This window comes from Sebastes umbrosus, chromosome 14 (assembly GCF_015220745.1).
Source record: "Sebastes umbrosus isolate fSebUmb1 chromosome 14, fSebUmb1.pri, whole genome shotgun sequence".
Lineage (NCBI taxonomy): Eukaryota > Metazoa > Chordata > Actinopteri > Perciformes > Sebastidae > Sebastes > Sebastes umbrosus.
The window spans coordinates 22792695-22864783 of NC_051282.1; the positions used below are offsets into that span (position 1 = coordinate 22792695).

The 72089-nt window shown below is 41.6% G+C and overlaps 1 protein-coding gene across 1 annotated transcript; it reads left to right on the plus strand.

Moving 5' to 3' along the window:
• The first annotated feature begins 12558 nt into the window (after positions 1-12558).
• On the plus strand, positions 12559-46520 carry ngfra (nerve growth factor receptor a (TNFR superfamily, member 16)). The gene is made up of 6 exons (XM_037792807.1): positions 12559-12959; positions 16057-16219; positions 22852-23214; positions 34453-34690; positions 36748-36962; positions 45986-46520. Exons 1-6 carry the CDS (start codon positions 12921-12923, stop codon positions 46036-46038), a joined length of 1071 nt encoding a protein of 356 aa, XP_037648735.1. The 5' UTR covers positions 12559-12920; the 3' UTR covers positions 46039-46520.
• Positions 46521-72089: the final 25569 nt, after the last annotated feature.

Here is a 72089-nt window from a genome sequence, read left to right on the forward strand (position 1 = left end):
GTTATTAGTATTTTAGCACCTCTGGTTCCCTCGTCTCTAAGTCAATGGGTTTTTAGTTAGATGCCTGAAATAAGGTCTGTGGTTAACACAAGCTTAAGAGATTTAACATTTTGTTTTAGGATATGAAATACATCAATAAATATCCCACTTATGAATTTTGAAGCTTTAAAGTGGTTTCAAAAAGGCGGTTGCCAACAAGTTGCTAAATTAGACTACTTAACATCATCACGCAGAACATTAATCCACATTTAGCTAAGTGGTAGTGACGTGAAGTCATGCGATCGTAAATGCGACTTCAAAAATCGTAAAAGTGGTGTTCATTTGTGGAGATTATTTTATGGAACAAAACGTGTAAGTATCATAAACGTTTGTTTGCCACAGAGTTTATTTTCTGCAATTATCCAAAACCCAATGGAAACATCCCATTGGCTTTTTGTTGAGGGAACCCATGCGACTCTAACTTCTGTGTTGGCCTACAAAAACATGTCATCCCTGCACCACTTTATTGGTATTATGTTTGAAACTATTCTCAGTCCAGCTACAGCACAGCAGAGCAATGTCTATGTAGTCCCCAACACTAAAAATACAAGAGTTAATTAAAATTATTATTATTTATAAATAATTAAAAGTGTTAAATGGGCAGTTAATATACAGTATATTACAAAAATACATATTTTTCCATGTACCCTCCTGATTTGGTCACCTGAATTCTTTATCTAGCCATACAGATAGTGTCTGTTTATCTTCCCCAGTTTTGAGAGATCTATATCTTTCTGCTGCTGCCCCCGATACAGTGTGCAAAAAAGTAAATTGGATTTTGTTTGTGGTGCTCGAAGCACTGAGAAAAATGAAATTGGAAAAACTCAACAGGCGCTTTTCTTTCCAGAACAAATATCTTGGGTACTCGGGATAATCACAGGCCTCACTGTTAACACAGAGGACTATTTCTTCAGTAGAAAGTAGTTCCAACTGTTCATAGTGAGGGCTGTGATTATTCTGAGGAGCCGGTACACATTATTGTTTTTCTCGGTTACTCTGGATAATCCAAAAATGACTTACTAAAAAAAAAAAAAAGCACCTAACAACTAACCTCAAAAGATTCAAATTATGTGCATGGCTTTACACCTAGGGGTGCAGCCTGGTTGCACGATAATGTGCAAGGCAAAAGTGTGCAATGAGAACGGCGTTCTTGCTTTTGGCGTGTCATTTGTACGCAATATAGTCTATACTGACTGCAATGTAAATGTATCCATGTAAATATGTTACGCTCAGAGCTAGTGACGTAGAATAAAAACTGAGAATACAGTCGATGGCGAGTGATAGGGGTTAGTAGATGGGTCCAACAAACACAGGACTTTCAACCAGGAGACCGGTGTTTTGTTTTCTAAGTTACATTAGAGACGTTTGTGACGTGTTTTCCGTACTTATGTTACGTTGTTTCCTTACATGTTGTACTTAGTTTACATATTACTTATTTCAAAGCCAACCATGATGTTTTTATTGCCCCCTGCTAGTACTGCACCTTCATACACGGGTGTAATATTCACGTCTCCTCGATGCAAAACATGACACTGACACGCTGTCATCTGGTGGACAGGCGGGTATATCACACACTCTGGCGTAATACGGGGTTGGGTGGTATGTGAAGTGATCCATTAAGTCTTATTTTCCTGAAATAAACACATGTGACTTATCTCCCCCTCCTGAGAGAGACTTTCCACTTGTACCAAGAAAAATAATTCAAAAACTAAACATGAGATGAAATGAGTCGTTAAAGATGGACATTTTTTGCAGCGAGTGTGTCAGTAAAAATGATCTGTATACAGTTTTTCCTGAGCATCACCTGTGTAAATACAACCTGTCTTTGCACCTTTCAGCTTCTGGCTCCCAGCTACATCAGGGTCATCTACTCTGAGGGGGTCACATGTTTTACAACATGATGCTGCTGCCTCCACACACGGTGACAGCAGGGGATCTGAGGGTGAAGCACGCTCCGATCACCCGCCATGTGAAGACAGAAATGGGAAGACTGTTTTTTTTTTTTTTTAAACGGCTGTACGGGACTGCCACAGTGCACCTGCTCAGTGATACCATCCCCTGTATGTCTCAGTCTGGTTTTGTCAGGTATGAAAGCATTGGTGTTTAGTGTCTGTGTGCGCTGGGTCAGCAATATGACACTAAAGTTGGACTCGAATGCTTCACTGCACCTCTGCTGCATCCTGTGGCTGTCTGGGACACAGAGGGAGGGCAGAACACGAGCCTCTGGGGTCTGCAGAGAATCCACCCACTCTGTCAGGAAATATAAGGCTTTCTGACAAGATATAGTCATCCTGCACATGTGGATCAGAGACATGAGCACCACTCTTGATGGAAGTGCTTATGCAGGACCTGTATTTTGATATTATTTAAATGTCAATTGATAATACTTTACAATTGGGTGCAATGTAGTCATTCATTTGCTCTCACTCACAACAACTAATGGCATTTATTTAAGGTTATATTCCTATTGTTATACAAGTTGGAATCTCACCTCGCACCATGATGTCTGGAGATTTTTTTTTCTGTTTTTATTTCTGCATGAGATAAGTGAGTTTTTTGGACCAAACGCCACATTTCCCACACAGAAAGTTGGATGCAAAATGTGTCGCTTAGTCCAAAACACTCTCTTATCTCATGTGTCATAAAGAACAACCTCTGGAGATCTGGTGTGCAGTTGTGCTGGAGTAAATACATTTTTCACTCCAGTCTAAATTATTGTTCTGATTAGAGAAATAACTTTCATTCAACAGGAAATACATGAATAGAGATACAGACCACATTTTTAACAAGCTTGCCAGCCCCAAAGCACCAGTTTTACTGTATCAAGCTGGAACATAAGCCATGGTCTTAATAATGACCACATATGTCATGGGACAAGAGGGGTTTTATGCTTGTTACTGGGAATGTATGACACAAGGCAGCATGAGTCTACAGCCGAATTCACGCCAGATCAGTGGCGAACTGTGGCCTGTGGCGAGCTGCCATGCATTGTCTATATAAAGTTACAGTGGCTGCTCCCAAACTCAGCGAGTTTCGGCCGTTTGACTCTGCCTAGAAGTGCGGACAAACTAAAAGTTGGGAAAAGTTTCAATTGTTAAGAAGTGGACATAGTCACCGTGACGTCACCCATTGGTTTGTGGACTGCCGTTTTGAATACTCGAGTTCGGCATTTTGGTCGTCGCCATCTTGTGTTTTTGCAACCAGAAGTGATCTTTCGGAGATTGTTGCAGGCTCAATTTTAGAGCTGGATCATATGAAACTAGAAAAACCTAATGATTCCATTGGTACCAACCATGTCATACTAGCTTGTCATGAAGGAGGGTGAATAACGCTCCAAATTTGCGCTACATTTTGACGAGGAAAAACTGGCATGGCCATTTTCAAAGGGGTCCCTTGACGTCTGATCTCAAGATATGTGAATGTAAATGGGTTCTATGGGTACCCACGAGTCTCCCCTTTACAGACATGCCCACTTTATGATAATCACATGCAGTTTGGGGCAAGACATAGTCAAGTCAGCTCACTGACACACTGACAGCTGCTGTTGCCCGTTGGGCTGCAGTTTGCCATGTTATGATTTGAGCATATTTTTTATGCTAAATGCAGTACCTGTGAGGGTTTCTGGACAATATTTGTCATTGTTTTGTGTTGTTAATTGATTCCAATAATATATATATACATACATTTGAATAAAGGAAGCATGTTTGCCCACTAGACTGACTGCTGCTAGCATGGCTATAACGTAATCATCATACGTAGAGCACATTGATGTAGATGTTGATGCTGATTCAGAACTAACATACTTGTTCATTATAGTATTTTGTGGTCTGTTCCCAAGTAACGGAAGTCTTTAATTCAGATTAAATCAGGAGCTACTTGGTGCTTCTTGTTAATTGGCATTTAGTTGCTGATTTATTCCTTGTTTGTTTCTTGCTATCCACTCAGGACTTTGTGTAATTTATGTAAACTGTTATGCTAGTAATTCTACTTTATACTTTCTGATGTGTGCCTCCAACTTGGCGTCCCACATGAGCTGTTGGCTGCGGGTCAGCTCTCCTGCTCCTTCACTATGGAATGCATTGGAAGTATAAAGAAACAATGCTTTGAACATCCAAGAACAACAGATGAGAGAGAAACTGCATGATGAAAAGTCCTGAATTTTGACTCTCTGCTTTGATTTTGTGCAGAGCAGCGTTTCCAATAAATCTTGCTTGAAGTCGGAGAGAGAAATCTGGCTGTGTAAAAAACGCACAGTAAACATGAGTCATTGCAACACATTACCCAGGGGGACAGTTTGTTTCACAAACAAAGAAACGCACACTCCTTATTAAAACAACATAAAGAGAAATTAGGGTTAATCCTGTTCAGAGGATCCAAACACAGTGGAAGTCATTAATCACTCACCTACGGTAATGAGCAAGGGACTTCATTTATGCTTCACTAATTCACTTAGAACTGCTGAGAGTGAGAAGAGCTGGTAAAATCACGTTTCTTTAAACAAACAAAGTGCTGGTACACTAAAAAATGAAATACTAAATATATCAGCCCGTTTGCACGAAAAGGCGTTTCAATGACACGATAATGCGCAAGGCATTTAGCGTGCAATAAGAACGCCTTTCTTGCATTTGTGTGCAATGTTGTCTGTACTGACTGCAATGTAAATTCATCCGCTTAAATATGCTACGCTCAGAGCTAGTGACGTAGAATAAAAAGTGAGAAAGGCTGCTTATGGCGGGCTGGTGGGGAGGTGGATGTGTCACAGCATCTGCTATTTCTTTATAGCAGACTGTTACTATGTACAACAAACCGTTGCTATGGGCACAGTTCTGATGTTGGACTCTGGCAGACCGTTTTTGTGTCAAATTAAAGATTTTCTTAATAAGCGGGATAATGTACAGCTAGCGGGTCATTGTCGTAAAATAAACTCCTTCAGGGCGATGCATCTTGTCAGGGTTTATTTCACAACGGCTCACTGTACATTATCCCTTACATTTCACATGTTTTTAGTGATGTTTGTGATGTGTTTTCCATACTAATATTACGTTGTTTCTGCACGTATTTTTCATAGTTTAAGTACTTATTTTAAGCCCAACCATGAAATTTTTCCTAATCCTAACTTTGTGGTTTTGTTGCGGACGTTACTGTAATTTTGTTGCGTGGCGTTCAAAGGACACGCGAAAAGCCTGAAATGCGTCCTCATGACACGCTCGTAATGTCGTGCTATTTATACGCCTTCCCATGAGACCGGGTTGAAATACAGCAGCAGGAAATGTAGTTGATTGTAGGGAGGCCACAGGAAGGAGAAACCACTTCATTGGCTAAATATTCAAACATATTGATTACAGCTTGTCTGGGGTAAAAAATAAACCAGGAATTTTGAGATGAAAAAGTTCGGTTGGCATTTACTGTACCTGTTTTACATAAATATATGTAATACATGGGGATATTTCTGTAAGAAAAGCTCTTTGGTTCCCATAATAATGCTGTAGCGGCCAGATAAATGACTCTGATAGGGCTTAAAACTCTATTTTTATTCTTCTCTTTGAACCTCGGATATTTGAGCTTAACGTTCTGGACGTGGGCAATCTTTCAAAGTTAAAGTTAACCAAGGAGAAAAAAAACCAAACCATGAACATGACAGCGTAAAGACAGCCTGCCAGGAGAAAAGTGTACGTTCCCTATACAGCTCTGGCTCGACTCCAGCTTTCAGCGTGCACTTTTTGTGGTTCATATTTGCGAACGATTTGTGAAGGGTGAATGCATCTCCTCCTATGATTTGAGTGAAAACTATAACTCTTGTTTTTAGATGTGTAACCAGTCACAGGTGATGTCCTATCCCCTACTTGGCAGTGTTCAAAACATGTGGTGTCCACCCTGTGGACTCAATACGCCTCCCCGAGCGGTTTCCTCAATGCATGCTGGGCCATAACTTTATACAGTGGCCATCCAACTCTTATATCAGCTCCAATCTGTCACAGCAACAGCACACAGATAAGAAATCATTGCACCGTTGTAACATCACACCAGGGTCACACTGAGGCCTCTTGTCTTGCCTACACTTATCTGTGTCTAAACAGTACATCTGTATTTTATATCCACCACCGAGTACTGCATTGAAGAGAAGAAATACATTCCTTCAGTTTGAATACTTCACCGGCTCCCTTCAGATCTCGAGCCACGTTTTTAACAAAGTGGAGGCAACCTGGACTTTATTTGTTTCCCTCCTGCAATCGGGATGCAAACGACAACCAAGAAGTGATTGATTATGTGGATCATTTATTTCCTTTACATGCATGGCCAAAAATCATTATATTACGTTTTGAGCTTGACCCGACAGGAGAAAGCCCGTCCGAAAAAACAGGCAATAAAACCTGAAGTTCTTCTAAATACAAACGTGATGTTTGAGGGGTTTATTGGGACTGATTAGAAGCACAGTGCAGCATTTAGAGCATTTAGAGAGTGACACATTTTCTCTTGGTTTGGCTCAGAACATATTGGAACCAAAATGAAACGATGACTGTGGTTCAACACATGACTTTCAACTATAATTTGAGGCTGTTTGCACCTAAGTGGGGGGAACAGTATATGAGTTGTAGTCAAACATTAGACGGAATATGTATATAAAGGCCCATAATTCCTAGACTGTTCATTCAACATGGATGTAAATACCTTCAAAGACCCTTAAAGCTGAAAGTCATTACTTTAACCCCCGTCGTTATTTCATTTCATATCCAATGTGCTGCAGCGTACAGTCCAAACAATGTGTTTCTGTCCATATACTATAGTAACATTCAGATCTGAGGTATTTATCTAACAAAACAATTTATTTGACCAAAACCTATGAGTTTTTTCGTATTCACTATTGTCCATCACAAAGAGATGGAAACGTATTGTTAATTTAGAAAGTGCCCCAAAGTGACACATGTCTACATTAAGTGGCAAAGCCATCTGGCTGCTGTAGGAGTTATAATGGGAGTAAAGGAAGAAGTCAGGTATTATATTGTAACAAAGTCTGCATAGGGCCGAGGTCAGGGTGGATGTATGGGCCAACTAAACATCAAACTTTAACACAGGAGGCCGCTGTTCCTTTCCTGTTTTAATTGTTTATTATTGTCACCATGACAACGAAGGTCTCTCAACCTTAAAGCTAGCGTTGGTAATGCTGAAAAACTAGTAAGAGTACGCTAGATTTGAAAGATTATCCTACTGGAAAACTCAGCCCAGTGTTGGCAATTATTTTCCAATGAAAGTAGCTAGCAGCACTAGCTCCAAAAGTCTCTAAATCTAGCCAGAAAGATGCAAAGTCAGCAACACTGACAGCCCGACCCTTCAGGCCTCCCTCCAAAGACACCCCCCCAAAATTATCACAATGAACGTAAACAACAAACATGGCTATTGTATACTCACAGTTGTCAAGCTAGCAGCTTGTGGAAGACTCCGGACCCAGCTCTGGATGACATTTTGCCGGTCTGATGTATTATAAACATCACAGCATCTGCGAAAATAGAATGCATTAGGCAAGGCAAGGCAGCTTTATTTGTATCAGCAACAGGGCAATTCAAAGTGCTTTACATAAACATTCAACAACATTGCGACAGAGTGCAAAAGAACATTAAGACATAATTAAAACATAAAAACATTAAAGATTAGAAAATAAAAACAAGCTAAAAATAAAAGCTAAGATAGAAGCTGAAATAGAATATAACACACAAGAGTAAAATCTCTAGTGCAGTATAAGATCATTATCTGGTTTAATAAAATGCAGCAGCAAACAGGAAAGTTTTAAGCTTTGATTTAAAAGAACTCAGAGTTGGAGTTGGTCCTGCAGGTTTCTGGGAGCTTGTTCCAGATATTTTGTGTATAAAAACTGAACGCTGCTTCTGCATGTTTAGTTCTGACTCTGGGGACACTAAGCAGACCTGATCCAGATGACCTGAGAGGTCTGGATCGTTCAGAACATAGCAAATATTATGAACCATCAGTAATCAGTAACCTAATTACTAGTATGTATCATGTATACGGAGAATATGAATTAATCTGATTCTATGTGCTCATGTAAACACCATATCCCGAATATGATCAAAACCGGGATAAGCCTCATAAACGGGTTATTCATGTCCATGTAAACGCACAAAAATCTCCATTTTAGTGACCTAAAACTCTGTTTGCGTGTGGACGAGAAGTCAAAACGTAGAGGATTTTAAGGCTTTAAAAAAAATCTATGTATAAGTGAAGACAGGGCCTTAAAAACCAAGTAAAGCTTTTAGAACAGACTCAAAACCAAGACTTGACTATCTTGATGTTATTGCATGCATTATGTACTTTATACAACTGTTTTATGTCTCCGTGCCGGCGACAGCTGTGGCCGGAGGCATTATGTTTTCGGGTTGTTCATTCATCCGTAGTGAAATGTATTTTAAATGTAAAAAAAAAGTTAACAACTAACAGCAGGAATAGGCCTTTTTCTCAGAAGACATTTAGACGTGGAATGAAAAGCACAGGTGAAAATAATGAAATAAATGATGTCTGAATTCCATTCAGCTGCTTTGATATCAGGTTCCTGGTATCGTGCATGCTTTCTCACAGTCACTGTAACACCTGAACAGAACAGAGCCATCGTTTGTTGTTAGTAACACCTCTTCCCACTGTGACAAGTCAAGTCTGCTGTTTCCACACAACAAATAAAACTGTGTTCCAGTGAATTTCATGTGTTGCTGCCCTTCGAGTCGCTCACCGTGACGACTTCCGCCGGGCGGCAAGTCGTCTTCATCAAGATTGTATTTTATTAGTGACCTTGCGGGACTGACATGACATTTCCTTTCGCTGACCAATCATACGGCAGGAAATGTGATACGTACAGAGAAAAATACATGTATCCTACCAGAGGCCCCTGTCAGCACATATCCATATATCCATAACACTACTAATAGAGCACACATTCAGAGGACATTTTTCTATTTCTGGCTGTTGGCTGGATACATTTCAGCCTGGAGTTGTAGTACATCTCTGTTACACTGTTGTTGGGATCAAACAATATCAACAACATGGCTGGGTAATATTAATTATTAGCATTTCTTTGACGAATGAGGTGGAGCCTATGATTGACTATCTGCTCAACCACGGTGATACAGTGGCTTTACTCAGGCTGTGGTGATTATGGACAATAAATACTGAGCTCGACATGTGAATACAATATCAACGAGGACTGTATTGATGGAAAGGAGCGCTGTCAGAGTCATCAGAATGGGGGTTAGTCGGAGGTGCTTCAGGGGTGATCTCAAAGGAGGATGTAGGAAGTGGGAAAATTGATGTGTCCCAAGATCAATACTGGAGAGCATTTGGATCTACAACAGTGTAACTAAATCACCCTGTGGCTGCGTCTGCTTCAGGGGCATCGGCCTCGCCGTCCCCTGAGCTGGTGATCGGTGTGGAGAAGGTGGAAGTGGCGGGGTCAGGTGGATCGTACAGACTGGAGATCGGGAAAGGTGGGACGCAGATACATTTTGTTTGGCGACTACCGCTGCTTCATCGTCACATCGTCTTGGATCAATATCCATCAACACTGGTTTTCCTTAAGTGTAAAGGCTAAGTACCTCAACGAGCATCAAACACAATTACAATGCTTAGATGTGCATTAGTGGTTTTGGAGTGGTCTCACCAAATTTAGCATCATCTTGACAAAAAAAACCCATCTGTGATGCAGCAGGTGGCGCTTAATGGATTCAAACCTCAACATGTTCAGCAGGTTTACAAAAAAAACATGCTTCAGACTACAATCTCTTCAACAGAAGTGCTAAATACTGTATGGTACATGGAAACGATACTATTAAAATCAAAATCACAATAAAATGTAAAAAATAAATGTCTTGCAATAAAAAAATGTAGGCTATTAAATAAGACGCCAACTGTTTTGATAATTGGTTAATCAGTTTGAGTCATTAAAAAAAAAAAAAAAGTTTAAATTCTTTGATTGCAGCTTCTTAAATGTGAATATCTTCTGGTTTCTTTACTCCTCTACGACTGTAAACTGAATATCTTTGAGTTTTGGACAAAACCAGACGTCATCTTGGGCTTCGGGAAACACTGATCAACATTTTTTACCATTTTATAGACCAAACAACTAATCTATATAATCGAGAAAATAATCAACAGATTAATAGACAATGAAAATAATCATTAGTTACAGCCCTACTCTTTTGAGCACCACAGACACAGTTACAGTACAGTTCCAGGATACATGAAATCTAAATTGCCATGTTCTCATAGAGGCGACTGTAAATACATACAGTGCTTTACTGTGCAGCAGTATGATACAGTAACACATGAAACCTGAGATCAGTGAAAATGATGCCTTTTCACAGAGCACATCCCTCAGTGAAGTGAGGAGGACAACACCATCCTTCATTGTTAAGCTGCTGCTGATCTGAGCTCAGCTGAGTCGCCCTCTGGTGGTACAAGATGAGAATGCACCTTATAAACTGACTGATGGGAATATGTTTGGATTTTGCTGTTTGCTCAGTAATTAGCTAAGACTCACAAGCCTTTGTTTTAAACATAATGTCATTTAGTTCATTTTAAAAGTGAGATTTTGTACAACGTATTCATCATATATGGGGAGTAAAGCAGTAGATAGATCTGATATAGACAAATAGAAACACCTGTTATGCCTGCAGTCCTTGAGGTTTCTTTAGTTGTTCGTGTGGTGACCCAGTTCTCGGGACAACTTTTGAGGCTCTGTGGTGGTCTTGTTTATGGAAAGGTGTTTCTAATACTTTGCCTGCCTCATTTACATATTTGGGGAAGAAAAAAATATCAGAAACACACGTTGAGATAATTCAATCCAGCACGACGGCGGCACAGACGGCAGCCTCTGGCACAGTGTCAACACTGGAAATTAGATTAGGTGATGAAGGAATATACACTAGCACAGACTGTATGGCCAAAAGTATGTGGACAGTAAGGTGACTGTTAAACATGTTATTGGCTGCAGGGATTTGCCTCCATTTAGCCACAGGCGCATTAGTGAGGTCAACCACTGATGTCGGCTGATAAGACTAGTTCATTCCAAAGGTTTTGAGGTCAGACCAGTCAAGTTCATCCACACCAAACTGGGAAAAAACATTTTTTATTTATGGAGCAGGCTTTGTGTATGCGGGGGACTGTTATATTGAAACAGGGAAGAGTCTTCCCCAAATTATTGCCACCAAATTTGCTGCAGCATTAAAGGAGCAGTGTGTAGGATCTGGTGGTATCTAGCGGTGAGGTGAGGAGCAACCAACTGAAGCCTCTCCTGTGTGCCAAGCGTGTTGGAGAGCTACGGTGGTTGATGCAAAAACGCGAATGGCCCTCTCTAGAGCCAGTTGGAGCAGAGCTAGTGCGTAGAGGGGGAAGTGAGTGGTGAAGCAAGAGAGAGAGAGAGCGTTGGCGATGGGAGTGAGTAACGACGTGGAAGTATCGAGTATAGATTTGTCCGTTCTGGGCTACTGTAGAAACATGGTGGAGCAACACGGTGGACTCCGTGACATGGATGTATACAGAGAACTGGATACAGCGTTGGAGGCGGGCTCTCGTTCATTCCTATGAGATGTTGCTCAGTGGCGCATGAAGCCAAAATGGCTCGACTGCCGAGAGATAAAGAACCCGGATCATCCGGCGATCTCTGCAGTCATTGGGCCCACAGAGCAGACACATTAGCGTTTCCTTTAACTCCGTTTCCCAGCCCTCGCTCCAGCCTCGGTCTGGGTCTCATTCACATGAACGGAGGAAGGGAAATAACTCTGGATTCAGCTATTAGTGCATTTTACAACTTTTAAGACCCAATGATTTAAATAAGGGCTATTCAAGTGTTCATACTGGGAAGTTGATTTATCTAAAAAAGAATTATCCCTTACAGACGTCTCTTTCCCAATGCAAGTCTATGGGAAAAAGTCTTTTTGGGCCCAATGGCATCACATGACGGACACGGACGTTGTAGTACCACCGTTTGACCACTATGAAAATTTGCATCAAAGCCCAGCGCTCTTCCTGGGGGCTTGGTCCGCTCAATATGTAGATATAAACGATTCATTCTAAGGTAACAAAACATTTTTATTTTCAGGTGATTATACACTAAAGAAAACATACTTATTAATATCATATTCCATCTCTGCACAATAGATCACTTTAATAATTGTTACACACTGGTCCTTTAAGATTCCCCCCTAAATTGCTGGGACAAGCCCAATACAGTAGATGCAAAACAGACCCCAGACCAAAAGCACACTAAAGTAGGGGTGTCTACATACTTTTGGCCACATAGTGCAAATAATAAAGAGAGAGAAGTGAAGTGTGCGTAATGCTGCGTAATGTTTACAATGAATGTAAAATCATTTTGATGTCACTTTTTGCACATTGAGTCAGACCACACAGTGAGATTAAAGCAGAGAGAGAGAGAGAGAGAGAGGGTGGAGGGAGGAGAGGAAGAGGAGCAGGTTGTATAGTCTTACTGCAGGACTATCAGGGGTAATAAAGTGGAGGAGAGACTTGCCCCCCTCTCTTCTCTCCTCTCCTCTCCTCTTGCCTCCTCCGCAGTGCACTTGCAGCTTCGCAGCACTCCGGACAGGACGGTCTCCTCCTCCTCCTCTTCTTCATCCTCTCTTCTTCAGTGCGTATAGTGGTGTTGGAGGTGTTGAGGGGTGCACCAGACAGCCGCATCTGACTCCGGTCCCGAGGTCCCGGATCGGTACTCGTGATGGTGATGGTGATGGTGATGGTGCGGACTCATTGATAAAAAGCTGCTGCCTGCCTCTGGAATTAAAATGAGCAGTTTCTCCTCCTCCACATAGCGCTGCCTCCTCTCTGCTCTACACCGGCTTCTGTGTGACTCCAGCAGGCGACGCAGGATGACTACTACCTTATCACTGCTCATTCTGTGCGCTTTGGTAAGTAGCTTATGCAGCATGTGCGTAATGTGCTGTAAATATTCTCATCATGCTGCTTTTTTAGAGTTTTTTAGTGACCTTATGCACTTTGTGATATGATTTTTCATTTCACTGGTGTCTTAAAATTGTATAGAGACCTTTATTCTAGTGCTTTAATAATCCTGCTGGGACTTTTGTGTAGAGTTTTTCTTGACTTCAGAGCTCTTCATGGTATTTATAATACATTTTGTGATTTTATGATAATTTGATATCAGCTCTGTGGTGTTTCCCTCTAAAAAAAAAAAAATATTAAAGGACCAATGTGCTGTTTTTTTTCCCCCCTTGCTAAACATGCAGATGCTGCATGCAGCTAAACAACAACTGATTTGCATGTGATATTATGCCCAGCTTATATTATATCCCCTCCAGCTCCACACATACACATGCAGCTACATGCACACACACACACACACCTCCCTCTTGGTTTTCATCCAGGGAGGAAAAGTTGCTCGGATTAGTTTCTGGAAAATTGAGATTTCTGCTTCACATTGGAAAGCATCCAGATATCCAGGAGCAGTCTGCTGACAGACGCCTTGGCCCAGACTCTTAATAGCATTAACAAGAAGACGTATTTACGTCTAATTTTTTAGCTTAATTTGGGGGTATTAGGATAAGAAGAGATTAAGATGCTGCAGTTTACAGAAAGTAAACTGATTCATTAAATTCTTATACGACATAAGCAGATTTTGACGTGAAATTTGTGGATAAAGTTGATTATTGGATGACGATGGTGATAAAGCACACAGAGCAGAGAGGGCACATCCTCCCGGCACTCTGGTATGTCCACAGCAGCTGGTCTAATTGGGCTGTGCAGCTCAGTCATCATGTGAACAGCCCTGGATGTGAGGGGACACTCTGTTATGACAGCTGGTTTAAAGGGTGGCGACGGTCGGGTGCACTTTGCTAGAATTAAATTTAGAAATAAACTCTCAAATTGACCATGAAATTGGGGAGCGTGCAAACCAAGCATATCACAGCTGGGTCACCGTACGTTGTTTTTGTGAGTGTGGACGCATGTTCCCGCTGCTGGTGGACCAATTTCCCGCTGATTCTGCCATTAATCTGTGTTTGGGCTGAGTGGTATTCCAGGGAGATGTCACAGGAAAAGGGAGTTAGGGGACATGAATCCTTCCACTGCAGATATACAAGAGGGAACTCTCTTGAGGGTTTTGGACTGTATCCAGAGTTCGTTTTTGCAGACAAAAACGTGACTTCAATCCTGATGATGTACTCAAATAAAACCTGAGATCTGTGCCGAAGTGTAGGTTGTAAAGTCAGGAGGAGAAATGCACCTAGAGAGCAGATGACAGAAAGAGGGAAATGTTGAGCAAGAGGAGAGAGAATGAGAGAGAGAGAGAGCTGCTGGCTGCTCAGTACATCTGTTTCTGAATGAAAGCAGGGACAGCAGAGTGAGGATGGAGGGGAGGGGAGGGACCAATGAGAGAGAGACAAGATTGAATTGATGTCTCAGCAAATGTGAATTAAGTGGAAATGAGCTTTTGCTCGTTACATAATAAGAGCCACAGGACATGAAAGTGTTTCAGTATAATGATTTTCTTTGTTCTAGAAAATGTCTGGGTATGAATTCCTTTTATTTAACATTGTTGCGTACACACCAGTGGAACAAGCCTCAGTTCTTCTGCCAGTAGAGCTGCGTGGCATTTATATCAGAGCATGCAACAAGAGAGGAGGGAGGGAGGGAGGGAGGGAGAGAAAGTGATAACTGGAGTAGATTAGGCAGATTAGACAGGATGAAGAAAGTTAAACCAATCCATGTATGGATTTATGTCAGGAAGACAGAGAAACATACAGCAAATTAATGTGTAATTGCAGTACAATGGCTCCCTGCTGAGGGTGGTTGATATGCAAGTATGGACAGAGTTATAGAAAAGCTTAAAGAGTCTTATAATTAGTGTGTACATGAACCAGTGGGCAAACTCTGCTGTTTCTGAAAAGTGAAGCCAATGCTGAAGTGCCTTAAAGTTGCATTCTTTCGAACAGCCAGCAGGAGGCGACTCCTCTGGTTGCTAAAAAAAAAGTCTGATTGTACAGAAGTCTATGAGAAAATGAGCCTACTTCTCACAGTAAACATTGTAAACATGAGTTTATGGTCTGAATCGCTAGTTCCAGGTCTTCTTCAATACAGCATGATGTTCATTTTGTAAATTATGGTCCCATTTAGAGTAAAAAAGACCATAAAGCAGGGGATGCCTTAGGGCGTGGTTACCTTGTGATTGACAGGTCGCTACCACGGCTATCTGTTCACACAGTCACATAATCTCATTTCCCAATAGGGTATAAAAAAAAACAGTTCCCACAAGGTAAACCATTAAGTTGTGCTATTAAGACTTGGTTAAAGTTGGGTAAGTCAATTCAATGTCCTCCTAAGTTAGAAAAAGTGCTGTCTTTGTGAGGACCAATTTGAGTTTTAGACCTTCAGGACATTTTTGGAAAGTGAGGACATTTTGGTTGGTCCTCACTTCATTATTCTGCTACAGGATTAAGTTTTTCTTTTAGCATTTAGGGTTACAGATGGATTTAGGCTAAGAGAAAGATTTAAGCATGCAGTTGAGATTGATTGAATGTATTATTCCCATAAAAAGTCCTCTCAAGTATAGCAGTACAAGTTTGTGTGTGTGTGTGTGTGTGTGTGTGCGTGTGTGTGTGTCTGTGTGTGTGTGCCAATGCTGTTCGGAAGCTGGGGTTGGCGTTCACAGCTACTCTCACCTTTAGACAGTAATTAGGACGGGCATGTGTATAATGTTGTGCACACATGATTTTATGGCCACTGCCTCGACCATCATAAGTTTACCATTAGAGCTGATGTGCCTCCAGGGGAGCTATTAGGGCAGTTTAGACGTGTTCAAAGTGTGTCAGGTGGACACAGCATGATTTATGATGAATCCTGATAGCGGTTGGATTTAAAGAACAGGTCGGACACATGGCAGTAATTTTCATCAATTTGTTTTGCTGTGTATGTTTAAGTCACAGTGGCCCTGCGCTGTGTGTGTGTGAAAGTGCTGCTCTGATGTACTGTACCGCTGTCCCGCTGTGCCAGGTGGCGTTAGCGCTGGCGTCTAAGACGGAGCGGTCGGTGCGGCTCCCCTGTGACTCCGGCACGTACACCACCAGTGGAGAATGCTGCCAGGAGTGTCCACCAGGAGAGGGAGTGGTGAAGAAATGCGGCGCCACGCAGACTCAGTGCGCCCAGTGTTTGGACAGTGAGTAGAGATTTTATTTAATAAGTTATACAGTTAAAATAAAGACTGTCAACTACTGCACATACTGATCAAAACAAAAACAAAACTACCATTTTACGAGTTGTAACAAATGGTTTAATTAATTAAATCATTAAATAATGCATGTAAACATATTCTAGTAGAAACCCAAAATACAAGTATGCATGATATGTCCCCTTTAATAGTATAAAATAATGGCAACTTTATTCAATAAAATCTGAGAAATAAGTTTATTGACTTTGGAAATCAATAAAATGCTCTCACTTCCGTGTGAAAAAACATCAACAGAAGTTATAAACTATTCCTTATTAGAGAAGTGGTACCAAAACATCCTCATTTTCTTGTCACATGGTTTTGTTTTCTGAGGTTTTGAGATATCTTCCTCTGAAGTTTGTGCAGCCAGACCCATATGTGGTATTCAAAATGACAAATTACATTTAAAAAAACTCAACAGCATCAAGCATTTCCCGCAAACAATGTCGATTAAATCTCACTGTCAACAATTGTCCTCTTTGGTACAATGTGGTTCCAATGAAATTTCCTCACTGTCGGATCGCCAAAATGCCAACTTCCTGTAATGTGTCAACCGTAAGAGGATTACATTCAATCTGGAGACCATCAAAACACAGTATACACATGTAAACTGCATGTCATCACCAGCGTTACACACACTCACACCCGATTAATGCAAAGTCTCTGCACTTACATCATCTTTATTTATACATCCACTTTCATTTTCTGTGCTTTTAATGGCAGCTCGAGCCCTGAACTCCAAACAAAAACTCCCATTGTCCAATTTGCTCATCTGTATGAAGTGTCTGTTTTGCCTTTATGGAGTGTCCTGAGAAATAAGACAGGAATTCATATGTTTGGCACTTGTAAGTGGGCCCAAATGTGTTCACTCGCAGCTTCGGCTCAGGCTGTGAACCATTAGCGCTCGCTCTACAGACCAGAGGTTGGTGAGGTGCCAACACCGCAACATCCTCGAGAAGAAGAAGAAGAAGAGCCAAAGCTGGAAAAAAAATGTGTTCTTCTGGATTCAGGCGTCTTTTTGCATCACTTTCCAGCAGCTGTTTTTGCCCTTTAAGATGTTGGTGTATGTCAGGGCGCCAAGTACACGTCAAAGTATAGGTCAAGCATCTCTGAAGAATAGCGGTGGGACAAATGTGGCACCTTTTCTTACCTTTTGAAAGCACATGCACGTGATAATTGTGTCAGTTTGAGATTTGTAGTGAGTGACACAGTGCAGAAACACAAAATGAGTCTTGTTTAGAGTTCACGCTGCGTTGAACATTGATTGATTGCATTAATCCACACATGCCACATGTAAACACTGGCAAATGGTGCGTGTAAACTGGATGTCATTTTGTAGGAAATGATTAAATTCTCGAGGAATGTTTGAAGGCTGGCAGGAACGCTTTTTGTCCAGAGGAGAAAACCGATACTCCGATTATCCTTGAACTTCTTTTGCACAACAGATGCTAATCTCTGTGTTGTGTTATGTTATTAAGAATCTCAAGTCTGGCTGATTTCACCCCTTTGAAGTTTTTCATTCTTCGCCTAGAGGAACTTCGAGAGCCGCAGCGATGGGTTCAGGGGCAGAAAGCCAATTCTCTACATCTAGAGCGCGACAGTGCCACAGGGTACAAAAAAAAATGACAGAGTCAATTTCATATAAACCACCTCTGTCAAACAAAGTCAATGTTAGAGGAGGTAGTGGCAAACAAAAGTTTTTTTGTGCAAAAATAAAAAAAGACAAAGTGGACGTCTCGCGCTTTTGCCACAGTGTTGTTAAAAATCCAGTCACACCAGTGGATGGAGAACAAGCAGAGTAATTAATAGTCTTCATAAACGTTAATAGACTGAAGCAGGAAATTGCTTGAGTGGAGGTGCTTGGAGTTGGTACAGAAACACGTCGCAGCTTCACAAGCGTCTGGACTTTTTCTTCAGTTTGACGTCATGAGAAGTTTGTGTTGCGCGTCATATTCCTTTTTCATATTCTTGCCATAAACAGTGGCAGACGATGCATAGATGGTAAACCGCAGCTCCATTTTCCTATAATATGGCCTGGCCCTCAGGACTGTAGTTATTTTTTCTCATTCACTCTCTCTTCCCCCCCACCCCTCCACACCAGCAAATCCCACCAACTCTAGTCGTGTCTCCTCTTTTCTCCATCCTGTACTCGCTTTTCTCAGCCAGCATCCCCCCCTCCTCCTCATCCTCACTGTTGCTATGACTCATCGTCTGTATTAGCGGATAAAATGGTATTAGAGAGCCAGGCACCAAAGGGCACGATCTGCTCATTCATCATGCATACTGTTACATCAATGCATCTTTACTCATTTGATCCAGCTAATTAAACCATATTGAAAAGCCTATTGTGCCTCTAACATTGAACAATTATCTTGCTCTGCAGTACAGGAGCCGTATTCACCGCTGATAAACACTCAACAATTAAGCTCAAATACCCAGGAGGTTGCACTCAATTTCCGGTACGAATGCATTTTCACTGGTTTCAATATTGTTTTTGTTTCAGCAGATAAAATCTTAATGTACCTCAGGCCCAAAGGAGCACATACACTACAATAAGGCTGGCTGGGATTTATATGGAAGTTAGAGGCTCAAACACTGACCTTACCTGGAAAACTACAGCTATGAATACACTTTCTAAAGTGCAGGAATGAATAATTGAAGAGTAAAATTCAACACATCCATTTCCTGTTTCACGGTAAATATGGGTGAATCTTTATTTACCACGACCCCCCTTAATTCCCCACTTCCTGTCAGTGTAATCCCCCCCTCCCAATCCCGGTGCGGGACGAGTGCCAGCATCAGCAGCGCTGAAATATTTAGCAGTCTCCTCCACTTTTCTCTGCTGTCATGGGAGACAAGACAACCGGACTGGCCTCACTTAGTGAACCATTCAGAAAAAACTTACCCTGCAAACTGACTGAAGATCTGAGAGAAAAAAGCCAGAGCCTCGTGAGTCAACGTAGCGTTTAAGAAGAGCCCCGCTGGCCGACTGGACCGGACCTCACTGGGGATTTAGAGGAGGAAGGAAAGTAGAATCCCAGCGTCGTCTGACTGGTGAGGGCTGACAGAGCATCAAGAATCGCTTCCAATGTTGGATCATGAGGGATAAAGAAAGGGGAAATGGAGATTTCCCCCTCTGAGGTGGTTTTAAAGGAAGCTTTGTCCTTACATGGCACCATAATGAGGCAAAAAAATACAGCTCAGCCCAAGATACAAGAGCAACTGTTGATTGTTAAATTACAACTTCCCTCCTTTGGTCTCCTAATAACAGCTTTGGTAATATCCTAAAACACCTGTTTCAAATCTGGAGGGAAGCTAAGTGGGCCAATGAAGCGCGGCGATAATTACACACAAAAATGTTTCATGTTCAAAAAGACAAATAAAGCCGTCACGCAGCTCTCCAAATGCTGATGATTTATCTGCAGTCAGCAGAGGGTCGGGAGCAAAACTGAAACGTGGACCCTGACGCGCTGTGTGGAGTGGCAGAAATGGCCATCCTCGCTAAAAGCTTACACCTAAAGTGCTGATTGTGGAGATCACGGGGCAGTTTCAAGGCCGTCCACAGCTACATTATTGATGACACTAATGGGGCCGAAACACATCAGTGTTCGGAGGGGGGTCTTCACGGGGCTGAAGTGGCACATTTTAAGTGCACCATCCCCCGGTACACCGCCGAAAATGAAAACTCTTGCCGAGATGCACCGGTCATCTCTCAGTTGGGGGCAATTAGAAAAAGGATAATATTTTATTAAAGAAGACTCTCTCCACCTGATTCTCGGTGGCCTTTTACTTTCTTCTTATGGCCCACACATGAAATCGCTGACACATAAACCACACACACCTCTCATATGGTGCATATGGTCGCATTTAGACGTGTTTACACACACAAGGACTGCAGAGGGGCTCATGCATGCGAGTTAAAATTAGCCGAGGAAGCCTGCGCGCCGTGGGATAATTGAAATGAATGAGGAGGGCTTTGCCCGGTTGAGCCTGACTGCAAAGAAAAACAAAGGCTTCCAGCTCACAGATTCCAATAATCCTTTACCTCTGAGGTCTGCTATTTGTCCGGTTCTGGATCGTTCCGTCGGTGTCGCTCTGCCTCCAGACAGTAATAAGAGCAAAAGGTGATGACAGATAGAGAAGATAAAACTCTGAATGTAGTGATGTGCGGGTCTAATCGAGAAGGAAGCTGAACTCACTTACATCCCCTGACCCTTCCCCTTCCAGTCGTATGTCAACACTTTGATCATGTTTTTCACCAGACCACCCTCAAAGACTGTTTCCGAATGAGTCACGAGATTCATTCGAGCAAATCAAGCCGCCGCTCCTACCCGCTGGTCTGCCTACCTGTCTCTATATCATTACCTCCGTCGGCTCCCCTCAGTCGGCCTGTATAATGTGACAGCTTTCATCGTCGGCTTCTTAGCTGTGCTGCTGTTTACAAGGTGTTTAGAGCGTCAGTCTGTGCCAGCGTTTACTTGCCAGAGCCGCTTACAACGCAAAGCAAGTGCTGGGACATTGCTGCGGGGCTTTTCACACTGACAATATGCTGTTGCTCAACACGACACCCACTAAGCACTCATGAAAAACACACACAGACATGTGCATATGCTGATAAGAGTTGCGTAAAAAAATATAAATAAAAAAGTCTCACACTTCCATACAGTCATGTGGCTTCATTTACGGTTACACCCAGTACGAATGATCTACTTCACTGTAAGACAAAGGGCGTTTAACCACTACGGAGATTTTAAAACCAGTGTTAACTTGATCAAGAGTGAAACACGCAATCATTTAACAGTTTACAAAGCTGTTTCGACATGCATTCTTGTCTCATATTGTAAAACTTTGGTGCTGGATAGATGGATGCTAAACATCCTGCTGAACTCTGCCACCCCTCTAATGTTTTCGGTATGCAGCAAGGCGTAAAACGTCACACGTGTCTGAACTGCGTCTCTCGCAAGGTGACCGCTCTCATGTTAAGCACGTCACAGAAAAAGTGAAATGTGATTTGGAGAACAGTGTAGCCGCCCCTGTAGTGAATCAGAGCTGTAGATTTATTTCCCTGTCATCCTCTCTACTCCACTCCCATCTCATTCAACCACTAAAACACACTCACGGCCCCCCCCTCCCTCTCACCGTATGCATAATTCAGCAGCAGGCATCCAATTATATCTGAAAATAATTCTATATGAACATGCAATATTAATAGATTACTTTGAGCCCCTAGGAACTCTCAGTGTAAGAATAAGCTAATTTGAGGTCATCGCTTCCTCTGCGATGAACTCTCCCAAATCCTCCCAATGCAAACGTTCCTGGAGAGCAAATCTGAAGTGTTTGAAGTAATTGAAAAGCAGCAGGCAATTAGTCAGAACGGATTTTACCTCATTCTGTTCAACACTGCTCTCCACAACTCACCTGTGGTCTGCTATCTCTTTCGCTCACAACCCATAAAAAGAAAATCAATATAATACAATGGAGTCGTTCTTTAAAATGGGCGTCCTTTGGACACATGCATTGATTAAAAAGGCACTTTTTTACATCCTTACAGAAAAGGGACACATCAATTTGCAGAACAACACATAGCACACACAGACTCACATGCACTAATATGCACGTGCAACCAGACCGGCTACGTCAACAAAGCACAGAGAAGCTCAGATTTCAACACACACAGATGGAGAGAGACTTCATTCTCTGCTCAGGATGCCATTACTCCTCTATATCTTTACATCGAAAATAATAATAGCAAATAAAGTTTATTTTTCAAAACTATAAAAGTTAAAAATGGTAACACAATAAATAAAAACGTTAAGCAAAGACTAGTGTGTCCTTAGCGTCATCAAAACTGACTGAAAAACAGACACAAGTATTAACCAATCAGAAGCCAGAACTGTTTGAGGTTGTTACTGGTCTTAATTAAATATTCTAATCAGGAAGTATAAACCTAGTTACAAAATATATTTTTTTACAAAAATAAATTACTCAAGAGCACAACATGTTAAATCAATTTTCTATTTAGCAAATAAGTAATCATAATAAATGATATAATATAAAATGATACACACATTTTCAAGCGTCCCAGAAATGCTCCATTTTGGCAGACTGACTCGTTAAGACTCTCTAAAGCCTATAAGTATACCCGAGTGATTGCTTGATCACTTGGGTATACTAAACACAAGTCTTTATCATCTGTGCATCAGTGTGAGCATGTCGATGCACCTGCACTTCTCTCTGTGTGTATGACTGAGATTAAAGCAGTTTACTCGGCGCAGCACAAACACATTGGGATCGATATCGTAATGAGCACAGCAGGCCTCTGACTCGCTCCCCGACAAGAGCACCTTTCTTGTCCCGGAGCACAAATCACTAAGAGCCCAGTGGATCAATGTGTCCTCCCTTCTAATGAATGTGCAGTAAACATGATTAATGTCATTAGACTCACTGTTTATCCCTCTGTTTATCTCCTCATATTTCCCGCTCTCTCCATCTTCTAACCTCCTTTGCTCTTTGCCCCTTCTCTTGTTTCCTCCCTCTCACTTTTCTGTCTCGTCTCTTTCGACCTGTCCTCTCGTGTGCAGGTGAGACCTACTCAGAGAACTACAGTCACACAGAGCAGTGCCGGCCATGCACCGAGTGCGTCGGCCTGATGCGGATGGAGACGCCATGCACCGACTCCAACAACGCCATCTGCGTCTGCAACTACAATTTTTTCTTCGACGGGATATCCGGTCAGTGCGTGCCGTGTACGGTGTGCCCGACGGGCCAGGGCGTGTTCGCGCACTGCGAACACGAACACGACACGGTGTGCGAGGAGTGCGTGGACGATACCTACTCTGACCGGGAGAGCTCCCTCGACCCCTGCCTGCCCTGCACCATCTGTGACGAGGACAGTGAGATACAGCTGGCTGTGTGCACACCAGAAAGTGACTCTATCTGTCATAGTAAGTCTGCCACACACGCAGGTCGCTTTCACACCTTCAGTTGAGGTAACTCGGTCCAGACCAAAGACAAGAAAGATTATGTGTGTGTGACTTATCACAAACAAACCAAGAGGTGCAAACATGAACTCAGACGACTGACGGGTAAATCATTCATTGGACAGTTTTGTTGACTGTCATTGTGCATCATCAGCACCACATAGACTCACCGGGGAAATTTAAAATAGAGCTGTAATGATTAGTCGATTGACAGAAAATTGATTGGTAACTATCGTGACAGTTGATTAATCGTGGCAGTATTTTTCCAAGCAAAAATGCCTCTAAATATTCTCTAATTCCAGCTTCTAAATTCTTTAACTTATGTGACAGTTAACCTAATATCTTTGGGTTTTAAACTGTTGGGTCGACAAAACAAGTGATCAGAAGATGTCACCTTGGGCTTAGGAAATTTAAATAGTGAAAATGTGTGATTTTTCACTATTTTCTGACATTTTATAGAACAAACAATCGATTAATTAATTGAGAAAATAGTCATTAGTAGCAGCCCTAACTAAAATAAAGTAATGCCGCACAAATTTTAAAATAATAAATAAAAAACAGTTTTAAACACATGATTAACTTTGTAAATTGAAACAAAACAAAACAGAAAAATGCAACAACACTACTTTGTTATGTTTAGGTAACAAGGTTTAGTAAAAAAAACATCATGGTTTGGCTTAAAATGATGATGTTTGTTACGTTATTTAAAATATGTCAACGTTGACTTTCCCACGGAACACAAACAGCGTTCTCCTTAATGAAAGTCATCTGTTTGTTTGACCCATCCACCACCCCTCCCACCTGCCCCTAGTGGACTTTTCGCTTGTTATACTTTCAATAACACTCACTCGATGTACGTCTCCTGTTCTGGGCATCGCTCGTTGTACTACGTCACCTGCAAACATATTTGTGATATGTCAAAGATAAACGTAGTCCATGACAAAATACGTTTCCCTCCAAACGTAATTGAGAATGCAGTTCAGTTGTATGGTAATGTAATTTTTAGGAGACAGGGCTGCACAAAAGAATAGGTGGTTATTAGCATTATTAGTTGAGACTGCAACTGGACTTCACCTGTCATGACTGACTGAAACAGGATAAAAACAAAGCTTCTCTTACTCGAATATAATGGGGAGGGACAGTTGCTTTGCATTTCATTTATATTTTAATAAGGGACTCCCAAAATAAAGTAGGAGCATACATGCATAACACACCTCTGTGTTTACCTCTTTTTACTTTATCTGTTGTATCAGTCCCCTGGAAGAAAAGACCCTCCTTTTCAAGCTGCTTGGTGTGGTTGTTTGGTCCGTTACAGAGTTCAACTGACAGCGTTCACACGAGCCAAAATGACCTGAAACAAACAAACAAAATGCACCAGAGGTTGTTCCAACTGTACCAGACAGGTTAGGTGTGACCCTTAAGCACCCTTGAAAGAGAACAAGAGCAGAGGACATGCTGCACACTGGTTGTCAGGAAATTTAAAGCTGTGTGTCGGAGCCATCATATACGTCTCAATCACATTTGAACAAGCCACAAGTGACTCCCACATGTGTCTGTGGGAACCGGCGAGGTCAGAGGTCAGTGCTGGTCATGTTTTCAAATGGCAGGAGGTTGAAAGCTTTAGCATTAAAAGGTCAAAGACGACTGCAGTGTCAACACAGAGACAATGAATAATCTGCTCTCCCACAAAGCAGAAGGCAAGGAGCACAGTCGAGCTGAGAGTAGAGGCAGCTTATAACTAAGGAAGCTGTAAATTCTCGGGTCAGACGAGGCATGAAATCGACCTCATCAGGGGGCCACGAGGCTCAAATGTGGGAGGTAAAAATGTCTTAGGTAGCATTGTTCTCAGTTTCCTTGATAGAAATCTGCTATCTTTCTCTAGAGCAATATCAGATATGTGAGGACAGTAAAGTAAAGATCGACATCTTCAGCTCTCGCAACAAAAACAATGTTTTCCAAACAACAGACCCTGATTTCAGAGGAAATTTGTGGTCATCCCTGAGAAAAGCTCTTTTCCTTCCATGCGAGGTTTTATTATGCAAACTTTGACCACAGAGGCACTTAGGTTGCGGAATGATTAAATGCTTTGAAGAAGGCGCTTAATAGGAGGAGCACTTGCTAATGCAGGGCATTTATCGATCTCTTGTGTGCATTATAATTTTTAAATGAACATCTAAATAGCAGCCTCTGATGGGAATGTTTAGATTTATACTGGAGCTGCAACATTTCTCGTTCTAAGGCTGACTTGGTTGGGATTTCACGGCCTCAGACGCTGGCAGGTATTTGGATCCACCAAGTTAATGAACCTCAAAAATCTGTCAACACCCTGTTATAGTACAGAGGATGTGTTAGCACCGCATGGAGGGTGTAAATTCCTCTTTTAATAGACTGTAATAGCACTGACAGGCCGTGGAGAAATGGGTTGGGGAAAGATAAGAGCAGGAGCCGCAGATGAGGTGGAAGAGGGGCTAATAACATAGACGATGACTTACCACCTTTCCTTCCTCGTGTGCTAAACATCAAAGGAGCCACATTTAGACTTTTATCATCAATGAATCATCACCAGTTATTTACAGCACAAACAAGACCTTTCAAACTGTGGCTTCTGCTCGGCTCTGCTCTGCATTTTAAAACATGTGCCACCGGGTCAAATTTTGCCAGGATTTATTGACAAAAGGGAGAAAAAAGGACGAATGTGATGTTCTTCCAGCAAAAACAGATACATGTTTTCTTTGCAGTTTTTAGCCATGACGCATGACGACAACGTCAGGCTGTTTCTCCATCCACCTGTTTGGTCCAGACTTAAGTATCTCAACAACTATTAAATGGGTTGCCATGAAATGTGACATTCATCATGCCAAGAAAAAGAACCCCTCTGACTTTGGCGACTTAAGTTTTCCTTTAGCGCCACCAGTGAAATGTCTCAACAACTACTGGATGGATTGCCATGAAATTTGGTTCAGACATTATGTCACCCACCAACCCGGTCTCACGGGAAGGCATATAAATAGCACAACATAACAACCCTAACCCATTATTTTAGGCTTTTCGTATGTCATTTGTACGCCATGCAACAAAACTACGGTAACGTCCGCAGTTAGGTTTAGGCCACAAAACCACTTAGTTAGGTTTAGATAAAACATATGGTTGGGCTTACAATAAATAAAATACGTATGGAAACAACGTCACATGAGTACGGAAAACACGTCACAAAAAAACGTGTGGCAAACGTCACTAAAGTAACTTACAAACCACCGGTCTACTGGTTAAAAGTCGTGTGTTTGTTGGACCCATCCTCCTCCCCACCCTCTCGCCGTAAGCGGTCTTTTTCACTTTTTATTCTATTATTGTCATTCATACGTCTTTTCATGAGAACGAGCTGCACCCTCAGTATGAACTGAAATATCTTTGGTGATCCCGCCACCATCAGGCCAAATTTGTCAAATACTTTGGCTCATGACCAAACTAATGACATTCCCATCGGCCTCAGCTGTACTTTGTGCCAATTAGCCAATGTTAGCATGCTAACACGCTCAACTAAGATGGTGAAGATAGTAAACACACCCTGCTACACATCACCATGTAAGTATTATCACTGTGAGCATATTAGCATGCAGATGGTAGCATTTAGCACATAGCACTGCTTTGCCCAAGTACAGCCTCACAGCTGCTGGCATAGCATTAGAAAAAAACAGTTCATTGCACCTGGCAATGTCCACATCTGTGCCAGCTCAAGCTACGATCAAAGTTCAGCCTTGTTGAGTTGTGTTTATAGAACAGAAGAAGCTAGTCCCTGCAGTATTCAAACTTCTTGAATCATGCAACAAGTCTGAAGTTGGAAGCCCTGTGGAAGTCCTGGAAGCGAGTGTGCATACCAAACTTCACATGGTGAGACGCCAAGAATGACTATTTTCCCAGCTCCTTGCAAAATCGGCCTTATTTCTTTCATCAGATCCCAAATTCCACAAATAAATATAACCAAGACTGTACAGTAATGTAGTCTGGTGAAGTCTTACAATGTTCCTCAGTGAGGATGGAGGACGCCATGTGACAGGACTGACAGCCATCAAAACAAACTGCACCCTGTGCCCCCTAAAAACACGCAGAACATCTACTGTATTCTAGACATATCTGATGGACAACAGGCCACAATACGGCCCTTTGCTGCCCATTTGGCGCCCACCCATGCAGCTGGTCTCACCTTTGACCCGCCTTGTCCTAAGCGATAGTAATGTAGCGGCAGCGGCGGTTGCGACCGGAGATGGCACGATAAGTGACCTTGTGGGACGTCCGTTTGAAAGGAGAGCCCTGTCATGTAGCACCAGTGTGCCTGTGGGTAACGGCTGTAGTCACATGTGCTGGTGATGATGTTTCCAGGCCTTCCATGGTGGTCTACGATGCACACAAATATGTTTTCTGCAGCAAACAGGAAGCTGCCTCACTGGGATTCTCATCCTGTTTGCGTATTTTTTTAAAGTCAGGAAAATGTATTTTAATTCCTATCTTGCTGTCTCAATCTTTCTTCGGCATGCGGTAAAAAAAATATGATTGGGGTATTTTAAAATCCCTAAATCCCCAGTTCATATCCAGCTGTCACCCAGTGTCAATTACATGATACAATCACAGAGACAGAAAGAGCGCGAGAGGAAGAAATAGAGATGAAAACAGACAGTGAGAGCTGCAGCATATGTGCTGTGCTGGTATTCTATGCTGAGGGGTCGATTCGAGTCCTGGGATTTCTTCTGCTCGTGCTCAGGTTTCGCTGAATGACCTCTATGAGCACCCACACTCCACTGCAGGACACACACACACACACACACACACACACACACACACACACACACACAGGCTTAGTCTTCACCAGCTTCAGACACACAAACACTTTTTATGAGCATCCAAAATCAATACAGCCGATAGCAGGCTTACTCGGCACACGCATGCTCTTCCCTCCGCCAAGTTAAACTTTTTTTCATTAATCTACGGACACCGCACATGTGTGAATCTCTTTGATGTGAAATTGAAAACACCCCCATGCGTGTTTTTTTATCGAAGGTCTCTGGCCGCTTGGCCTCGGCACAGCTTTTCCAAAAAGGTGGAGTTCGGTCTCCAGTTGAGGAGATTTGCGTTGGAGTGTTGAGCGTCTGTTCGAGTGTTTGTCCTCGAGAACAAGAGAGGGAAAGATTAAAAAAACAGATAAAGTCTTCTCTCTTTATTATCCTGCTCATCACGCTCACCCCTCCCTCCCCTTCGTTCGCTCTCTCTATCTCTTCCCACAGCGGCCCTCGAGTGGCCGGGCTAGCGGAGTGGTGGAAGGTGGCCAGTGTGCATTCAGCGCCTTCACCGCTGCAGTATAATTACTCCTGCTAATCAGAGCACTTTACAGCAGCTCCTCTGTTCATCTGCACCCCCTCCTCACTCTCTCCCAACACTCTGCCTCTCTGTCTGCCCTCCCCTCCGCTCTCCCTATTAACCCTCCCTAATAGAAGACAGAGCGCTCACTTGAATAATTTGTGTGTGTGATGGATGTGTGCGCGTCCGGCGACAAACACAAGAGGAAGATTGAGATAGAGGCTGCGCTGACAGAGAGGGAGTGTTTGGCGGCTGATAAAGAGGTCATTGTGCATGTGCTGCGCCTGATAGTTGCTCATCTCCACCCTGAACTGGCAGAAGCCAAGACACCAACCTCTGCACAGGACCCTGGGGTTAACTCCACCATAAAGACCTCAATGGCTCATAAAAATTAAATCTTTTTTTTCTCTCCCTCTCGTCCACACCCCGGCTAATAAACACATCTCCCTGCACACACACACAGCCCCACGCTCATAAAATCCCGGGCTAGTTTTATTTTGTTTCATGAGTGTTTTAAACCCACCGAAGCCAAAATGAAATTGTTTAAAGCTCCAACGCCGCCTTTAAGCTCCAATTCTGTTTCCAGCTGAGGTATGCACCCTCTGGAGCTCCAGGTTTATCCTTTGGTCTACAGTCAGTTGTGTTTTCTACATCAGCCCAGAGAAGTAGAGGGAAAGAGGGGGAGTTACTTTTAAGATGTAGTATACTGTAGCTCTGCGTTGAGTCAGTGTTCTCCCAGGAGAGCTGTCATCTTGGCTCAGAATGAGAAAGACAATTTACGGCAGTGAGACTGATTCATATATACTGTACATTTGTATGGAGAGAACAATCACTGCACCTAAGAAAGGCACTCACAGTAGTGCAGGATGAATGATAACTTTGACAAACTGGATATAACTCCAGGCCGTCTGCACACTTTCACACCTTCCCATTCACAATTTATTCCATTTGCCAGCTCGTGTTGCATAGCTAATACCATTAGCCGGCCCTGCATTAGCTGGATGATGTATGGCGGAGCTGAGGAAACCTGACTACATCCCAGGAAAGGTCAAGAAATGCGTGTAATACAGACACCCGTGTTCCACTCCTCCGAGCGCTCCCTCCTTTTAGACGGATCCGAATCAATAGCGCCGCTTTAAATAGGCCTCTGCATTATTTCTGTGTTTCTAAGTATGGCACGCACATGTGCTGTGTTTTTCGGTCCGTGAAAGATACTTTCTACCATTTCTGTAAACCAATCCCCCCTAAGGGAGGCAGGAATGCCCCGTCATCACCGACCTCGCAGACGGAGAGACCAACGTGGACTCCTAACGCCCAGCACAAGTTTTTCAAATATGTCCACATAAGTTGCCCATCAAAGTCCCATCGGACTATTAAAGCGAGTAACCGTGCGTAAATAATGCAACAAATCAATGTGGAGAAACTTGACTATGTGCCATGTCGGTGAAAAGAGAATATATGTGTAGACAGCCTTCGTCCGTGATGGTCCACTGAATTTCTTCTTCCTGGCATCTGACCACATCACTGGTCACACCAATCACTTCATCAAATTTTTTACTGCATTTAGCATAAAGAATATGCTCAAATCATAACATGGCAAACTGCAGCCCAACAGGCAACAACAGCTGTCAGTGTGTCAGTCTTCTGACTTGACTATGACTTGCCCCAAACTGCATGTGATTATCATAAAGTGGGCATGTCTGTAAAGGGGAGACTCGTAGGTACCCATAGAACCCATTTTCATTCACATATCTTGAGATCAGAGGTCAAGGGGATCCCTTTGAAAATGGCCTGCCAGTTTTTCCTTGTAAAAATGTAACACAAGTTTGGATCGTTATTTAGCCTCCTTCATGACAAGCTAGTATGACATGGTTGGTACCAATGGATTCCTTAGGTTTTGTAGTTTAATATGATAGTATCTTCCCTCTGGCTTTAAAACTGAGACCTAAAAATCGCAAGTTGTGTGATGCGTTAAAGAAATTTGTGGCGTTAAAATGAATTTGCGTAAACGCGTTATTATCCTGTTAACTTTGACAGCCCTAGTAACGATAATAACTTTAGGAAGTGGTTTAGGGTTTAATCAGCCAGGTTTTGAGATATCTGTCTGTGAGGTTTATGCTGTCCCGCTAAGCAATGAAAATAGCATTCAAATTCAAATTCAACGGCAACATGTCTTGGCTAAAAAACATCCCCCATCACTCTGTCAACAGATTTCATTCAGACTATTCCTTCGGTTCAAAGTGGTTCCAATGAAAACCTCTTGACAGTGAGGTCTGTGGATTATCCAGCGTAACCAGGACATTGTTTCTGGAAAGACACAAGGCTGTTGAATTATTAAAATGTATTTTTTACAATCCTGGAAGCAGCGTAAAATAAATTTCATTCACCCCCAGTGAATTGGGGTAGAGGCAGAAATGTAAGAGGTGTGCAGTGCTAGTATAGATGCCAGTAAAATCATACTTAAGATTCTAAAAGTTCAGTTCTATGATTTAAAAATATGAAAGTAATGAATGAGTAAATGTCATGCATCAGTAAAGAATAGTGAAACCTAGTTAAAATACATGGCAATCATATTGCATATTGGGTTTATCCATCACATTTTAGAGTTAAACCTCTAGAAAACAGAACAATGTAAAGTAGGACGACCCCTGAAGTATTTTGGATAGAGCGCCCCGGTCTTTGGCCTTGAAGGAAGCCTCGGGGGTCTCCACGGGGTTAATCCTGTGAGCGCCAGTACGGAGCTAATGAGGAGCAGCCCGAGGTTCTGCTGGGAATTACAGGCTCAGATCTGAACCAGGCTGCACATTCTCCATCCCCAACCAGGCTGCTGAGCTCAGAGGAGGTTTGGTTTTGGCTGGACAGGCCCTCTCCCCGGCCTGCTGTAGCGTACCCCGAGGGAGGGTATAATCTGCAGACTACTCTTTGAGCCTTTCCACCGTCTGACAGAATCACTGCAGCGTTAGTTACGGCGCTTTTCAAAACACAAGTCTAATATGACAGGACGTGTAGGAGAGATTTGATGGATAAACTGTGTTTCCAGGACCAGTCATGCCTATCAGAGTGGGCACGGCGCTGCTGCAACATAGGAAATTACACTGAATCATTAATGGAGCTCACAAAGAAAGAGGAAATAGGACAATTTATGAAAATGACTCTTCTTTCCAGGCTGTGCTATGATAGAAACCAGACCCGTCCAGTAGCAGAGAGCCTTCCTGCCTCTCTGGCCTCAGCAGAGGCTACACTCATAGTGATGACCTCCCTAAAGCTCTTGACTTTGTTCTACACGGATCCACATGGTCTTGATGTCATGCAATGTGCAGAGATCACTTAGATCGGGACGTGATGAGGAGAGACCTGGCGTTCATGCAGGGCCCAGGCCTGGTGTGTGGTGGGCTGCTGGGTGACAGATATCTGCCCCCCTCGTCGAGGAACATTCCTCTTCTTTCTGCACACAGCAACTCAGCCAGAACCCATCTGTCTATCAGGAACAGCTGCCACATGTGTGCAGTGGATCAGACATCTGGTTGGGGACTTGGTGACTACACCCCAACAAACAAGCTCTCAGAGAAGATATCAAAGTGTCTCGTCTTGATAGGAGTTTTTTAGCCATGGCTCTGTGGACGGCAGTGCTGGTCTGGTGGTCCATCATTTTGTTCCAGATGGAAATATCTCAACAACTACAGGGTGGATTGAAATTTAGTACATTCATGGTGTCCAGAGGATGAATCCTTATAATATCCCGACTTTTCCTTTTGCATCACTAGCACGTCAAAGTTTTCACTTATCCAGTAAAATATTTCATCAGATGGATTGGCACTAAATCTTGTACCGACATTCATGATCCCCAGAGGATGAATCCTAAGAACTTTACTGATCCTGACTTGTCCTGTATGAGATTGACATTGAACATGAATTACCATAAAATTTGGTACAGATGTTCATGTTCCTAAGGATGAAATGTACTGTACTAATATAGTGATCCAACCTGATATGACGCCAAAGCATGTAATAGACCCGCCTGTCCACCAGAGAACAGCGTGTTAGGGTCACGTTTTGTCTCGCCGAGGCGTGAATATAACATGTGTGCATGAAGGTGCAGTACCAGCAGGGGGCAACAAAACCATTCACTTAGGTTTCAGAAAAACGTCACGGTTGGCCTTAAAATAAGTACGTAAACTAAGTACAATATGTACGGAAAAAACATAAGTGCGGAAAACAAGTCACAAACGTCACTAAAAAACACGTCACTAACACAGTTAACGTAGCTAACGTAGCTGACACAGCTGACGTAGCTACCTCACCAGTCTCCTGGTTGAAGGTACTGTGTTTGATGGACCCATCCACCTCTCCTCCCACCCGCCATAAGCAGTCTCTCTCACTATTTATTGTAGGTTGCTAGTGTTGGTGAAAAATCTGACCCAGGAGAGAAAGGTTGCTGGAGATGCAAAAGACCCTTTATTTGCATAAAAGATCTGAGCTTTTCGTCTCTGCAGTCAACAACAAAACTGATTCGTATTTTCGAGTACATCAGTATAGCAAAACAACATAACACACACCCTCCCTTAATCAAGGTAATCCCCTTCTGACAGGTCTTTCCCGTAAGTCCCAGATCTGGCCTGTTCTGGTCTAATACAAATAGGAAAGCAGATATCTCAGGATCAAAGTCTAATGTCTGTTCCTGTGCTTTCTAGAGACCAGGTCACTAATGCACTGTCAGAATGGTTTGACATTAACCCTTCTATGCCAGCATATTGAGCTGTAGTTATATATGTATCTTTACAATGATTAACATACATGTAGGCCTGGAGCATTTTTCCACCACACTAGCTCTGAGCGCAGCATATTCATTCACTTTACATTGCAGTCAGTACAGACTACGTTGCGTACAAAAGACACACCTAAAGCACGAACAGCGTTCTTATTACACGTTTTACCTTACGCATTATCGTATCATTCACACGCCTTTCCATGCGACCGGACAGGTCGATCCCATATTACTTTAGTGATCCCTTAAATTTTCATCTAGCACCATCATCATGTCAACATTTCTGTTTGGTGCTAAGTGGCAAATGTTGACATGCTAACCTACAATGGTGAACATGGTAAACATTACAGCTGCTAAACAGCCTGTGGTGGAAAGTAACTAAGTACATATACTCAAGTACTGTACTAAAGCACAATTTTGAGGTACTTGAGTATTTCCATTTTCTGCTACTTTATACTTCCACCCCACTACGGTTCAGATGCAAATATTGTACTTTCTACTCCACTAAGTTTATTTGATAACTTCAGTTACGTCGCAGATTCAGATTATTAATACAAAATATAATCGACAAACAAATGAAGAGGTATAGATTAAGATGTATGTATATGGATGTATAGATTAAGATATATATGGATGTATAGATTAAGATATGATAAGACTTAATTGATCCCAGGGGGGAAATTCACGCTACCCAGCAGTAAATTAAGTAATTAGTCAACTAGCTTGACCGTAAACATTAAAGTGATGCACTCATTAATGCATCAATACTTATCATCTAATAATGTAAAGTACATCCTGCATAATGGGTACTCTGCTGAATGCAGGGATTTTACTTGTAACAGAGTGTTTCTCCATTGTGGTATTGCTACTTTTACTAAAATACGTGCTTCTTCCACCACTGTAAACAGCTGCATGTTAGCATTGTCACTGTGTGAGCATGTTAGCATGCTGATGTCAGCATTTAGCTCAAAACACTACTGTACTTCAGCACAGCCTCACAGAGCTGCTGGCACGGCTGTAGACTTAATTTAGTTTCTTTCTCAGTTGTATTATCTTTTCTCACCGATGCTCCCTTTTCTCCAACACAGATCCTCTCCTCCCAACATATTTTGCTCCCACCTCCGACATGGACCTGTCTCCTCCCTCCTTCACCAATTACTTCCTCCCTGATGGCTCCGAGAGCCCGTTGCCAGGAGAGACGACCACATCTAGCGCCGGCTCTCCGCGCTTCCTCGGCCACGGGCTCAACGAAAACCTCATCCCCATCTACTGCTCCATCCTGGCCGCCGTGGTGGTTGGCCTCGTGGCTTACATCATTTTTAAGAGGTCAGTTGGTAGAAAATAACGAGATGAAAAGATGCCTTGTGGTTAAAGACATTAGCGCCTCATCCACAATATAATGTAGGACAAAGAGAGTGATGGAGATAGTGGTCTGGTCGGGGGTGTTGGATAGAGTGGCAGATGTTGCCCCGGGCTAATGAATGTCAGAGAGGTGCCTGTTGAAATATTCAGGCCTCTGATGGTCAAAGAGCTTTTGACCCACTTCTAGAGAATCACTCACATGTACCACAATGAGTCTTTCTAAACAAAACAATAAGGTCACAATGCTTAATGCATCACAGAGGTCACAAACACAAACACACATGCAAGCACTCACACAGACAGATACAAGCTCGGGCTGAAACGCGTCTGAAACAAGTAAACAAGCTCGTTAGTGGCATTGATTGTTTGAAAAGTGCCGACCAGGGTGAAACTCAAGTGCCAGATTTAACAGCAGAGTCACGCACACATCTGGCTCATAATCCTCATGTACTTGTCGTCATGCAGAAAAACAGACTATGTGAATCTCTCCAGCACCCAATATTTCATAAGTAAACACTTAAGCCTGGAGCACACAGCCCGCTTCATGCTCGCGTGACGGCTTTTTATTTCGGCGTCCATGTTAACAGGTTAGAGTGGACACACTGCCCGCATGAGACGCGCGTCAGACGCGCGTCCGATGTGCGTCTATTTTATAGAATAGAAGGCTCGCCTATTTTACACGCGAGCCGCTTACCTCTCGGCTGCGTCTCCCAGCAGCAACAGACAGTGAAGGTGATCTATTGACAGTATATGAACATCATACCAGCAAGATTACTACAGTTTCCATGTCTAGACATCTGTAGAATATGTCACAGACAGTGAAAGTGATCTAGTGCCTGTATATTAACTTCATACCAGCAAGACTTTACTTCAGTTTCGATGTTTATCTGTAGAATATGTTACGGAGATGAAAAAAAAAAGTAAAGTTAAGTAAACTTGTTTTTAAATCAACACTTCCTGCTTTCATTTCAAAATAAAAGCCCTCAGGCGTTTTTTCTATAGACAGAATCCCTTCATTTGTTAACACGAGGCTTTTATTCTGAAATATGAGCAGTCAGTGCTGTGGAAAACGCAATCACTTTGGGGGCTGCAAAAATGTATAAAGTTTGGGGTTTAAATCAACACTTCCTGCTTTCATTTCGAAATAAAAGCCCTAAGGCGGGTTTTCTTTGCACAGAATTCCTTCATTTGTTAACACGAGGCTTTTATTCTGAAATATGTGCCGGACAGTGATGTGGAACAAGCAGAGAGTTGGAAAGCATCATAAATGAATACAGTACGGAGTTTTAATTATGGATTATTACTATTATTTACTAATTACCACACGTTTCTGAACCTTTCTCTGTTTAAAATAAATATGAATTATATTTATCATGAAGTTAAATGGCCATTAAAAGGCAAACTCTATGTAGAAAGAAAGGGCTGACAGCAGCATCAGAAACACAGCTGACAGGTAGCTGAGACGCTCCCGAGACGCGGGTAACTCGCGTCTAGTGTGAACACCCTAGGTGGGCATGACGCGGCCACGATGTGACGCTGCCGTCAGGCGAGCCTGAAGCGGGCTGTATGCACCGGGCGTTAGAGGTGTTAACTGTAACACTCAATACCTCATGCATATTTCAAACATTGATTCACGAGTCATTCATCTTCTAAAGAGAAGCATCAGTAGAGAATTGTTAAGCTTTTTCATGACGTATTATGAACATCTTATTACAGTTTTCTATTTGTAGGCAAATATGCTTGCTTTATGCAAATGTATGTAGGCTATATACTTATTACTGGAAATCAATTAACAACACAAAACAATGACAAATATTGTACAGCAAGTTTGGAGCGTTATTGAGTAAAATTGCAAGTTGCGTTAAAGAAATGTTAAAGAAAAATGCTGTTTTCACTTATCAGTTATTGTTTTATAGCTCATAACTGCTGTGAAATCCAAATATAGAACTACAGACAGGATCACATGACTGTAACATATCGATCGGATCGTTCTCCTCCTCTGACTTGCCACTTCTCCACAGGTGGAATAGCTGCAAGCAGAATAAGCAGGCAGCTAATAACCGCGCGGCTACAAATAACCAGATGGTGACGCCGGAGGGAGAGAAGCTGCACAGCGACAGCGGCATCTCGGTGGACAGTCAGAGTCTGCAGGAGCAGCAGCAGCAGCAGCAGCAGCAGCAGGCCCAGGCTGAAGTCCAGGCTCAGCCTTCACACTCACGCACACAGGAACAGATAGGTACGCCTAAAACTACCTCTTTATTTTTCTGATTAACACAAGTATGTGAATATTTTCATGACGCAACCTGGGAATTAATTATGCCTGGGCAACAATCCAATATTATTGTAGCGTGTCATGTTTGTGCAATTGTTGCGAAACAAAGGATTTTTATTTTAGATGTTTGAGGACGTTTGTGTGATGTAATGCTTAATGCAATACAATGCAATCAAATCATGTATATTTCACAAATTTGCCTCAAGGGGCTTTACAATCTACGAAGCACACAACACCCTCTGTCCTCAGATCCTCGTTTCGAAGGAGGAAAAACTCCCCAAAAAAACTTTAATCATTGTATTTCACTTAAATTTTAGTATTTTATATGAAATTCTTGCATACATTTGCTATGATGTGATATGCAATCAGTATCCTCTTTATTAGGTACACCTGTACAGTCTAATGCAATCCAGTAAAACTGTTCTGCCAGTCTACTTTTACGATGCCTACAATGTTAATTTTTTTGACAATACCATTAAATGATAAGTTTTAGCCGGTGGGAAGAAGAGCCTTAAACTTGCATTCTTTCTAACAGCCAGCAGGGGGTGACTCCTCTGGTTGCAAAAAGAAGTCTGATTGTATAGAAGTCTATCAGAAAATGAGCCTACTTCATACTTGATTTATTACCTCAGTAAACATTGTAAACATGAGTTTATGGTCTCAATCGATAGTTTCAAGTCTTCTTCAATACAGCATGATGTTCATTTAGTAAATATGGTTCCATTTAGAGTCAAATAGACCATAAAGCAGGGTATGCTTTAGGGCGTGGCTACCATTGCAACATTATGGTGGCCTAAAAATGTCTTATTCAGCATTCGGTTGTACTTAGCTCCACCCCCTCGTTTCACTTCTGGTTGTAAAAAACCAAGATGCTGACGGCCAAAATGCCGAACTCAAGGCTTCAAAACGGCAGTCCACAAACCAATGGGCGACATCACAGTGACTACGTCCACTTCTTATATATAGTTCTAATGGACTCTTGAATTCACACATTTCCGATAAAGTCACCAAAAACTGAACATCATGAGCTTCGTAAAGATAGATGTTATGGCAGGCTGTTGTACTGGATTGCATTAGATTGTACCGGTGTACCTAATGAAGAGTCCATTGAGTGTTTATTGATATTAGAAAAATATCCTAATCCATATTGTGATATGGATTTCAAGACTATTTTTTGTGTGTTTTCCTACGAATGTCCAGCAACATGTGTCTTCAGAGGAAACAACTTGGTTAGGTTTAGGCAACAAAACTATGTAGTTAGGTTTAGGAAAAGATCATAGTTTTTGTTTAAATAACTCAGGAAGTGGCTTAACTTAAGTATGGAAGTTACATAACAAATAAATCAACTTTATGGTATCAAACGAGGTACGAACATTGGTTTCCTGTGCGAAAATCTGGTGTTTTTTGACCCACCCATCCACCCAGAACTCCTCCCTACGTGGCGTTTGTCGCTCATTATACTTCCCGGTTCGCGATTACGTGGATTACATACTAATTGATCTTGTAGGATATATACAAATTACAGTGCATTACTTTCGTAGGTGTAGCTACGAACGGTGTCTGAGACCAGCCTGGTTAAATATAGAATTTCTGAACAGACCAGGTGTTATTATTTTGGTTAAAGCGATTCCTGGCAAAAACCCACAACTTTATATTCACCACAGAAACTCTAACTTAACACAAGACACTCATCCAAGTCTGACTACATTCCAGCTTCACACCTTGATATACTAGCTGTCGTTATTGATTACATCAAGATACACAGCAGAGATTTTTGCGGGTAGTGTTTTTCTAGCAGTGTGCAAGTCTTTTCTTCAGAGCAACACGTTTCTGGGGATAGAAATCAAAAACGATATATCACCTCGGAGCAGGACTAACACCTAGCCGCCAAGAGCAGCCAAATCTCACATGTATGATGTATTAAGACTGCAGGAATGTAGAGAATATGATTGAGGCACCTGTAGTAACATGAATGTGAGGCGAGTACTGAACATTGTTTTGGCTGTATGCCTCCTAATCACAAATGTTGAGACAGACCATCAATATGAGGCTGAAGAATTCAGTGCTGACAGGCGTTGAAACAGTTTCTATCTTAGTGTATATCATTAAAAATGAGGAATTGTAATGTATAAGGCGGTAAGTAACTGCATATGTTTGATCTATATTTGCCGTTACTACTCTTACTACTCCTTTACACCTATATTTGTCTCTCTTTGACTCATGAAGTATTTTGGGTGTATGTCTGCGAGACAGACTTTGCTGCGTAGTCTTGCAAGCCAGACAAAACCTAAAAGGTTTTGTGAAATTAACTCAGTAGATCATGTCTGGCTTGGAGGGATAAAAACAACATTGTGCACTTTACTGATCTATTATAAAGCAATTTACCTTGAGCTTAATTTACTTCCTTCAATGCAGTGCATTGGGAGAGAGAAACAGTTTTAGTTGTATTGCTTTTTACGGTCAATATGTATTTTGCACAGTTTCCCAATCTCTCATAATTAATCACATATTTGTATTTGAAGGATAACACAGGCTTTTTAAAAATATTTTTCTTATTGTTAAAAAATCCCACGAAAAGAGCAAAACCAACTACTAGGTAAATCTTCTAAAATGTACAAAGATTTACACCCTTCCTAGTAGGTGTAAATCTTCCAAAATGGGTCACAAATATAACCTTTCATTTCAAAAAAAGGCTAGGTATTTTCTTAAAACAGCTGACACTGCAATATTTTATCAAACGTTACTTAATCAGAGGAAATAGTGCATTTGTTAGTGATATATAAAGTATATGGGATTGACTCAAAAACAACATTTTAATAGTTAACAGTGGAGGTCTATAGTAAAGAGGAATAAGTTATATCAGATTTCAGCTACAAAGACAATACTTGTTATTCTGATTAGAGCTGCAACAATTAATCGATTAGTTGTCAACTGTTAAATTAATCTCACACTATTTTGATAATCGATTAATCGTTTCAGTAATTTTTTAAGAAATAAAAAGTAAAAATTCTCCGATTCCAGCCTCTTAAATGTGAATATTTTCCCGTTTCTTTACTCTCTGACTGTTAACTGAATACCTTTGAGTTGAAAACAAGACATTTGAGGACGTCATCTTGTGTTTTGGGAAACACTGATAGAAATTTTTACCATTTTCTGACATTTTATAGACACAAACAACCAATCGATTAATCGAGAAAATAATCGACAAATTAATAGACAATGGAAATAATTGTTAGTTGCAGCCCTAATTCTGATCAATTTATTGTTTTGGTCTTTTCATGGAATTTGTTGACAATAGAAAACAAAGAATATCATGAGCATCGCCCTTTAAACTGTAACAACTTCAACAACAAGGGAAACATTGGTGATTTATGCATCAGTATTTGTATTTCAGATCTATCAGCATCCCTTACACTGGGTACTAACACAAAAAAAAGAGGCTATAGGTGCATTATGGGGAATCTGCAAAGAGGATAACCTTTAAACAGCTCGGAGAATAAAAGCAAGTGCTACGGGAACGAGATGTGACCTCAGAGCAGTCTACCTCCCTTCAAATAGCACTTACATTAAAGAGATGAAACCCTCTCTCCGCTCTCATTCGATCTATACGCATAAACCTGAGAGGCTTTTTACCTGAAGAAGAAGTCTCAAGTTTGGTCATGATCTTGTTATTCACTCAGTCATTCATGCTTCTCTCTCAGACTTCCCCTCTAAGGATCTCATATGTTTCCTTCCTAGTCTTATTGTGAATTATACTAAAGCCTAAAAAAATAGTTATACAGGGATAATAACGCGCTCTCGAGCCAAAACAGCTGATAAATCCACATCACTGCGTCTCTTCTGGGATACCCATTACATTCTAATGAGGCTTGGGAAAAGCTCATTTTGTTTTGTGTTTTGTTTGAGTCCCTCTTTCCATTCTTCCACTCAACAAATGCAAAGCCTGCTGCACGTCCAAGAAAAGGAAGGAATTTCTTTTGGAGGAACGGCTCGGGATTGGATCATTGAGAAGATGACCGCCCCGTTAACCCCGTCGCCTCTCTAACTGATTGGCTCATTAGCAGGTGTTACGGGACGGGATCCAGGCCTGCTCTCGATGCCTTTCAAAATCTGATCCGGCGCCAGCGTTTAGCACGTGCTAATTGGCATTAGCACCGTCTGCGGAAGCCATTAAAAAGGCAGCAAATGCTCTCATGCTGGGGGCCGTCGGTCCTTTTCCACAACCAACTGGTTCTGTTAAAACCAGTGAGAGGGTGAGAATATGCACAATAAATCCACGATAATCGCAGGGGGGTTTCCTGCTTCCAGTGAACCATATTTTTACTGGCAGCTAAAATAATGGGAACACCTCCAGTCAAAACAAGTCAAATAAGCCTTTAAAAAAAGAAATGGAGCAATGAAAATGTCTCGTGTTTTGAGTGACAACATTCAGAGAGGGTTTTCCCGGTATGAGTCACCGGTGAGGGGGTGAGAGCTCCTGCATGAAGGGTGCTCGGCCTCATTTCGGTCTGCTCATCTCCATTAAAAAGAGCCGTCTATCTGCGCAGCACCCCTCCCTCCCTCCCTGACTGCTTCCCCCTCTGAATCGTGCATATTGAATGTGTTTAAAATTTAAACAAGACTCTAAGCCCTCACTCACATCGGCCGTCCGTGCATCCCTGTCCTGCATTTGACCTCATAGTCTATATAAAAAGCCAATTGAAGGAGAGCAATTTTGATTTTGACAAAGAATGGGAACACAGTTGGGTGTTAGCTTCAAAACTGACTGAATATCATGCAGCTGCAGGTGTATAATCCTGACTATAAGTAACACAGATTGTTATTCACCAGAATAAAAGAGTAAAATCAGTACTTTTGTTTTCATGTGAAAGCCGCAAGGAAATAACGATGCAATGAAGCCTCACTGAAAACCCTGAGGGAGGAGGGTCTTTATTACAGCACTACAATCAACAGTTATCGAGGGGCTGCAGTTTAGTTTGTGATTCTGGACGAGAGCCTGAGGGACCTGCAGGAGCTCAACAGCACATTCTGTGTGTAACATTATCCAGCAGCAAGTTACAGTAATAATGTAGCTGAGTCAGGTTGCGAATTACTAATGCAATTTCAGTAATACAGGATAGATGACTCATAATTTCTCCCATATTTTGATAAAACTTAGTCATAGGCAATATCAGTTTCCCTTGTTTATTTGGAGGTGACGGAAATTGCCTCTAATGACACCTCTCCTTTTTGACCTGGGTGGAAGTGGCCTGCCGTGCCCACACCCATAGGCCTCAAGGGTCCCAAAGCCAGAGCTTAGTGACTCAGGAACTACACTAAGAACTAAAAATCCCTTTTTGCACATTTCTGTTTGCATTTCCACCGCATCTGAAGAACCGCGAAGATTAAAACGTATTGCAATAACAGATTGAAAAATGATGCCAGTGAAATTGAGACACATTTTTTTGTGAGTCAAAAAGTCACAAGGCTCCACCAAAAGTAGAGATGTACCAAACACGTTCATTTCTTCTGATGCTTTAGAATCGGCAGAGTCTGATCAAATATTTATTCTTATTCTATTTTAGATAATTTCCCCCTCTACATAATACAGTTACATAGTGCAGACTTACACCGCTTGTAGCTATACCTACGAAAAGTAATGCACTGTAATTTGTATATATCCCACAAAATCAATTTGTAGGTAATCCACGTAACTACGAAACAGCTCGTATAAAGAGCAATAAATGCCACATAGGGAAGGGGTTGAGGTGGAAAGGTGGGTCAAAAACACCAGAATTTCGCCCAGGAAGCCGGTGTTCGTACCCCGTGTGAAACCAGAAGTCAACGTTGACTCGTCACATAGCTTCCATACTTAAGTTACGTCACTTCCGGTGTTATTTTAACCCAAACCACGATCTTCTCCAAAAACCTAACAAAGTAGTTTTGTTGCCTAAACCTAAATAAGCTGTTTCCTGTGAAGACGGAAGTCACATGTTGCTGGACATTCGTAGGAAAACGCACAAAAAATTAGGAATTACTTTTAGTAAGCTATCATACGTTAATTAGCAATTTATTATATTTGGCAGCAGAAGAAGAAAAAATTAAATATAACATAATTATAAGAAAATACATGGAGGCATTTGGGGATTAGATCAAAGATGATTGTTAATATTTGCTTGTTCACAGATTTAACAAATTTAACTCAAACCAGTGAGCACAGAGACAAAAAACAAATGCATAAATCTCTGGATTTAAATAAACAAAACTAACTTTGGCAGAACGTACTGTGTTCATGTGGCATCCCACCATTCATTGTCATTGTAGAAGCTAATTGAAAAAATAAGTTTTCAGAGCCTTTAAAGGCAGGGTCGGTAATCTTGAGAAACTAGATTTAAAAATGACCCAACCAAAAAACCCAGCTCAGTGTTGCCAACTCTTTTCCAATGAAAGTAGCTAGCAGCACTTGCTTCAAAAGTCCCTAAATCTAGAGAGAAAGTCGCCAAGTCGGCATCACTGACAGCTCGTCCCTTCAGACCTTTGAACAACACTACCAACCCTACATTTCAGAGTTAACATTATCTTACACAATACACCCGGGAAAAAAAATGCAAAATGACGGCGAGTGAAGGGGTTGGTGCTCTGGTAGTAAAAGGAGGTGTCCATGTGTTTGGGGGTTTAAATGGAAGAGTAATAAAATAAGTTATGCAATGAACCCCTGTCCACAGGGAGCGATAAATAAAGTAACAAAACAAGTAATATGTTTTTCAAATTAGTAAAACAATCCCAATGTCTGTTAAGTTTTTCCCGGGAGTTCTTGTGATTACCAAGAAGCCATCTCAAACTCAATCCCAATCAGCAAATTTGAAAGCCTTTATCGTGGCTTAGGGTCCAATCAGGATTGTCTGAATGTGCTGATTAAAAAAAGAAAGAAGAAGAAGAAGTCTGTAACAAAGCTCTGCTGCGAGTTCACATTTCAGAGCGGATTGAACTGGTTCAGTGAAAGACAGCTTGTATTGATTCCTGGAATGAGGTTGAACTGGAAACACCGGGCAGCCATGTGGTCACTATCATCGCAGCTGCTTCTAAAATGAGGTGCAATGAATGTTGCACTGAGGTAAAAGTACAGGTGCAAGCCACTGTGTGAATGCCTGTGTGTTATGGATGGCTGTGCACTGGCCAGCATCAGTGCCTCTCTGCTCTTTGTCACCAATGATGCCTGTAGAATGTCTGTTTAAACAGGAAGGAGGAGAGAGGAGTGCTATGGACTGTGGCCGTCACTGGACACAATCACTGTGGATAGAAACAGGGAGCAAAGAGGCAGCGTAAAGCAATCCAAGTGTGTTTTATAAGAGGACAATATGAGGAAAAAGATGGGTTTTTAGGAAAGGGAAAGGAATGAAAACAGAGGGAGGGTATGACGTTACGAGTCGACAAAAGAATCCCCCTCTTCTAAAGCTCTAAAATAAACCCTCTTGTACTACACTTCCCTGGCACAAGGATGCATTGATAAAGCCGAGAAAACACCCAGCGGACTCGGGGGTCCTCTCTGAAACGCCTCTGCATTCCTGAGGCGTTTCCATGGCGTCCCTCAATTGACAGCAGGTTAAGAGGTTTGTGGGAAAAGAGAGCATTTGTCTCCCATCCTCATCCGGCTAATGACTCCAGTTTAGCAGGATCAGATGAGTGAGTGACACCACAGAGCCCTCTGCAGGGAAATGTGGGACTATCAGGGAGCTTAGAGCTTTTCAATGCAGAAAGTATTTTGGTGGACAGGAAGTTCTAATCTTTGTGAGCAGGGAATTCAATGAAAAACATCCAGAAACTAATCAAGGTACCCTTAATCAAACGACTTCCCATTTACTAAGGAGGAGCTTCTCAGTGGGAAAGAGAATATGCATAAATGCGTGATTAAGAAAAAGGTTCATGCATAGAAATATAATGAGAGTCTTTAAAATCAAAAGAGCAGGATGGTCAGAGCGGCGGCCATAACTGTGACCGTTGTAGCCAGGCCGTTCTCATTCCCAGGGCGTCATATACTGACGCTTTGTCACAGCTGTCGGCGTTCAACACCGGTAGGTGGATGGGTCCAACAAACACAGGGCTTTCATCCAGAAGACTGCTGTTCGTTTCCCGAAAGATTCCCTTTCACGTTACAATCATCTTTTCGTTTGTGTAAAGTCACATTTTCACTGTACAAACATAGTAGTTTTAAGCCCAACCAGGTTGTTTTTTCCTAAACCTAACTAAGTGGTTTTGTTACCTAAACCTAAGCAAGTGTTTTTGTTTAATTCACAACATTAAGCACAGGTTTACTGCCACCGAAAAGTGTCGCCGAGGGGTCTGACAAAGCGTCAGTATGTGATAAGTTGTGATGATGAATGTTTTGTTGTAGCAGGCTAACTTCTGTATAAAGTGACTTGCATCAAGTCGTGGACTCACTGAGGTGAGGATTTGTAGTAACGACCAAACAAGCAGTGGAGTAGTACGGAGCACGGAGAGGCCTCTGCTGCCTTCCTCAAGAGAGGAATAGAGGACTGCTGGATTTAATTGCTTCATATTGCTATCGGTAGGTTTGCAGCGTATTTGTTTGCATACCAAAACAAAGCAGCAGAAACACAACAACAAAAGAGAAGAAGCAAGTTGTGCAGGGGAGATATAAAAAAAAAACCTAAGGACTTATAGGAGGAATCTCACCTCAGTAAGCATTATAAGCAAATACAAAAGCCATATAATCAATTAAAGTAAACAAACAAGCAACCGTAAGTCATCAAATTCTATGAAAACCCTTTACTGACGTGTGTTGTCACCATGACTACCAACAATCACAACTTTCCTTCAACTACTCAGTTGACCATGGCAAACAGTTTGACGCCCGTTCTACTCTTGTTCTATTTTTATGGGGTTCTTGTTAAAAAAAAAAAAGAACCACCGCTGATTTAAATATCACCAGACATCACCTGTGTCCTCTTCCAGAGCCTGACATATCTCTTTTTACTTTCTCTCCGCAGTGGTGAGGGTGGATGGCGGCCCCCAGCCTGACACGCCTCCCCCTGAAGTCTGAGGAAGAGGAGGAGGAGCTGAAGACGGGGAGAGGAGAGTGGAGACTTGAACCGTGGACCAAAAAGAAAGCAGGGGGAGGGGAGGGGGAGCACATGGGAATGTAAAACTGACTCTGATTCATATCTGAAGTGGCCACAGAGCAAAGACTTGACTTGTATGGACCTCCCAGCACCTTTGGGCCACAGGCTGACTCTTCATCCCTGCATATAGAGTCCAACTCTATCAATCAGTGTGTGCCTGGACACGACCTCTACGGCAATATCAACCGCGATCTGTACCAACGTCACTGCAGATGCATAATCATAGATATACGCCAGAGCATCTCGTATTAACGGACTACTCCAGTATCTAATATTGACATAATTCTCACTAACTGCCAACTTAAGTCTCCTCAGCCCCTTTAAGCTTCACATGACCCCCTTAATTCCACAATCACTAGCCGTGAAACATTATGTGCCTGAAAGGTAAATAGGCAGAAAGGTTCTCCATTATCTCCTCTTTCTTTTCCTTGTGCATCAAAGAGACCTTCTTCCTCAGAGACCGGCCTTTTTCCTCTCACATCTTCCTCTGTGGCGTCCCACTCTCAGATTATCCTCTGTCTCTCTCCATAGGATTTGCTCTATTAGACCCCCGCTGTCATCTGCGATACAGAAAGCAGCGGGGGAAGCCGTGAGTCACTCCTCAACTTCTTCTGAAGTTCCTTGTTCTTTTATCATTTAACCACAGACGCGTTTCATTGCATGTTGTATTGTAAAACATGCGTCACTGTTTGAGATTGGCTGCACCGACTGATACAAGAAGTGACTCATATTTGGGAAGAAAGGTCAATTGCTGTGCAGCCAGCTCGGTAATCAACTATTTTTCCTTGGCGTTATGCTTCTTCCTGCACTCGACACAGACCCCCTTCTCAGCGCCTCCAGGAATTGTGTTTCAGTAATTTCATGCTTTTCATAACGTAACACACCCTCAATGTTTGTCTCATGTTTGTGGTACTTTACTTTCATTCCGTGGCCGAGTTACGCGGCTGATTCAGCAGGGTGCCTCCGCGGTCCTGGATGTGCAACATGAGAGAAACATCTCTGGACTGTGGAGCTCTGCTGAGTCACTGCGACGATGTCTAATGACGTCATCGGTGACCCAGTATACGGAGCTGCTCGTTAAACAGATGCTTAAATGAATTTGGTACTGAAAAAAAATGTGCAAAAAGGAATCCCATCTGTCATTCTTTACGCTTACTGAGAGGAAAATTGGAACACCCCTCAGAGGCAAACTCCTTTCACTATCCTCATCTCACAGACACCACCACCCTCTACACACTCTTACAGTCTTGCGTACAGCTCTGTCTGCGTGATAGAGCCTGATAAACAGTGCTAAGGCGCTAATGCATCGGCGGCGGCGGCGCTCACGTCAACACGGGGCCCATTAGAGTGACGTCCCGACAGGCAGGTAGTAATTACCTCAGGGTTTCAGCTTCATTTACCCTCTGCTCGGCTCGACTCAGCCACTTCACATCGGGGGTTAAGGCTGCGGACAACCGAGGGGCGACACGGCCCTCTTTGATGCCTCAGCGTGACATTACAGATCCCTTATCCAAGTCCGAGGCCGCTGACATTTACTATATCGCCATGGTGATATAAAAGCACTTAGTTGAAAGGCAGGGTGGCACCTTTTATCACACAGGACCACTTTTATGCTGCCTGCCTCGTGCTGCTTGCAGTAACTGTAAAAGCAGATAGATATCTTGTTAAAGAAGTATACTGTAGCTGAGTTTGACTGCACTGCTTTAGCGTTCATTCCTACAGGGGCACGTACTTTCTCAGGGTCCCTCTTGTTGTGGCGTGACTTTAAGATTATCCAGAGATCTGTAGAGGATTTCTGTAAACAACCTGTAGATGTATGATAGAGTAGGTAGGTAGGCAGGTACAGATATAAAGCAGCTGAGACGTTGAAACAAGAAAAATGAAGAAAGATACGGGTTGATATGCTAATTAGCTGATCCCAACATGATTCAGACATTGAAGAATTCAAAGAAATAGTTTGACATTTTGGCAAATTATTCACTTTCTTGCCGAGACTTAGATGAGAAAATTGATACCACTCATGTACAGTAAATATAAAGCTACCGCTAGCAGTTGGCTTACCTACCAGCACCTTGAAAGCTCACTAATTAACACATTACATCTAGTTTGTTTTAGCGATGTCACCATACCAGAAATTTAGTAGTCGATGCCAATACCAGTGAAATTCAATGATTCTCGATTACCAATTTGATACCACAGTAAAAACCAAAAGTAAAACAATAAGTCCAATGTACTTCAACATCCACTCTCTTATTACTGTTTGCATACTGGTTTTTGTTAGGAAGTTAAACAGCTCATAATTCCCTCTCTATTATCTATCTTATATTGCTGTGAACACATCTCCTTCAGACAACTGGATTTATTCCAGTGTCTCGCCAAAAACAACATTTTTCAAGATTACATTTGAACACATCATAATGTTATAATTTATCTTCGCTAGATACTCATTTTTACTGATTAGAGCCTGGATGCATCATAATGTAAATTAATGGCACCGCCTGTGTTGAAATAGGCAGAACAAGAGCTACTGTCTAACAGTGATTTCAACACAGATTTGTTGTTTGCAAATTAGCATTATCAGGGGAAAAACAGGGTGTGTCCCAAACACATTTTCTACTGTCCCCGAGACGCTGGGACGCCGTTAGTCTCGAGCCTTGACAGCAGCTACGGTACTGTAGAAAAATGAGTACCGTCACGTTTTCAGAATTTTGGCATCGACTTGGTACCAAAGTATCGGTTCTCGTGACATCCCCAGTTTGTTTAATACAAAACATGACACGTTGGGATTTTACAGTCTGGTTATATGCCGGCTATAATCCCTTAGACACAGTATTGATCTTCTCATGTAACTCTGGCAAAGAAAGCGAATACGTGCACAAACTATTACCGTAAAGGAGAAATAAGACGTGTTTACTTGTCAGCAGAGCTTGGAGAGTTTAGTGAGCAATAGACAGATAAGAAATGTCAGGAAGACGGAGAAAGTGAGTCATTATATCCTGCTGCATGGATCGGTCACATGGTCACCAACATCTCAAGACAATTAAACTTTGTGGTCCCTTCACTTGTGATTCATCCTGTATCACTGCAGCGTTGTGAATGGAAACAAATGAAACGCTGCTGTTCTGTTGCTCACAGCTCCTCAGATGATGTGGGCATGCGTGTGACCATACACACACACACAGAGCGACAGTGTATGATTCACTCCTCGACTGAGGGAGCCGGTGTGATTCATCCTGATCCTCGCTGTGGCGGTGACATCAAAGCGCTACAGTACGAGTGACCAGAGTGTTGATTTAAAGAAACGAAACTCCTCGACTCGGTCTCCCCACAAGGCGAAACCAACCCTCGAGCAGCGCACTTATTCTCTTTCTCCTGCAGCTTGTGAAGTGAGACACACAATGTAAGAATGTACAACCTGAATATAAACAGAAATATGCAAGAAACACATTCAAGGATAAGGTTTAAGTTGGCCCTCATTCTGTTACTGTAAAGTTGTCTTTACGTTTTCCTGTTGATTTATATTATGAATAGTATTACAATTTTTGGAGTCTGTATTTTTTCTAACTGATATGTTATTTTGTAGCACTTATTAGATGTAATATGAATGCACTCAAAGAGTGTACCACAGTTCAAGTGCCTGTGTACAGTGTCAGGTGTCTTTAAGTTCAGAAGTTTGACTATATATTTTTTTGCAGTTTTTCCACTTATGATTTTATGTGCACTTCTAATGAAGGTTTTTAGTAAACAGAAGTCAGACGAACTTTGGAGACTCAAGCAAACTGTATAACCCTGGCACTAATATAGAGAGATTTACAGAACACATAGGTTGCCAATGAAGACATACTGTATGTTAACATGCTATAAATACTGGCAACTAATATGGTAATGTAGCATTACAAAAACATACACATGTCACTTGAGATGTCTACTCTAAAACTCACATATGCTATTAGTCAATAGAAATCAGCTCTACTGTGCAGAGGTTTTGCATGTGCAGTAAGTTTCATCATGTACCTCCATTTCAGAGGTGAGGAGACATGTAATCTGCCCTAACATGAAATCTACGGGGAGGTTCACTGTGATTCTCTGTGACATCGTTACAAACTTGATACAGATGGATCTTCAGGACCTGCTCCCGAAAAAGCTGAATGTCACCTGTACTTACCTACTAATGTAAAATGCATTGTGTAAATGTGAATTTCTTAGAGTTGATACAAGATACAGAAATACACTATAAAATGTAAAAAAAACAAAAATGTGTGCAGATGAAATGAGCATCTATAATACAATAAACAGAGATGTCATTGCATTATGTGTCCAGTTTGTCTTTATAGCTAAACTAAGACCCCCTTTACACCTGGCATTAAAATGCATTTTGGGTTATTGTTATTATTATTATTATTCTACAGCATTGCAGCAGCTATTCTTCCTGGGGTCATCAAACACACTTCAAATGTGACAGTGCAAGAATAAACAGGACAAGACAAAAACACACAGAATAATATAACTTAACATTACAGAATAAAACAGCACAAGACTGAAACACAGACTCAGACAAGATACGCTCCTAAAACATGAACATGAACATTTGAAATAGTCCGTTACACTCCATTGTCCTGCAGTTATTGCAAATCATATCATACATCCTTCAAGAAGTAAGTAGCCTTCATGAAAAATAGCCTTTTTCACCCCAGAGTTCCCGGTCCACTGACTCAGACCGCCCCTTCACATCCACCAGACCAGTTAACATGATCCAACTCACAGTATATCATATACACACAATTTGCCAAGACTAACATTTTCACTGTCTCATATTAAAAGATTCAGATCGAGCGATCGGATCTCAATCAGATCTCGATGTGGACACTGGAGACACATATTGATACCAGGTGTAACTGTAATCAGGTTAAATCATATGTAGATACAATCTGGATACGAGACGCATTCTAATGTTAACATGCACAGAGAAATATGATGTTAAGTGTTGAAGGAGTAGTTAGATGAGAAGATCGATACTCTCATGTCTGTTGATTAAATATGAAGCAACAGCCAGCGGACGATTATCTTAGCTCAGCATTAAGACTGGAATCAGCGAACAAGCACCTCTAAAGTTCACTAATTAACACATTAAATCTCATTTTGAATCCCTGAAAACAACAACAATTTGAGTTATTTTTAAACTAAACTAGATGACCTTTGGAGACCCACTTTCAAGTATTTATGCTAAGCTAAGCTAACCAGCTACTGGAGGTTGCTTCATGTTAACTGTACAATATAAGAGTGGTATCGATCTTCTCTTTTATGTCTTGGCAAGAAACCGTTTAAGCATATTTCCCAAAATGTCAGACTATTCCTTCAACTCAATATTGGGTTTAGATACATGGAGACATCATACGAGGGTTAGAAAAACCTCAGTGAGCTCGTACTATGATAGAGAAACATTTTAAATTATTAAAATTATTCCCACGAGTTGACTGTATAGACCTCAAAATATGTGGAGGAAATATCCACAATATGTTACACAGACTTTATGTTAAGCTATAGAACTTTTAGTATTCTCCCCCCCCCCCTTTTTACCAAACACCCAAAAGCATTTGTGAAAATTACCTCGAGCAAATGAAAATAAAATGCTGAAACCAGAAAGTATGGCGTGGCAGACTGAAAGCCAAACCACAGTCAAAAGCAGGACCATATGTGTGGGTCCATATTGGACGCAGAGTGTGGTTCCCTGCAGTCTTATCACCACTTTAACATTCGGAGGTCCAACAGAGTTTTTATTCCTGCTACGTGTCAGAGATGAATCCTCGGCGATAAAGTCCTGCACAGAGACATAAAGAACATAAGAGGAAGTCACCAAATGTCTGTAGTTACTGCAGTTTTGGGGAAAAACACTACAGTTTTAACAATAGTACTTCAATTTGTACTTCACTGATTTTGTAGACAAGTTGGTCTTGAAAAACAAAACAAAATCAGCCATGTGAAATGTTTTTGTGCAGTTTTTTTCCCCTCCTTGACTGGTTTCTATATGAGGGCCTGAAAGCAGCGAGCCACACTGAGATGGGGGTGACAGATAGACTGCAGAATTTTAATTTGATCAGCAGGGAGCACTTATATGGAGACACTAATCAAACTACGTTTCTCCCTCTGTCAAGATTAATCAAGACTGCAAGTCAGCTGAAATGACAGAGAAAAAAAAAGAAGTCTTAGATAGATAAAAGGAAACAGACATGCTCATTGTAGGAACAGCAAAGGCGCATTAAAATATGCTCGGGGCGATAAAACTCAAACACGACTCAACTCATGAAGAAACGTCACCATTAGCTATAAGATGATGAATGTCTGTGCTGCTGTTGTGGCTTTTTATTATCAATTTAAAATCAATAAATTATTGCTGAATTCAGTCTAAGACACTCGCAGAGTTACATGAATTACATGAGTTACAGCCTCCAGCAGTTACAGCCTCCAGCAGCACCTGCTGCACTGAAAACGACACGGTGCAACATCGTGTCTGATTGTTTTACAGCTCAAAGAAGAAGATGAAAACATGTATTTACAGTGTGAAATACTCAGATTTTAATGGTGGCTCTTAAAAGTTCATAGAGGACGACAGCTGTATTCAGCTTCAAAGCAAAGAAAGAGGCTGACCTCTCTATAAAAACGACATCATTGGTCATTGTTGAAAAGCCTGATATCACCATGTTTACATTCACATGATGAAACTCTTTTCTGGTTGTGCAAAGACGGAAGAAGCATGAGAACATTGCAGAACCTCTTAGGGGTGGATGGACGGATTAACAAAGTGCCTGACTTTGACATGTGCGACTGCTGTTCACATCCGGTCTCAAATTAAGAGACATGGCGCAAGTCTTCTCGCACTTTATTTGGGTCGTGTCTAGAAGGTAACCCACAAATTGGGAAACTTGCGAGAGGGTTAAGGTTAGGCATCGACCTTGAATAGTTGAGGTTAGGCTTTGACCTCTAATAGTTAAGGTTAGTCTTTGACCTCGAATAGTTAAGGTTAGGCTTTGACCTTGAATAGTTATGGTTAGGATAGGTCGTCGGGCACCGAGACTCGTGAGAGTTTTAGCAAGATTATGCAGATTTCAGATACGATTTTACAATTTGCAGGTTATCTTCTAGACATGACCCTTTATTTGCCAAACGTTTTCAGCTATCTTGCCTTCATCATGTCATTCTCTGGAGCAAGCTAGAAGCTTTTCATTTGCCTACATGCCATATTTCCTATTCAAAAGACAGACTTTTGGTGAAGTATTCCTTCAAGACCCAATTTTATTCCGGTTGCAATATTACAACAGCATATTATCAACTTCATGTTCTTGCCCTACAATAACTGAATGTGTATTGGCTGTTATTAGTTCTTATCCTTCCCTTTTTTCTTGAAAATAACTGAAGTGACAACAGGGAGGAGGGGAAAACAGTTATGTACCCTCAGACAGGAAGCACCAGGATTTATGGGAAATGTGGCTCTCATTTTTAAAACATAAAACAGTACATGTTGCACCTCTAACTCAGAGTTCCCGAGCCCAATCAGAGACCGTTGAAGTGAAATTAAAACGCTAAAACACTGACACACATCTGTACCGACACATCTTGGACTGCGGCTTCAGTCACTCAAACTACATCTGCACACAATGTGAGCTGGCGTCCTGAGGGAGGATATTTTTAGGAAAATGGCGTCCTTCCACGCTGTGGAGGAAGGAGTGTTTTTCAATGTTCTCCAAATGGTTGAACTCTTTACTCTGATGTCGAAACACCTGACAAATAAATATACAAGACATCGGGGAATAAAACACTGCACGCATACACAGAACAAACTGGAAACACGGGGCCATTTCTACCACGATCTCTAGTATGTTTTAGTGTTTTCATACAGGTCTCTACAGGGTGAGAAATCAGTGTGGGAGAGCTGGCTGCAGGCCTGGATACAGCACAGCAGCAGTTAACACTTAAGCAAATCAACCAATCCAGTACTTGCCTCTTCCATTTGCCTGCATCCCACGTAGGAACAAGGGGACCACCCTGTCCCAACTCGCTTAGTTTTATGTATAAAGACAAAGGAACGAGAGTCAGAAAAGATAGAACTGTAGCTGGAAAATAAGACCCGAGAGTGATGGCGGCCAGCTGTGGGAACCCCATCCTGTAACACCTCACACTCTGGTGGATATAACCCGACCCACCAAGTCAAACACGCCCAACCACAAACCCTCATCAGTCGGCGTTATTCTAATTTATCACGTTGCACTTGTTGCTGTGGGACTTGTGAGGCACGTCAGCTGGAAATAAAGTTAACAAGAAGAGAGTGTTTTGTCTCTGTCTAGAAATAAGAGCCTCTAGGTATCACACCGTACCACATATAACTCATATAGCTCTGTACGAATGCATAAATCAAATCCATATGTATACAGACCCCTTCTTCTATTTACACCTTTACAATAGAAAAGGTAAACATTTAGTCGGCTTCACTGTATAAATCATGTTCTTTTAATCAACAAGACGAATGAAAAATTAAATTATACGTATTTGTTTAACTCTCTATTTTTAGATTCACTACAATAACTCAAATATGGTTCTGTTCAGCGATGGATTTTCATGCATGAATCTGGTTTGCTTATTTCCTGCTCTGCTATAAACTGGTGTAGACAACATAGTTGACTAATGAAACGTTCGAGTGAGACTCAGTGGGATTCAGTTTGCCCACATCCATTACTTGACTGTCGCCTCGTATCAAGATAGAGATGAATAATTTCAGGGCAGGGTTAGACTTTCTTTTCTCAGTTCCACAGAGAGAGAAACATGAAATATGGGTCTGTAATGTATGCACCCTCCACTTTATGCCCAGTACAATTATTACTATTATTTTAAAATATAGTACAATACAATTGTTACACAGTAAACAAGGCAGGAAGGGACACAGAAAGTACGGCATTTCAATGGGAAATAAAAAGAAATGACTCACATTTGAAGAAAATGCAGTGGAGGTAGATTATGTGAGAAATAACAACAAGCATAATTCGCAGCAAAGGGTACCAATACAGACAGCAGCATTTTTGAATGAATTGAACAAATTTGCATTTCAAAAGAGTACATGCTAATGCTCTTTTTATGTTTGTTTGCTTTTGGCCACACAATGGGTACAACGAATGTTATCAACAAGAGAATTATGCAATGACTTTCAGTGTAACAATCTATTCTACCATATTGGAAGAAATAATTATATTAGACAGTGCGGCTGTGGCTCAGGAGATAGACCAGGGTGTTCATTAATTACAGGGTATCGCAATGTCCTTGCACAAGACACTGAACCCAAAATTTAATTGTGCATCTGTATCACTGGGCATTGTGTATCGACTTCCAACCATAGACTGTATATAAGAAGTGGATGTAGCCACGCCCTAAAGCATCCCCTGCTTTACGGTCTATTTGACTCTGTATGGGACCATAATTTACTAAATGCACATCATGCTGTATTGAAGAAGACTTGAAACTAGCGATTGAGACCATAAACTCATGTTTACAATGTTTACTGAGGTAATACATCAAGTGAGCAGTAGGCTCATTTTCTCATAGACTTCTATACAATCAGACTTCTTTTAGCAACCAGAGGAGTCGCCCCCTGCTGGCTGTTAGAAAGAATGCAAGTTTAAGGCACTTCCGCATTGGCTTCACTTTTCAGACCCCGGAGGTTGCCCACTGATGTGAATTTGTGAACGATAGGGAAACCGTAAAACGCTTTCTTCGCTAAGGTAGCTGAAATCCATTTACTATTTATGCAGATGAATATCAAACCTAATAACTCAAATACTTCTGAAGGGGTCTAAAAATCTGCCCCAAACCCAGCTGATACTGACACATTTGAGACGTGAAGCAAGTCCATCACTGACTCTAAGCTCAGCTACGTTTCATCGCTTTCCCTCTTCCCACTGGGCATTGTGTATCTGCAACACATGATACACATGGACACAGATAACTGGAAACATCAGAGACTGAATGAAGAAAATTTCTCAATAGATTACATTGAGAAATCGTAACCGAACCCGACCCGTGCCTCAAGCTTTATGCAACAAACAGGCAGAACTTGCTTTGACTCGTTTTACATGATTTCTTAATACTGGATTTACTACATTAGTGTTGGGCTGATTATATTAATCCTATTGTTGGATCACATTTTGTAATATTATTTACTGCTACATCATTGAGTTCATTGTTTTCCTTTTAGACAGTTTGGGCTGGGAACCATTGCTGTTGTGAGCCTGTAAAGCTCATTGAGACACTGTATATAACGCTGAGAAATACCAAATAAACTAGAGTTGACATGATGTATATACTCAACAGATGATGCAACCACCCTATAACTCTGTCTTTGTTAAGGAGTAGCATTCATACAAACCACAATAACAGCGCTTCGCCATATATTTATCTGTGACACCCACGGGTGGCAAAATGAAACATGAAACCACTTATTGCCAACAATAAATTCCGTACATAATCTTTTTTTTCCCTCTAGCTTCTCTCACCTGGTTTTATGTACTCAGAACTTACTTTTAATGGAAAGCAGACAGCACACACACACTGTGTTGCTGTTTGTGAGACACACCTTCTCCTCTGTTTGATTACAAGACAAGGCATGATTTCTCCTCTCTAATCATCTTGGCTTTTCATCCTGATGGCAGTTTGTATATGACAAACAGATCAAACACACACATACAAACATATATTTAATTAAGCCTTTCCCCTTGCGTACAGACGGCCGTATGAACCACACTACCTTCATGCACCTCGGGGTACTGAAGCTGATCAGAGGCGTCACACCAGTTTGATGATGTACAGGAAAACAGGGCAAGGTAAAGTGATCTTACAACGTCAAACTGGTCGGAGCTTCACAGAACACTGTTGATATCAGTTACATGAAGTTAAACAGTGAAAGCAGCCTTTCAAAACTCCTCTTAACAAAACAAACACTGACTGAGGGACAAACAGAATCAAGCGAAGCGAATTCAACAATCAGGTTTACCTCATTACTCTGCCATTCTCACCTCGTAATGGACTCTATTTCTGTCAACAACAATATCAGAGATGTTTTATTTGCAGTGACCCTCTGCTGGTGCAGCTGCAGCGCCCAGATGCTTTCAGCTCTACGCCACATGAATACTGAATATCCAACACATGCATAAAAAGATAGATAGGTGGGATCCCCCGTGTGTTTACTCAGTAGGTGTGTGAAGAAGATATGTTGGCAACTCAGCGACTGGAGTGTTTCTGATGAATAAGGAGTTGTAAATATGCAGGAGCGCATGATAAGAGAGGGAGAGGAGGGGATGTTGTTGGAGATAGATGGCAGCCAGCGACGAGTTGGGCAGCTATAGAGCCTTCTCCTCGGGCTCGAGACGCTGGGTACCCACAGCACGTCTTGCTGCATCTGTGCCGAGCGAGCTGGCAGCGTGGGTGACAGTAAGCAGACAGCTCGCTCTGCTCCACAGCACACCTCTGTCCAGCGAATGGACCTGGAAATCAGTTTTATGATAAAGCATTATCTCCTGCATGTGTTGGGGCAGAGACCATTATGCTGAGACAATAAAGCACTGTCTCGCTGTGGAAGGAATTATTTCCATTCCTCCCTGCTCCTCTCTGAATAAACTCTATTTCGGGGAAGCCATCATTTATAAAAGGCAGAGAATAGTAAACGGCCTACAGCGACTCGCCTCCCTCAACCAATTTTTAATACCTGAAAAGCCAAGCGTTAAGGGAAATACAGCTTTCTAAAATGGCAAAAACAAACTGGGATTTTAAAAGGCCAGCTTTCTATAAAAAAACAGCACTGTTGGATAATCAAATAAATTAAAAAGCCTAATGTGATTTTGGATCAAGACCAAAGAGCACGACTGTCCCTACTGGTAATAAGGCAAGTCTGACTCTTTTGTCTTCTATTTGTCTCAGTTCTAACATCCCTCCAATGTGGACCCCAGGAAGACTAGCTGTGCTTTAGGGCACAACTAATGGGGAACATTTCCTCACTTTGGCATCCCTAATACAGACATTTATGTTCCCCAGATGATGAATACAGTTGACTTTGGAAATAATCGGACTTTTCCTCTAGAGTCACCAGCAGGTTGACAAATATTACATGGATTGCAGTGACATTTGGTACAGATATCTATGTTCTCCAGAGGATAAACCCTGATAACGTTGGTGATCTCCTGACGTTTCCTCAGCTCCACCACCGAGATCGGCTTGTGGTTTTGAGTAAAATGTCTCAACAACTATTGAATGGATTAAAACCATGAGATTTGGTAAACACATTCATGATTCCCTCAGGATGAATTATAACCACTTGGGTGATCCCTGGCAAAGCAGTCCAACACCCACAAGTGGAAAATCTTAGACAACCACAGCCATCCCTTAAATCACCAATCCCAGCTACTGCCCTCAGGGCAAAGGAACCCCTGAGCAAAGAAAAACATCTATAAAAAATTGTTGGTTCCTGTTGCCGTAAAATATCTTAAGTAGTAATATCTCTAAGTAGTGGGGGAGTCTATCCCAGCATGCATTGGCCTATAGGGGCTGTGTAAAGATCTAACACACACAGACACACTCAAATTCATACCTACAGGTGACTTTCCAATTCATCCAACCTGCATGTCTTTGGCCTGTGGGAAGAAAAGAAACCCATGCAGACACAGAGAGAACATAACAGAACAGTCGGCAGCTCAGTGGCCTTTACAGAAATCCCATCTCCTACCTGTTACTTCACCTATTAACACAGCTGTCAGACTGAAACAGGCTCTGCTGTGATGTCTGGCAGTAACAAAGCAGAACCCAGCAGGCACACACAACGGACATGGAGGAGAGTGGAAAAAGCTTTCTATAGAGACATGCCATCACATGTAGCTTTAGATTAATAAGGAACGTGTAAAAATGAACACTCAAAAACAGTCAAGAGTAGTCTGGCGGGCAAGAGCGACTGAGCCGAAAGATTCAATGAAACAGAACAGAACGTCTGATTAAATTATGTCTGTAGCCCCTTTTCTGGTCATGTCTTCTCTATTCTGTCTATGGCAGTTTATGAAACTGCTCATGTCTCCAATATTTAATAAGGGGAAGCTAGAGTTAAAGTAAAAACACATTTTTCTGGTGGACATCAAGGCAAAATAAACACTAGACTGAAAACAAATTAGAGGGGATCAGCGAACATTTTTGAAAATGCAGAACAAGGACCAACTGGTACTGAGGTTTAGTGCTTGTGAGAGAGGTCTGGTAACACATACTCATGTTGCTGGGTTGTATCTTGGTAATAGACAGTGCTAGAAGTGGGCCGGTCCTCACCGGTACACAGTATCGGCACTTCTACATTTTACTCCCTGTCGCACCGTAACTTTTTCTTGTGCACCGGCACTTCTCGTAAGCTGCCATATCTGGTTCTTTGGGAGATTCATAATGGCAATTAATAACCCTAATTCATAGCCAGTGTTTTTGCGCCATGCCTTATTAAGACATGTGGACATAAAAAACAATCTGGAGAGCATCTGGACGAGCTGACGCACAGCACGAGGGAGGGGGGGTGAGAATGTCGGTGCTGTAATTTATCAACACAGTGTTCACGTCCTTCTTGTAAAATAATTAGTAAACTGTTCGGCATTAATTTGTGAACAAATATAATTAATGAAACATCATTTAAAAGTTTTCTGAATCTGTCCTTTTGAGTTATAGAATATGATTTTACAGGGCAAACATTTCCAGAAGAATTAAATGTTCAGACGAAGGTTGTGATGTGTGAAAATAATAATTTAACTTTGGGCGTTATCAAGCCTAATAATTATTGTTGAAAATTATGTAAAATTGCATAGTTTTAAGTCAAAAACCATCAAATTTTCTATCTCCTAGTATCTTTTATTCACTGTTGAAATTCAGAATGTGTCTCTGTATAATATGTAGGAGCATCCTGACTAGGAAACTGCTCCTAAAACCTGAATGAACAGCTCACACACCTCAGCGCTACGTGTATACCTGCCTGTCTGCCTGGCTGGTGTTGATTGCAGGCTATTGACATCCTATAATATATTATAGAGAGATACTCTGGGCTACAAATAACACAGGAAAGCACTTTAACTATTAACACTATCGGTAAATATACTAAAACACCACCTTAACCCTATAATGTTTGTTAGAATATTATTGGAGTATTGTAGGCCTACTACAGAAGATGCATAGCCTAAGAAAATAATATATCAATAGAATCACAGCTGATTATGACTGACACAGTATAACATGCTTAAATAAATAATAAATAAATAAATAAATAAATAAATAAATAAATAAATAAATAAATAAATAAATAAATAAATAGGAGCAAGAGATTGCTGATACCGACACACACACCAACATGTGAATAAGGGGAGTACCGGCACTTATTTTGTATCCACTTCAAGCACTGGTAGTAGATAACAAAGTCAAATATTTAAGTTGATCTTTAAGGAAAAATTATTTGACATGGCTGTCGTCATGGTCATAACAAGAGTGCCCTTTAAAGTGATTAATCACAACTGTTCTTTTACTTTCAGTGTATTTCAGTGACAGTTTTAAGCATCGGCCATAAAACTTTTGAATTACAAATAGTTTGAAGAACTTGTCCCTGGAAGTATGTTTCTTTTGGTCTCATGGATTACTGTAATGCATATATTTTGAATTTCTTTAAAATGTGCACTGCTCTGTAGCCTATGAAAGCATGTAGACAGTCCACATCTGCAAATATAAAACCCAGAACTGAACCAATATTTTGTGGCTTTGTTGATTTGCTGGTAAGGACAGCTGCCATAATGCTAACCAAGAACGCATGGCAAAAGATTTACTACAGTGAAAAAACAAGAATTAAGCAATTGCAGAACCAATATACAAGCTTATTAAGAAAGTTTGCTGCTCTAAAACACACATGCAAATGAAAATCACACTGGCTTGTAAAAACATGGAATTCAATTAAAAAGTTGTTTTGCTAAATGGTTTTTTAAGATTCAACCCCAGTAATAACATTGAGAAACATTACATGTGCCCTACATACTATTGCACATATATTGATTAATATGAAACCACTTGAGGTTGATGTTACTTCTTACCATCACTTAGGTCATTACGAGCCGACTTTCAGGACAAACAAAAATCCCAGACATGCATTTAAGCTGACCATCCAGAGAACGTCTAATATCTCTGACAGGTCTAATGGATAATTACTTCTCTTGTGGAAAACCACAAACCGACCACAGTGGCTTTTATTGTTCCGAAAAGCCAAGCTGAAACAATGCTGGATTTCACAACGCACTTGGCAAGTCAACATATTTGCCGTAAAAAAAAGCTTTACTTTCCCACTAGAATCCTCGGCTGACCGATCCCTGATTGCTGACTCTTCTTAATGAGAGATTAAGTGGTGATTAAAACACAGAGAGGCTGCAGGATCCATTACGGGGAGAAAGTAGACAACACAAAGTTGAGATAAAAACTGTCTAAAGACTTTGTGGAATTTTTTCCACTACAAAGAAAACACCTCCGTACGTCACCCTTGTGTCTTTGCAGGAAACGAGTTTCACTCAGGGGACACCCGCATACTGTAAATGAACCCCAGAGCACCGGTGTGAATGCGCAGTCATCAATCAGAGCTCTGCAGCTTCATCAACACCGTGAGGATGTGGGTGTGTTGAGAAGCCTCTCCCACTAAGTCAAACATAAGATGTCTTACTCTGCATATGACACTATTTATAACCTGTTACTTGGCCAAAAGCATCAAGTGTTTTTGTCTGGTCGCCACATGGTGCGTGGCCGAGGGTCGCGGCGTTTGAGCGATCAGGTAACAATAAGCGGTGTTTGGCGGCAAAGTAATGAATGGCTTAAGGTATTGAGTAAAGAGGACAATGTAGAGCGTGAGTGCAGCAGTCTGAAAAGTTGACACAAAGTGTGTCATGTTAACTCCCAGATGAGGTCATCAATCAGCGGCGCAGTGCGAGGGGCTGACAGCTGCTAATTTAGGGGGAGGGATGAAGGGATAGTCTGAAAGAGAATATGACTGAGCTGCAAGTCAAACTGAGCAGAAGGCAGAAGAGAGAATATTTTTGAATCTTTTTCATGTATTTGTTCTTTTTTTTTTTTAGCCCCATCTGTCCCATTTTCTCTTTCCTCCACTGCTGCCTCTCACAGCATCACATTGAAGCTTTTCCTTTTGAGGGCTTATCAACACATCTGTCTGAAGAAGTTAGTGTTCCCATCCATATTTTACACCGTGTTTTCCTAAAGCGTCACTGGATCCCCGAACAGCTCTGTTAGTTTCCCCTTCAGGCCTCCCGGAGTAAAGAAACCAGGGTGTGAAACTAGAGTCCCCCGACTGACTGACCGCTTCACAGTAACCTGTAGAGACTCCCCGGTCTGATCAGAAAAAGCTTGCGTTGTTACAGCATGGGAACTAATGAAGAAGGGACATGGTGCAATGGATTTCACTGTAGCATGCTGCCTTTGCATGAACAGGTTGATCTATAAATGGGGTCGAACATCTGTTAAGTCAGAATTCCTTGTTAAAGCTTGCCACTCTTAAACATAAACTCTCTTTTACAGATGGAAAGCTAATGGTTTCCAAGTGGCATGCCGTCACCACATTTATTTGTAACTGCAATGGTAATGAAGGCCACACACTACACGAGAATCAAGACGATTTAGGGCCTGATTCCCCCCTCCCGACGATCATCAGCAAAGTCCTGATTTTCTAATGGTTCTAAAGATTATCTGACCAGATATTCCTGTAGTGTGACTGAGGTATGTTAAGATTGTGTCTTACATCCACCGATCGGCTCGGAAGTCCTTACTGGCCGCATCGATTATACGAAATATAACACATGTTCAATATTTATGATCGGATATCCTGTTGTGTGTGGGGAACCCCGAGGACATGGAAAAAAACGATAGTCAGTTGAGAACTAAGCTGGAAGCGGAAGGACAACCACCACCGTCATGGTGGCCACAGCTAATGCATGAGCTTATGCAAAACGCGAAGCATAAAGTAGTAGTAAGATGGACCTCAGAAATAGAGGAGGAACTTGTTCATTTGTGAAAACAATGCAAGTGTTTATTTAACATGTCTCCATGACTTCCTCCATCCATCCTTCGTGAATTTTCAGTACAAACTAGTGCAAAAACTTACATCGCTAATTCTTCCTGCATGTCGTCCACCACGTTTTTTTACACTTAAGTCACGTCTCATCACGCGTGATTTTGTGAGATTTACGTTTTTTTCAGTCGGGATTCTTGTTGTTCATGAATGAATCTGTTAATGTGTGTTGTGCTGTTTTGGCCAAATTGTTGCCCTCCACACTCTATAGGAACAAACTGTTGAATTTAACATAACATGTTGTTATGTGTGGGGTCTCTCACATCTTCAACATCTGTTAAGATTTGAAAAATCTTTTAGTGTGAGCCAGCCTTAAACTGTGAAGCATTGGTGAACTTTATCAATGAGGTTTTATGCCGTAACACCTTCATAAAGCTGTAATCTGATACAACAAAAATATCTCACCGCAGTAAGTGTTTGAGCAACCCTTGGAAAAACTGTTTTCCATCTAGAAACCGCCCCTCAGACATTGGATGAATATATTATTTCGCTATTGACATGTTGTTGCCAAACTTGGTCTGAAAATGACTATGAATAGACGCAGTGGTGGTTGTCTACCCGAAAGAAAAACAGAAAATTTGCAAGCAGAAGAAGAAGGCACATCCAGCAAATCTGAACCTAAGGAGCACTAACTGACGGCCAGACAATCATTTTCTACTGAGCTGAGGGGATCGGGCAAATTTGCAGATGCAGCTGTGCTTGTCGTTAGTCAGCCCACGTGGATCCACTCACCGTCTTTATGGAAGTGCTCTTACTAAATTGTATTATATTAGACTGCAGCGGTCCTCCCCTCCCTTCCTGTCTGGTCTCACACTTCTTCTCTCCGAGCAGCACTCGGCTGATGCTGAACAGTCGGAGCAGAGAAACTGTTTCTTTGGCCAGCAGTAGAGGACACACTCTTAGCAACTCATTGTCTTAATAGCAGGGGAGCAGGACTACTGGACAAACCCTGCGTCTGTATCCAATCAATGGGTGTGAGAGGTTGTAGCGATGATATGGAAGCTCTCCTTTATAATAGTAAATATGCTAAAATACCCAGAGGTCCTGTTCACCGCGGCAACACAGATACAGTTAAGTTGCGCTTAGAGAGAGTCATTAAAACTGCATTATTGCACTAAGTGCTGTGAGGAGAGTAACTAAATGAGCACTTGTTAGCTTTATGGCACTGGTGGTATTGGCATAGAGTCTGAAACCTTCAACAACATTGGCTTCACGGGCCACAGATATATATTTCAAACGAGGTTGTCGAGGTCATTTTGAACCAACTCTGAGTCATGCTAAATCAGCATCAGCAACGAAATTACAGTATATTCAAATTTGTATTAGTCAAGTTAAACCAATTTTATTTATACAGCCCAATATCACAAATTTCCCTCAAGGGGCTTGATGAGTACAGCATTTTTAAGAGAGAATAGAATTAAAATAATGAAAGTAAAAGCGTCATGGACAACGTTAGTAAAAGCATTAATATGTGTTGACACACTTTCGATTTTTTTTTCTCTCAACTTCAATTAAAATGCTTTAAAAACTCAGAGTGATTTTGGGCTGTACAGGCAGAGTCGTTTTTCTGGCACATATTCACCTACCTTCAAGGTGTAAAATGAAGTCTGGGCTTCTTAAGGGTAACGGTCCATGTTCGCCTGTAACGTAGCTTCTCTCGCCTCTCCGTCGATAGGACGTCATTCACTCGAGGCAACTATGGCAAGAGAGAAATTGCGACGTCTTCCGCAGTACAGATGGGCTTTCTCACAAGGTGCATGGAAATGGAAAACGCTGTCTTAAAGGGACAAAATTAGAGCATAATTGTGTATTTATGTTGTGTAGCCTATTGTTGTGCATGGTATGTGTTGTCTTATACGCCAGTGCCAAAGACAAATTTCCATTTTTATCAAAATCTAATGGGCTAAAAAGTCATCTGAATCTGAATCTCAAGCAAGTTGTAGGGGTGGGGGAAAAAGCATTGTGATACTTTGCGTGGCAATATTGTATCGATACAGGGATGTCAAGTATCGATCTTTTATCACATAAACTATTAACCTTTTAACAATCTGATGGCTCGCCTGGTATCATATGAAACTGGAAAAACCTAAGGAATCGATTGCTACCAACCATGCTAACATGTCATGTCGGGAATAACGCAAAATAACGCTCCAAAGTCACGCTAAATTTTGAAAAACTGGCATGGCCATTTTCAAAAGGGTCCTTGACCTCTGACCTCAGGATATGTGAATGAAAACTCTGAGATGAACAGAGTGAAAACTGTATCTTATTAGATAAAACAGATGTTGACAAACTGCACAATTTGCAGTTGAAAAAGGTCATAAATCACAATATATCTGATCGCAAGTTGTGACAGAAATGTGGTAAAATCTTTGTTCATCAATTGCACTGAGACCAGTCTGATTTAAAACTTTGGAGCCCAAAGACAGCCCAAAAATTGCCATCAAGATGCATCACAATTTTGAAGCATCAAAAAATTTAGGACCAAATTCTCACAGTGCGACTGTTGCTACTATGACTACCATCTACGAACCAAACTATCTGAATGCATCATGAAATGACAAAAAAGAATAAGACGGAAAATAAAATAATTTGGTGGGAGCACAGAAGCACTACGGTGAAAGCTTGTTTTTTTTTCTGCTGCATCTCAATCTGAAATACCTCAAAACTGACAACATAGAGTCTGACATAGATAGCAAGCAAGACTTTATTTGACTCATCTGGCACAGTGTGACATGCAGTGAACCTACAGGGGCACTGTTATTGCACAGCGTGTCGGGACCTTTAAACATGAAGGAGGAGGTGATTTTCTCCAACAGCATAAAAACAAGCACCTCATAGAGCAAACCATTTAGACGTGATTTGTATTCAGCGCAAACTACAATAACATTACGTGCTAAGAGCTGCATAATGCACCGCTAATGCACAACGTCGTGATAACAGTAATATGTTACCGTCTGGCTTTAAATGTGTCTGCGTAGAGACGGGTGGCTTAATGTACTAAAGAGTCACATTGTGCAGCAAGGGCTGCTGGGCCAGATTTGACAATGAGTCTCATAGATCTGCTCCTCAGCATGAAAAATGAAGTGACTCATTTATGAGTGCATCTGCTGAAAGAAGCGAGTTAATGCATCAGACAGCCGGGGGAAGATCAAAAACAAAGACCTGACTTCATGTCTGCAGGGCCGTCCAGGAGAGTGGACACGTTCATCGTAAATGCCACCCTCAAGAAATCACTCGAACGCATCACGACTTTAGATAGCTCGCCGTCTCCATAGTGAGCCTGGACGTAAATGCAAAAAGTGCATTAATGGGTTTGGATGAAAGCATCTGTGCAGCATAGAGCTCTCTATTTCTGTCCATAATGAGCTCAGTGATAGCAAAGTTAAGAACGTTAGTTATGTAAACTGCACTTTCAGTTTGGCGTCACTCAGCTGTTTGTATTACTGTGGCTCTATAATTAGGACAGTGCAGGGCAGACATCTGATTTTAAAAAGGAAAAAGGTCACTGAGGATTTATAGTAATAAACTTTAACTGTCTAAAGTCAAAGTCAGAGCTAACGAACGCTGAGGTACACGCAAGAAATCATCCACTGAAATGTATTCTGGCCGTCTCTGTTGTCTCCACTGACGTAGACTCACTGACGTGACTATTTCCAATATCACCAAGCCTCCAACATGCGGCATTTGCTGCAGGTGTACACCATATTCTGTGGTTCCAAAGTTTCTGCCTCCACTCCTGTCACCATCACGGCTGATGTATTCTGCAGCTTACAGACAGCAGATGCTCTCCTCTGCATGGTGCAAGCTCATCTTCACCTTCACCTCCATCCACTGACACTTTCCATCAACTCGTGCCAACCCGTGAATCAAACATTATCCAGGTCATGAGAGCCGCATAATGTCAAATGTGGAACTAATATAGCATTAGGCTCGATCAAAAACAGGACTGTAAAAGAGGTTAAACCCAGTCTTCCTATTATAACTGATAGGGGCGGGGGGGAAAAAATCGATACAGCATAGAATCGTGATATTTTGCTCGGCAATATTTTATCTATATGTGAACGTCAAGTATAGATCTTTTATTATATAAACTATTAACCTCTTAACAATCCGACGGCCCAGCTGCTATTCTGTCTTTCACAGGTTGTGTCGAGCTCAGTCTTAAAGTTATTATATGTATAGGTATCATATGAAACTACAAAACCTCAAGAATCCATCGTTACCAACCATGTTAGATTGTCGGAAAGAGCGCTAAATAATGCTCCAAAGTTACGCAAAGTTTTGGCGAGGAAAAACTGGCATGGTCATTTTCAAACCTCTGAGATGGACAGAGTGAAACTGTACCTTATTAGATAAAACAGATGTTGACAAACTGCATAATTTGCAGTTGAAAAAAGATAATAAATTGCAATATAATGCAATATATCTTATCGCAATACTCAGCATATCGCAAAATGTTCAAAATCTTGTGACTTAAATATCATGATAATATCGTATCGTGTGGCCTCTCGTGATTCCCACCCCTCGTAACTGAGATGTTTTGGATCCAGTTTAGTGGGAAATCTGGTGTTGGGTATAAAACGAGGGGAAAACTCTCTCCACTCCAGTCTCTTAAATCCACTCTCCATTGCATTTTTACACCAATTTAAAGTACTTAAATTAATGAGAGCACTCCTTCCAAGTTAAATTTCTTGCATGTGCAAACTCACTCGTCCCATAAATCTAAAGGTTATTTCCATCCAGAGAATACTACATTCTCCTGAAGCACATTGGAAAAGTTAAGCAGGCTGCAAGAAAGGTACACTTCTACCAAAAATCATTTCAGATTTGTAAATTAAAAAAATATGTTGTTTGCATTATTAGAGGAGCATTAAGTTTTTTTGTTTTTTTGAGCATTCAAACAGTTGTCTCTTGAATCCATGCAAAGCAGGTGTCTAAAAAGGTTTTATTACATAGATTCAAGGACAGTAATGCACATGGTGGTTTTATAGGTTGTATGGAAAAAAAGGTTAAATGTAATAGGGAAACACAAAACATACTAAAACATTACCTGCAATGAACTGTGTTGTTGTTAAAGGTCAGATTTCACACCCATGGAGGTATTCCATCCAATCATGGTTACAAGTAAAAACGGTTTAAATCAAAATGTGAAATAGGCATTGTCATCAGTAATGGTTTCATTATTGTCTTAATTTAACATTGTATTAGGCACAATAAAATCTCCTGACGCATCTCTTCAAAGGTACGAAACTCTGAACCTGCCTGGATCCAATTTCAATTAAATAGTTTCCGAATCGTAAACTCAAGATCTGGTTGAAAGCCTTCGCAGCGTTAGAGTAACAGTAGGTGCAGTCAAAGCTATCCGCTAACCACAGGCCTTTCAACTAGTTGGGGGTAGATTCTTCTTTTACTGCCGATTGGGGAACAGTTTGTGATCCCACTCAGAAGTATTTACTGAAAAGGCCTAATTGAAAGTACGGAGACGCTGCAGTTGCTGGCAGAATAAGTAGATGTTATCTTTATTGTGTCAGATCTACATGGTGAATCCTTTTATTTTTGTCTCTGTTTATTTCTCTCTCTCTCTCTCTCTCTCTCTCTCTCTCTCTCTCTCTCTCTCTTCCTTACTCCAGTCTTTTCTTTCTTTGTCCTGGTGCGTTTCTCTCAGCCACACCTGTTCCTCGTCCTTAAATGCCTCCCTGTCTTTTCTCTCTCCTGCAGCGAGGCAATATAACTTCTGAGCAGGTTCCATATTATCTCAACGTGGTTTCCAGGTGGCACTGATTAGCTCATCAAAGGTTAATAGGGATCTGGACCAGTTCTACTGTTTTGAAGGTCTTGACAAAGGCTGGAGGTCTAAAATATTGATAGTAAAATTTAAACTAGATTAAGTCTACAGGCACAGGCTGTTCTCACACAGCGTTCATATCCATACCGTACCATTCCTAAGATATATGAACCATTGTATGAGGATATGTTGACAGGCATGCTAGCTGCTCTGTGAGGCTATACTTAGACACAGTGGAGCTAAACGCGAATGTCCACATGCAGATTTTTAGCTTGTATAATGTTTACCATGTTCACAATCTTAGTTTAGCATGTCACTGCAAAATTCTATAAAACTTCCTCAATTGCGAAAAAATGTTTTTACGGGTGTTGCATTTGTCAAAAAAGAGTTGATGCGCTAAATGGGTTATGGAAACGCCTTTGCCGAATAAATTCTGACATAGCCAACATTTAACTTACTGTACATGACTTTTCAGGTGTTTCTGCAGTCGGTGTCTTCCTGTATATTCCCATAATGGGCGAATGCTTGTCTTCGTCTCTAGACAGCATGAAGCATGGCCAATACTAGCAACCTCTACTTCTCCTCTGTTTACTGGTGGATGACAGCCATGCAAGCCTATAGCGACAACTTCTGACCAAACTAAAGTAATCGAGTTTATTTGCTCCAAATCAGATGATGGAAATGTGCCTAATTCACATTTCTTTTTTTTGCAACATTTCAAAAGTATGTAGTAAGATTTGCTTGACAGTTGGCTATTGTCACCAAGTTTTTTGGGAGAAAGTTAGCACTTTCTGTCCACCATACCAAATTGTTTTTTCACTTTTAAAAATCTGTCGAATCTCCATTCATGCTAAAGTTAACACAAGTACCACATTAGGTAAACATACCAGCATACAGATGTGTCTGAACACACCCAGACAAAAGGTCATGCCCTGAAATTAACAGAGCCTCAGTCTCTGCGGTGTTGTGACAGTTGAAACAGCAGTGGGTGTCTGGATGGACTGACATGTGAACAAAACTCCACAAAGTCCCAGCAGGTGTTTCAGCTCCAGTCGGAGTAGTGAGAAACCAAACCATGTCAGGTGTCGGGCACAGACGGGCCCAGAATTACCTCCACTTTTATTCCCGATGGGGCCAATTCCTCTTATACCAAACAGTGAGGTCTCTACCAGGTCCTGCTCCCACTGCTCTTATTATGCAGCTGTCTAAATTGATTACACAATAGTTGTAAATAGGCACCAGCTGTCAGGAGAAGTAAGAAGAACATAATCAAGCTTTTTAAAAAGGTAGTTATGTGAATCAGTGTTTAAATGTGAAGAGTTTAGAGAACCTACGCTCCTCTTTTATGTTCATTTTCAATCCCTGCTTTTCACTGTTTGCTCAACCCATTACCCTCCATTTACGGAAAGCTTTCACCCTCCTTTTATTCCCCTTCAATAGAATAAAAAGCACACACCAGTATGAGTTGATAAACATCCACATCCACCACCTGCCTCTCCTGCCTCACTAAATTGGTAAATATACTAAATCTCATTTGGCCTGTAGTGCAGAGACCAGTACATAACGTCGGTGTGGTTTGTTTGCGAGGCGGCACGGAGGCTGGAGGTTATTTTCCCAGCGCAGACATGCTCTCAGCCCTGCGGAGGGGGAAATGCAGTGGTGTGGAATAGAGAGCTTTTTAAAAGCCAGTGAATAAAAGCTTTGACATCCCCTCTGCCCTGTGTCCCCACCGCTGTTCCCATCTTCTGTTTCCTCCAGCCGCCCTCACGCCACTGTTTCTACCAGAGCACGTCGAGATGCAGCGAACACAATTAAGCCTGATGTAATGAAATCACACTGTGCTCTGGTTAGTGGAGATGTTGGTGAACGGGGTCAGCGGGTGGACTCTGTGTGACTGTGTGTGCAGGGAACAGAGGCAGCTGTCAGGGGTTTCTTTTACGATTCTACGATATGGACCACCAGCCTCACATCTCTCAGGTTAAGGATCTCTAGTTGAAATGTATACACTCCTATAAAAATCCCCCCACTTAGATATGAAGTTATCTCATCAATATAAAGTATCTATTTGACAGATATCACGGTGGATTAGAGTGTCTACATACCACATTTCCTTGATTAACCTCGTAAAGAATAGTGCTGTTTAGTCTGGCTGATGGACAAAGTGAAGTGATTATATCTCAACCTTTTACGTGCTGCCAAGAAGGACAGCTAACAAATTACCTTGAAGTTGGTGCACAAGGTAAAAATCATTTAACCACTACGCGCCGAATAATAAATGTAGTTTTAACATCACTGCCAAGTTGCCCGCGCAAGAACAGCCCACTAAAAAACACATTACAGCGAACATAACAACACTTCATTATACTCCGCACGACCTTCCCCAGCAACACCTCCATGCAGAATCCGATAGTTTAAATACTCATTGACATTTAATTCCCGCATCACATCGTAGCGAGCTGGTGACCTCGGATCAGCGCGGCGTGAGTCAAACTGCCGCCTCATTATACGCTGTACTGTAGATGTCGAGCCCTCACACACACAGGACACCAGCAATGCTCTAAATCAGGAACCAAACTCCTTTCTCGACCTCTGAGGATGTTCGAGTGGCTCTTGAACACAGTGATCCTGAACAGTAAATCAGCCAGATAATGAAAAAGGTCCATACGAGCAGCAGCAGAAGCACAGGACCGGATTAATGGACCTAATGAGGTGGATATGTAGCACAGCAGCGCTGGGCGGGAGGCTGTTTGGGGTATTAAAGACATAAGGTCATTTCAGCATGTTCCAGTCTCTGTCAAAATACAAGCATGTCTGTGTTACAAAATAATGTGTCATCTTGCAGCCAACTGTCCAGATGTTGGAATTCGAAACTAACAGTAGACAGTTGTCTGTTTTATTTGGAGGTGGGTTGTAGTTTTGTTCTGTCTGAAGGAAAAGATCCAACCATAATAGAACGGTTTATATTATGGATGGACTGATGATGATGATGATGTAGGACAGGATTTATGTCCAATGTGTAAAACCAA

Coding starts and splice junctions, on each gene's coding strand:
- ngfra (XM_037792807.1), top strand. CDS start 12,921: ATGACTACTACCTTATCACTGCTCATTCTGTGCGCTTTG. Junction 23,215..34,452: donor AAGTGACTCTATCTGTCATA/GTAAGTCTGCCA, acceptor TCTCCAACACAG/ATCCTCTCCTCCCAACATAT. Junction 34,691..36,747: donor GCTTACATCATTTTTAAGAG/GTCAGTTGGTAG, acceptor ACTTCTCCACAG/GTGGAATAGCTGCAAGCAGA.